The sequence below is a fragment of the Vollenhovia emeryi genome, unplaced genomic scaffold, assembly GCF_000949405.1.
Source record: "Vollenhovia emeryi isolate VEMERY1.0 unplaced genomic scaffold, V.emery_V1.0 DF939124.1, whole genome shotgun sequence".
Classification (NCBI taxonomy): domain Eukaryota; kingdom Metazoa; phylum Arthropoda; class Insecta; order Hymenoptera; family Formicidae; genus Vollenhovia; species Vollenhovia emeryi.
The window spans coordinates 3200091-3267002 of record NW_011967242.1 but is presented as its reverse complement, the minus strand read 5'-3'; the positions used below and the strand labels follow the sequence as shown (position 1 = coordinate 3267002).

The window sequence follows — 66912 nt, the reverse complement described above, 5'->3', positions numbered from 1 at the left end:
ATTTTCTGTATTATTAAAAATGCCAGATATGGTCAAGAAAATACTCAAGTTTCATTTGGATTGTTAGATAAGATTATTAAGATTTGGAGGCGTCACATCTAATCCAGCGAATTCAGACTTAGAATGATCTCCCGTTTGCTCTCATCTCCTTCGCGACGCGTCGCGTATCTATCGCTCGGAGAAATACTACTGTAATAATAGCAGCGTGTCGCTTTTATTTAACGTTTAATGCTCGTTGAGCGGGTAGGATGTGAACGGAGCGCCCCGGAGCGTTATTTCTTCTTAATAGTAATTCTAGAGTACCCAGAGCGAAAACTGGTTACGGCGGTTACGGCGATACATAAAGAAGAACTATTGGATTAATAATCACCGGCGTGCCTGCTGGGGAATAGCTTCGCCGTGCGTTTCTATATCTCGCAACGAGATTGCCGAACAGCCTCGTAAAGAGTAATCGTCGCGTACCGAGACGTAAGAAACGTCTCTTCGAGATTTAATCTTTCTGGGCGTTATGAGGGATTACGTTGAGTTCGACTGGACAAATATAACGACGCAATTAGATCTTATTTCTTCTCTAGATCGCTGGATAATAAACAGAACAAAAGGATCGAGACGTGGTAGTAATATCGAAAACATTGTGGGCAGTTGCAGAGGGTTGAGACGTCAAATGAATCAATTCCGAGTCCAAGTCCATTACTCTTGCGCGCCGAGAGAGCCGCAGCGTTTTACGTAGTTTCCAACTAAAAGTCATCGTTTCTGCAAATAAGCTTGCGGCTCGCGTACTCGTCGATCGACGTGCGCTAGGTTGGTCAATGACCGGCGGGATAGCGCGAGAATTGTTCGAGGGAACTGCTCTGGTAGAGGCGACTCTCTCGACGGTCGCGTTCGCGGGGCTTTAAAAACCGCAGAATCCAACTCGCACGGTGGTAAGAACAGGGGGGGGGAAAAATACGGACCGGCGTCAGCGCGCGCGAAACAATATCCATCCGCGCCTCTCGGACGTGAAATACACCGTGGATTATTGCCGCGGTAGAAAGGACAGTTAAGAGGGACAGAGAGAGACAGTATCGGAAAAAAGAGAACGACGAAATGGAGACAAAGAGGACGGTAAAAAGACGCGGCAGTGAAAGGAGGACGCGAGAAAGGTGAAGGAGGCGGGAGCGAGACGGAGACGGATCCAGAGGGTTGCTCGTAGAGGTACCCGGGGCCAGGTACCCCCGATTCTGGGAAACGTGTTCTGCCAGCTTGTTAGGTGTCCCCAACAGTTCTCTAATATATGACTGGCACTCTCTACCCTTTTTCGAGAGAGAGAGAGAGAGAGAGAGAGAGAGAGAGGAGGACGAGAGTGGGCGAGAGAAAAAGAAGAGGGCTAGGTCCACGAGAGAGCGTCCAGTTAGAATGCCATCGGACTTACCTGTACTCACGACCGCGGCGACGTTCCTGCGCGCCCGCTCGCTCCGGTCCCCGTTGTTTTACGGGGACAAAAAAAGCGCATCCTCCTCCTCCTCCTCCCCCTGCTCCTCCGTGCATTGCGCGATAATTAATGGACCCGTACGCAGCGAGAGAATCCGTTCTCCATCGATTTGATTGATGGTGGCCGTTGGCGAGCCTTTAAAACGGTCACGTGGGTCGTGACCGTGATACCGCTCCGGCATTTGTGCCTGCGCATCGCTGGAAAATGACGAACAATCGTTTCTTATTGCCGCGATCGAGAGTGCGGGCTGCTTAATAATCCGTCGATAATGTAATCGCAGGTTAATCGCACAAAATAATTTTCGCAGACGTTCGCTGAAATGTAGCGGTAAGAAAGAAATCGTTAACGCGTGAATTCTTAATTACGTAATCGAGTTGCGTGTCCGAGGACAGCTGACGGGCTCCTATAGAAACGAGAGTGGGTATTTTCAAGATCGAACCGCGCGGGGGGACAAAGATCTATCGATCATCGGTGAAATCAATCGGCTACTCCGCGCGCGCTTCCCGACGAGGTCGATGATGTCTAGTCACAACACCATTGTTTCAATGACCCGCTGCCCCGCCCAGTAGGTGGCACCAACCTTCACATACTAATGAGCCAACCAGTTTCAAAGATCATCAACGCACGCCGGCGGAGAGATGAGGTGTTGAGAAGGCCGGGCCTCCTCTCGGGACAGGAGGGTTACCGTGATTCTTGTTACTTTCAACAAGACTCGATTACACCTCCCGAGGGATTTGCAGTCCAGATTGCAACGAGTAAATTAATTCACCGCGCTCCAAGATCGCGACTTACAACCTAGACCCGACGAGAAGCGCCGCGGAAAAGGAAGGCGATTTCCAAGTGCCCAGAATATAATTCCGTTCCATTCGAACGTCGAAGTCGATAGCGATCAACCGAGGAGTCGTCAAAGAAGTACAAAGCTGTCATTGGAAGCCTATCGCCTAACAAGTATCGAAGCAATGCGTTATCGCGTCGGGGCAAAACGATGAGGGCCGAGGGGAAGGAGACTCCCATCCGAGGTGGGCTTTAGGGGGTCCCGACGTAAACCGATCGATCGTACGTGCGGGGTATCGATACCGGTTGGAAATGAGGCAGCTCCGTGACGTCCGTAACATCCAGCGTGAATGAGGCGCTAACGACCAGTGATTACCACGCTCACACGCGGGCCCTCACGACCGCGCGCGGCTGTAACTCACGCGCGGGTAACGCACGCGTGCGCGCGCGCGCGCGCTCACGCACGGACGCACGCATGCATACACGCACGCGCGCACGCGGATCGACGAATAATCACGCGAGTAGGTGAGGATGTCCATCAATCCTGGGCCGCGCACCTCCTAAGCGCGGGACCTCCCGCGACGTTTCTCATCTTCTCACCGGGCCCGACGTGGGGCGTCGCCTCTCGCCACCCCGACGGACGTCTCCGTGGCTCTTCTCGCCGTGAGGAAGAGGCATCCGTGGACTTCTGACAGGACGGACGCGCGAAATCAATGAGCCACCAGCGGCTACCACATCGCCCCAAGTGCGAAGACGCGTGCGAAATAAGGCGCGCGGTTGAAGGAGATTTATAGCGTCGTAAGAATCGCTTGGGTGCGAGGACCGGCGGGACAAATAATAAGTAAGCGAAAAACGAAATGAAAGTGAGGCCCACCTTTTCCCTCGGAAATCTGCAACTCGATTGAATTTGACTAATGTTGCAGTTTCGATGTGACACTCTCGTGTTATGCTACGATTGTTTGCGTCATACTGTATCGCTGTCGAAGAAGAATCGCGCGCCAACACAAATCGCAGTACATTCGAGGTACAACTGAGCGTACCGAAATTTTCAGCGGTACAATAGGCTTCACTCACGTTGGCGAGGAATTCTTTCAATCGACCTACTGCCCGCCCGTAGATTCGTGAACCACCTGGGGTCTCCGTGCCACATCAGCGCAAGATTAATACGGCCCGTAGACTTTCTTAAATTAATATCTACCGTTAGCCAATAGCTTTCACAGACCCGTCACGTCGCGGCCGTAATTCCACTGACAATCGGTTCTCGCGAAACAAATTTCTAAACAACAGTCGAATACGACGCGATGCACTTGGAAACCTCTAAGTAGTTGCTGGTCAACAGATGCAAGTCTCTAAAATCTACACCCTCAGAAAGGATTTCTGTTACCGAGACAAACAAATATTCCTGGCGCATTTACATTTCTCGCAACCTCATTTAGTACAAAAATAAGACAATAAAATCAATAACTCTTATTCTCCTCTATCGAATTAAAAAAGATTGACTTGCTATAACAAGAATAACGTATATAAGACGATACATGCTAACATTTTAGATTTTAGAACTTTTCATTTAAGAAATTAATAAAATTCGTACGGCTCAAATGTGATAAACACAAATTTGAAAGAATAAAAGACTAAGCGCCGTGACAGGGTGTTAGTGTCTAAATATTTTATTCTAAATTGGTTGCGAAAAAATATCACCTCAGCCAGGGTTTGAGCCTGGACCTCTCTCTCGCTAGGCGGGCGTCTCAACCAATTGGACCACCAAGACATATGGCAATATTCATCGCAATAAACAGTCTAATGATTCCCGTTTTCCCGTTTTCATTTAGGATTAAAATATTCCTTTCTCTATAATAAATATGATTGACGCTATATCGATCCTATTTTATGATACATTGAAGTGCAATAGCATTGGGTCCGGAAATTCTTTTCTGTGGGTGTAATTTTCCCTTGAAAGAGGAGGAGCTCGAAACAACGCGAGCAGGATTTTCTCGAGTCCGAGATGAACTTACAATCTCGGCGGGCAGGAGCAATTTTAGGACGAGTTTTCTGCCAAGAAAAAGAAAAGAAGAATCACTTACGCTACTTTACGTAATGACGTAAAGATGCGCTTGTAGATTTAAGCATAGCGCGGCCTATCGGTGGTGAATCCGACGCGACGTTGTAAAAGTGAAATTACACCGGGTCCGGTGAGTCGAAGGGGATCGAGACGTATAAAGCGCGGGCATATAATACGCGGGCCTGGAAGTAGACAATGGACACTTACGGGCCGAGAATGCGATAACTCTATACGCGATCGGGCGAGGAGGCGAGAAGGAGGCGAGGAGGCGGTGGAGGAGGAAGAGATAGGGAGAGAGAAAGAGAGGAGGCGTGGAGGATCACGATTTACCCATACAAAATCGCGCCGCGCGCGTATCGTACACGACGGTAATCAAACCCATAAATCCGAGGCATAACCAACCTCTGACACAGATTCTCTACCTTTTTATCTACCGCGGTCCGCCTGTGCGCTCGGTAGTGCATCGCCCGATTCCGCCCGATAAATCGCCCGTTTCGCACTCGTCGAGCCATTTCCTTATAATTATCGCTTCCCTCAAATATCTCGTCACGCACGTCGATAGCGGTAGCGAGATACGTCGGACGCGTACCAGATAATTATTTGTGAATATACACGGAGCGACCGATATGGTTACCACATGTCTAATTAGGGTTGGCACAACCCCATTAAATGGTAATATTTGGGACACCTATATCTGTGATTGCCATACCCACATTGGTATGATAAATAGTGGAGACAACTATATGCGTTTTGTGCAGCAATCTTAGGCTGGTACTCGTAGACCGTTCTTATATTTAAGATCATCTTAAGTATACTCTCAATGTGTTTTTAACCAATCACAGAGCCGTATTAGCGTCTTAAGACAACACTTACGATGACTTTGAAATAAGAATCGACTATGAACACCGGCCTTAGAGAATGTTGCAACACAACGTAGATGCCCCTCCTATAATTTATAGGGCAACATTTTAATTTTAGTTATTTTTGCCTTAGCCAGTCTTTCCGTGTACCTGTTAACCAAAGTTCTTATAAACGTGCGAAAAGAGGCCTCGTATCGGTGGCAACGAACGGCCGGTATCAATCTGCTTCCGTGTTTAGGAAAAAGTTCCAAGTATTATAATTTTTTATGGAAATATCGCGAATGAGAGAACGAGAAAGTCCACGGAGTTGCAATTATGGGAGGCACGAGCACGACGGGCGGAGGAATGCGTCGCGAATTTTTCGAAACACAGTGGTTACGCGTATATACGATATATTTTCAGCCCTTTTTTTTCGCGACGTTTACGATTATACGCTTTCGCGGTTCGCAGAGTCCCGGGAATTTTCGAGCGGCCGGGCGTGCAGGCTCTCGGGGCGAGGAGCCCGAGCGTCGTCGGGCGGGTCTCGGAGTGTACTTTGTGCCTGGCGAGAAATTGCAGAAGCTTCGAAGGCTCGCTCGTACATCCTCTCGCCCTAGGGGCGAGAGAAATCCCCCGACGTGGCGGGGCACGGCGCGCTCGATCGAGCGAGGGCCGCAGCATAACATTAAAGAGCCGAGCGGGGTCCCTCTCGGCCGCACGCGGGTTAACGCGTTCGTCGTTCGCGGAGCCCTCGGCCCCGACGCCGCACATGGTTGCATCGCCCGGTGCATCGCCGCGGCGCGCAGCGCAGGGCCCTGCGTGCGCTCCGTCGCCGCGCCGCGCCGTGTGCACGGGATGGGCGTGGTGGTGCACGGAGCGCGGCTATCGAACTGCTCTATCGCTAATAAATCTGCGGCTCAACTAGAATCTGCCTCGAGTTATACGAGGCAGCGGATAACGACGGATCGGCCGCGCCGTGCCGCGCCGATCCGTCAAAAAACTCCGCGCTGCCATTTTTACGATCGTCCGACCGACCGGCGATGATGCTCGATGAAGCTCTGGGAGTTGCCTTCATTATTTCGCAGGCTCTCCCTCACCGTACGGCGCGAGGCGAGCTCCTTCGACGCTCCTCGAGCGATCGCTCGTCAAGTCGCTGATTTGCGGGTGAACATCCCCGAGAGACGACCCGAGTCGAAATTTTGGCCCTGTGTTGAACCTTTAATTCTATTACATAGCAGGATCTAAGACGGTAAAAGAGGTCCAACTGCAAGTGCAAAATTTACTCTTACTTCAAAACTGATGGTGTCGGAAATTACTACTTTTGCCAATTTAGTATTAAACTAGATCCTTTTAAGTAGGAGCTGAAGTAAATTTTTAGAATTAAAGATTCAAGGGAGGTGTAAAAAAACTATAATGTCATCAAAGTAGGTTATTGCTGATCTATGTAGATGTATAGATCAGTTGAGTAGGTGTAAATTATCCTTAAAAGCGTCAAAAGTACCAAAATTTCGACTCGGAGAGCGCGGGGCGGTTTCGACCCCCCGCAGGGATCTTTGTGTAATTGACAATGCACCGCGTTTATATACCGATTAGCAGGTATTTTAATTAATTACTCGGAGATAGAAAGCGGTATTCATATAAATATCGGTTCGTTATCATTGCCGGTTATAGGAAAAATATATATTCGTATAGGAAACTCGATTGAAATATCTGTATAAAATAAAATTTAACGTGTAATCGGTATTTCGTTATATATATTGCACTTGGAGCTGTAGGAAAACAGTGACTGCCTATCCCTGGATGATCGCAGTGGAACGAAGCGGTACAACGTTGAGAGACGTACAACTAGAGTCATCTGTTAAGAACATCCGTAAGCTGCAGTAGTGCCTAGACGTTGACGTGAAGCTAATTACTTTAGCTCCCGTCCCGTAGACGAAAATAAATACAGATGTTATTAATTAAAGTCTCGTCATCGGTGGGACCGATCTGTCGTGGAAAATTGGAATAAGGCGACGCGATAGACGAACACGTCCCTAACAAGCTTCAACGTACAATCGATCGTCGGCCCAACTGAAAACCGTGCTGAGCGTCAGGAGTAGAATTTGCGGAGGGATCAATCGGCTCGCCTATCGACCCGAATAAATTAAAAGCGGCGGCGTGGCGCGGAGAAACTCCGTTGGATTTGTCATTGATTCCCGGCGGACTGCGGGTCAGGGTAGCACAACGCCTAGGAAGTGGCTGAAACGGTTTTGTGCCAGAGGACATCAATACTTGCACGGCCCGCACATTACCCGATAATAACCGGCTGTGCCGCGCGACGCGAATTACACCGCGGTCGTTATTACCCCGAGTGGCTCGCCCGGGGAAAACCCCCTCGCCTTTGATCCCGAAAACGCAGACGAAAGCGCGTCCGGGCTGTCGAGGAATTCAGAAACGTGATATCTGACGCGTTATCTCGCATCAAACTTTCTACCGTCAAACGCTCGGAGCGACGCTATTGATTCCACCGTCGCTATTGACGCCGTCCGCAATTGCGCGCAATCCGTCTCGCGAAGGGAACGAACTTCCGTCATATTTACGTAGAAGATTAGTTGAATTAAAAAGAAACGGGGGAGGAGGGGGGGTCATTTAACTTTGCGGAGCCGACGGAGAAACATTCGTTACGACTGTAACGTTTGTAATGGCGCATTGACACGCGTTTTAAAGCGCCAGTGAATCGACGCCTTTATGTCGAAACGATCTTTCTCGCCTGCCACGGCGCGGAGGCCGGAGGTAATGGAGCCGGCGAAGATGACGATATGTTCGGGATGAAAACGTCTCCCGGTAGCATCGGGCGTTTCCGTTACGACATTGCCGCGCGCTGAATGCCGGCGAGGGTTTGTGTCGCGGCAATTTGCGGGACAGTTCGTAAGAAACTCGCGAGGTAGACGATTGTATCCCGCGGGTATTAATTGGCATTATTGCCGCGCTGTGTGGAACGCGAGGGAAATGGAGCGTGTGGCGATGAATCGAGACGAGAGATGATCGCGCTGCGAAGCGCCGAATAACTCCCGCGAAATTGACGAAAACGCCAGGCGCTCTTGAACTGTTTCGAGATAACAATGGTATCGATAATCGCGCGCACCCGGCGATTCCTCGATTAAGAGCGTTCAAGCGCGAGACTTCGGTTTGTATCGGGTATCTCGGATGTGGCGCCGAGTTCTCTCGCGGAGAGAGCAGCGAGCAGAAACAAAGAAGGGATAAGCATGAAATAACAGAAAAAGAGGGCAGGGGGAGGCGGAGGATGGGGAAAAATGAGGCAAAACTGTATCGGAAGATAATAACGGGGTACGCGGTGATCGGGTCCGTTCACCGAAGAAATGGAAGAGCACGATGCAACCGAGACACCAGCTAGATGCAGTTTGATGATGCTTCGTAAAAAATCTCTAGGCAATAACTTATTTGTATTTTTTGCTCGTGCACCCCGTACTCCGCCACGTTCACCGGGAACCTTCCCTAGAAACGATAATTACTTGCGCCGGCCGTGATACGATTAAGTTATATTTGATGGATGGGCGTTGTAGATCAGCTCAATATTTAGTATCGAAAATTTCTCGGCGCATATCGACGACGCGAGAAGTCGACGCGATGGAAGACCGTCGTTACACTGAGAAAACTTTCCATCGGATGAACCAATTAAATAGTGTTAACCTTTTCCGATTAAATTGTGGATACGTCCGATGAAATTTAATCGGACATGTGCATAATTTAATCGGAAAAGTTAATTGGAGAAATTAACCATCGGAAACGCAATTTAATTGGTTTATCCGACGGAAATTTGTCTTAGCGCAGAAAATGAAAAGCCGTGCCTTAAGCCCGTATCAGACTACGGATTGAGATTGAGATTAGACTGAAATTCGACCAATTAGAGTAAAAGTTACTGAATTTGAAATTGGTAAACTTTACTGCGATCGGTCAAATTTCAATCTAATCCCAATCTCAATCCGTAGTCTGATACGGGCTTTAGTGCGCACTGAGTGCGCGCTAGTTCAAGGAACCGAATTCGCTACAACGTCAAATTTGACCGAAAATTTGTCTGAGCACTTCAATCGCGCCGTGACGTCATTGAGAATTGAAAAGTACAATTGAATCTCCGAATAATTCGTGCAGCGGTCGGTAGAGACGATCAGCGCGAGAGGCGTATGCGGTAATTACGAAATTCGCGGGCGAAACTTGGGCGAATGAAATTTTCAGAGCCTTCCCGGCCGAGCGGACGACGAGATTGCCCGCGTCCCGGGTACGTTCGCGCTCGCCTGTCGGAGCCAATAAATTTTTCACATAACCTGTACCAATAAAATGAGATAGCGGGAGTAGAGGAGGCATCGACGCGATCCTGAAACAACTATACTTATCGAGGATCGTGCCTCGCAGGGTCTGATGGAACCCCGCGTTTTCAGTCCCGCTTCTGTAATTACTATCTTCCACACGTATATAGGGATCGTTGCCTCTTTTACTCCGGTTCATGCCAAAAAACCGAAAACTTTGGGCTCGCATCGCGCACTGGCGGTAATCGCGCGATTATTTCTCTCCTAGCTGTTACCTCGCCGATAAAATAAATCGTACTCGTCTAATTACGTCGCAATCGCGGATAGCAAACTTCTACACACCACTAGACCGCTACCTTCGAGCTGAAAAGTGAGACGAGAGTTCCGCAATGTCTTGTTAGGTAAATAAAGTAGCATATGTGCATCGGTGTGTCGCTGGCATACTACTTTCCCTAGTAGCACAGTGCATTGGCTGAACATTGGTTCAATGTTGGTTACAGTAGAAATGCATTGGCCGATACTGTCCAACGTAAAGTCAATATTGGCCATGGAATAAATGTAAATGTTGCACGATAATAATTGCATAATGTTAGATTTAGATTGGATATTTAACATCCCAGTGAGAAATGGTTCGTCGAAACGGCAGTGTCAAATTCGACGTCAAGTCGACGTCAATTTGACGGTGTCGATATCGATTATAAGACATCGATCGACGAGTCGTTTCTCGCTGTGATTGGTCTAATACAATATTGTTAAATAGACACATTGCCTAAATATGAGAAGGCGTCGATCTTATACCAATATTGGGAATACTAGAGTTACATTATTTCCCAACATTGCGCCAATCTATTGTGCTACTAGGGTTATTTACCTAACAAGACGTGGCGGAACTCTGGCCTCGCTTTTCATGTTGAAGGTAGCGGCCTAGTAGTATATAGAAATCTGCGATAGAGCAACGATGGCAACGACGACGTCCTCTCGCGAATCACGAATGCACGTCGATGAAGGAATCGTTATCCCGGCTCTCCTCTACCCCTTTCCCTCCTGCCCTCCGCGTCCGGTTCCCCTATACCGGCGATCGTGATAAAACCATCGGACAATAATAAACAATGCGTGAAACGACAAGTACAGTCGGGCGACCGGGGGCATTTCGCGAGATGCTATCGTGTCCGGGACTCAGCCCCCCGGTAGCGGAGCGCAATCAATCATTCGAACCGGATAAAATATAAAATACGGTACCGAGGCAGGCCGCGATGTGTGTTTGCCGTTTTATTTATTTGCACGGTCATGCAAGCTACGCGGAATTAACGTATTTTTTGCACGCGACCTCCTCGCCGGGATGACGGCGGGTCGATGGCGAGCGCCGACCTAAGCTTTCGTTATCGCCGCCGCATTAAACCGGCCCCGCGCGCGCGGGCAATGAATATAATCATTTTCTTTTTAATCCCCTCCCGCCCGCTCGTGACGCGACGACGTTCCCGAAAGGAGGGATCGAGAAGACCCCGGGAGATCCGCGCGGGTCTTTAGGGACGATAACGGGAAGATCATAGGAAGGTCGGGCGCGGCGTCTCGAACGGGAGAGACGAGCAACGTTGGCGATTCGCATCGCGCGTGATGGATGGTACTCGCGGTATCTTGTATCGCGGGTATATCGCCGTCGCCACCGCTCTTGCTTATTAAACTGTTCGGTATTTCTCCGTGGACGGGCAACAACACACCGGGGGCAGCGTCGCGCGCCCAATGCGAGAAGAAAGACGCGGAGGAGAACAAGATCGATGCGCCTCGTCGCGCACCTCGGGACCGGGACTTTTAATAAGCGTCATCTCCGCTACCGTGTGGTAGTCGACAATCGCCTCGTTATAAATCGCTACCGTTTCGCCCTTCAAAAGAGCGCGCGCCCGAAAAATTATCTGATTCGTTTAAGCGGACGACCGGGCCTACTCGATCTTTCGATTTTCCAATCCTTCGTCGCGGAAGCCGGAATCTCGATGGGACACGTTTCTCGTCCGCGTATTAATTTCGTGCCCCATCTCTGCTGGTCCTTTTCTCTCCCGTCCACTGTGCGAGCTGCGTCGGATGAGAGAGAGAGAGAGAGAGAGAAAAAAAGAGCCGAGCGTCCGCGAGTATCTCCGCGATAAAATTGTCATGATCGCTCGATAATTCAAAGTATTTTCGTATTTGTGTGTGGCAGGTGGTAGCGATTATTACGCTCGGCTATGGGCAGCAAAATATCCCCGGGAGAAGCGCCTTCGATCTCACAGCTCTCCGCGGACACGCGGTACGAAACGGATGATTGCGCGCCGCGAACGCAACAGATCGCTACGTTATTATTTTCGCCAGTTATCGAATTAGATGTTGGCTTAACGGGTACGTATAGCGTAGTCCCCACATACCCGTAGCCTCATAGGCGTACCATACAACGCGGCTCGCCGTCAACTTCTAACTCGATCGTGCATCTCTCTTTCTCTCGCGAATGAACAAAAATTTAAAAAAACATGCTCGGATATTTTGACCGTCCAAGACAAGAGTTTCGACCGCGTTGAAAACGGCAATCTCGTTCGCGAGGCGATGTCAAATACATAGAGGACAGTCCCCTATTATGAGATAGGTTTCTAATTCGAGATAGCAGGTTTTCAACGCCAAAATTCCATCACGAATCCTTTTTCGCGACGATTACGCGATCTGACAATGAATTTTCCGCTAAACAGTTTTCACTCCAAGGGCAATAATTCATGGTGGAGTCAACTGACGATGCCTAGTAATTTAACAGAAATCCCGCCGTCCCATATTAGGATCCTGTCTCATAATACGGGACTTTCCTCCGATAATCGACACCCTGTTAGTTACTTCGATGTGCTTTGACGTAAAAGAAGTTTAAAAATGACGTAAATCACACGGACGCGTCGTGAGTGCACGCCTGAAATATACTCAAACTATCTCGAAACGCGGGCGAACGATCGCGAAATCCGCGGTTGATCTCGGCGACGCCCCTTCCCTCGCTCGACGTGAAATACGAAGGTAAAGAAAAATCGCTCGAAACTGGACGATCGTCTTTTGAACGTTCAAATGATATATTATACAAGGAATCGAGTGAGACAAACGCGTCGTCTCTGGGGACGACCGAAAGTGATCAAGTGTCTCGTCGGTGGCGAGGCGAAATGAAGAGCGGGCGGGTGAGGGCAAAACGCTCCCTCCGCCGGGAGGAAAAGCGGCGGCACAGCCGAGTCCGGTTTCTAATGATCGTCGTCATGTCGATCGTGCTTTATGTCGCCCCTTTTGCATAAACGCGCTCAATTTGCTCGGACGAGGCGGTAAATTATGCCGATTCAGGAACGTAGCGAAGATGACGCCCATGGGCTCTCTCTCTCCCTCTCTCTGGCGCGCGCGCTCTCGCTCTCTCTGAATTTCCCCTCTCCCCTAACGTTTCAGCCCTCCGTCCTGGTTTCTCTCCTCCTTCGCCTTGCCACGAAGAGGAGGCATCCCCCGAGATTACGGCTCCACTCGTTACTACCTACAACGTACTTACGTTACTTTTAGAACTGCTTATTACTGTGATTACCGGCGCATAATGCGGCGACCGAGCCGTTCTACAATTTATTATTGAATTGCTATAATACGGACCGGCCGGCATTGCCCGGCATCGTGCTGACATCGTTATATACACGTTGTTGTGGAAAACGCGTAACCGCGAATCGAGTTTCCCTACGCGTCAACAATCCACGACGGCGACTCTATTCACCGCCATCCGGCGTTATTCGTGATATTTTTGCGTTCTTAAATGGAATTCGCCAGCGATTTCGAAGACCCGACCCTTTAACGTTAAAAACGTACAGTTGTAGTTAGTTGTTAGATTACAATTGGTCAGTTGACGTTTCCTTGAAATCGAAGGGATAGAGTTTAGCTACTTGTAAAACTTGACTCGCAAAACTTTATTCTTCATATCGAGTGTAATTCCAAAAATATTTTAACACTGGCTTCAAATTTATAGAACAATAACATCAAATTTGGTTGACCGTATCTGACAATTTTTATGTTTAGGATTCGAGCTACGTTTCGACCATTTAGTTTGTGACTATAAAGACTATTCTACATCACCAAAATACACGCGAATCCATGTACATGACTTTCTCAGGTAATATCTCTAACAATTCTAATTTGTTTAACTGTTGACTCGATATCTCTTAAATCTCTCACTTTGTATAGTCAGATCGCTTGAAAAGGACCAAAACCCATGGTCGAAACGTAGCGAGTTCTGAACATAAAAATTGCCAGATACGGTCAACCAAATTTGATGTTGTTAATTATTGCTGGCGACTCTGAAGATTATTCTTGATAGTTTATAGAATAATGTGTCATTTAAAGTTAACGCTGACAATGAAACCGCATGCTAAACATTTTATACAGCATATTATATCGACATTTGAAGAAGTTCACTTTGCAAATGCGCGAGCAAAGAAGCCCAGGCGAAGCACGTGGCATATTCCCTTTCTGAAACGTAATTTTCCACTTGGATATTTCATTCTTCACGTCTTATATGCGCGAATTTGTCTCGTGCACTTCTAATTTTCGGTCAATTAAGCTTCCAAATAAAATCCGCCCGTCTACGTGCTCGGTGTGTACCCTCAGTTTTTTTTTCAGTTGTGTGGAAAAGAATTTTAATGTAATATTTTCTAAAAGATTTAATTTAGCGAAACGTTCTTCACCCCGTGTATATAACCGACAGAATGTACCGAGGGATTTTTCCTCTTCCGACGACATGAAATGCGGAAGAGGATGCCTAAGGCGTGGACTCGGGTGAACCGTACACGTGTATACACGCGCACGCACACGTGTATACACAGACGTTTGAACGCACCGGACAAAATGACCGGTCTGCCTGTCTATCCGCCTATTTCGATGCTATTCATTGTTACTTTCATGCGTGATTGGCCGCACTCAGGTGGTTACACAAAATAACACATCCAAATCGAACACCGTAAGTCGCGCACGGGGGAGGAGAGGGGAGGGGGCAGGCTGATTTCTCAAGTCGCGCTGTATTTTCTCGCAAAGTGCACGTTGCAATACACACAAGAACGGTCGTTTCCAGCGACGCAAAAATCCGTGAGAAATACGAGACATTTAAAGAATGTTTACAAGATTAGTGATTTCACTAAACTATCTCAAACGGGAATAGGTGTGATTTCTTGATTCAGACTTTCGTGGATAAAAGGAGAAGCGAATAAGTTAAACAGCAACGTGATAACATAGTGTGTGACAAGCGAATCTAAATTTTTTTTTTAGCATTTTCACTATATTGTAAGATACAGAATTGACCCCCTGAACTGCAGCCAGTTCAGCTAAAAAGAACAAATCTTATGCAAACAGAGGGTCAAGGCTTGTTTAGGCTGGTATTACATTCGTCGCACGACAAAATTTTTTAATGTATTCATTGGCTGCAGAATCGAAAATTTCGCGAGACTCGACAACTTTTCTATTCTGCAGTCAACGTGCTTGAAAGATTTGTCGTACGACACATGTAATATTACCAATTACAGCCAATTATTCTCTTCACTTTTAACGATGATTGGACAATTTTTACTGATTCCGGCATAAGTTAACAGTTACGGCCTTGCATAAACCAGCCTTAACTGGTTAATTTTTACCGATTCCGGCAAAAGTTAACCGTTACGGCCTTGCATAAACCAGTCTTCAGTTCTGTATATTAAAGTAGAGTGAAAATACTTCAAATGAGCGACTTCGTCTCTTCATAAAGACCTGTGTCCACGATGCTAGAACTTGGTCCAGGGTATTTATAGTCAGATCTTACGTTCAAGACCGACTTAAGATCATCTTTAGATACTCTGTAGCCAATGAAATGTTCCACACAGCATCTTTAGATAAATTCAAGAGGGTCTCGAATATAAGATCTGACTATGAATACCGGCCCTAGAGTCGAGAAATGGGTAGCTTTTATGGAATAGCTGCAAGTGATTGGCTACACATTTCTCGACTCTGACCATCCGATTGGCTCTCGACTTTCAGATCCAACCAATGACATCCAACTGTTAGCGTGTGGTTGCGACACTGCCTGCACCTAGCGACACGTGGTACCGTAACCTCCAATTGAGCGCGTGTTGTTGTTGTCGTCAAACGCACTACTCGAGGCGAAGGAGTCGCGAAAGACTCTCCGATTCAACGATCAACCGAGAGGTAGAGCTTTAAGCGGCAAAAATGTTGCGAAGGCAAGCAAGGCTGCGTCGCGAGTACCTTTACCGAAAATCCGTGCAGGACAAGGTGAAGGGTATCCAAGAGAAGAAGGACCAGCTGAAGCGCAGCCTGGAGGAAAACGTGCCGATCCACCCGGATCTGAGGAAGAGCGCGTTGCACGTGCAGAGGAAGATCGAGTGGGAGGATGCCGGGCCGGAGATGGCGGTGGCCAGGGGCACGGAGATGGGCGGCACCGTGGCCAGCCACGAGGACGACGAGTACCGCTGGGCCGGCGTCGAGGACCCGAAGATCGTCATCACGACGTCCCGCGACCCGAGCTCGCGGCTCAAGATGTTCGTCAAGGAGCTGCGCCTGATATTCCCCAACTCGCAGCGGATGAACCGCGGCAACTACGAGATGAAGCAGCTGATCCACGCCTGCCGCGCCAACGACGTCACGGACTTCGTCATCGTGCACGAGCACCGCGGCGTACCCGACGCCCTGGTCGTCTGCCACCTGCCGTACGGCCCGACGGCCTACTTCACCCTGTCCGGTGTCGTAATGCGCCACGATATACCCGACATTGGCACGATGTCGGAGCAGTATCCCCATCTGATCTTTCATAATTTCAAGACGAGATTAGGGGAGAGAGTGATGAAGATACTCAAGTACCTGTTCCCCGTGCCGAAGGAGGACAGCAAGAGGGTGATCAGCTTCGCCAATCACGACGACTACATATGCTTCCGGCATCACACCTACAAGAAGACCCAGGGAAAGAACGTCGAGCTGACGGAGGTTGGACCGCGCTTTCAGATGAAGTTGTACGAGATCAAATTGGGGACCCTGGACGCCGAATCGGCCGCTGACGTGGAGTGGGCCTTGAGGCCTTACATGAACACGAGTCATAAAAGGAGATTTTTGTCCGACGAAGATGGTTGGCAACAGGAGGACAACGTTTAATTTAATTCCGCTATATACACCTGTATATATTCGTCAGTTAATTTTGATAAATTTTGTTAAAGCCGCACTGGTATCTCTAACTTAATACATTTCTGTCTGTACGTTTAACATCATATATATGTATGTAAATATGCGTGTAACGAGTGTTCTTTGAGAGCAAAGAAATAATAGGTCATATATAAAATCGTAGATAATTAAAATTCACAATGATATAAAATGCATGTATAAAGAATACACATTAGTAGCAATCACTATGGTTTTCTTTCTGTATATGTGAGAAAGCTAGTAAAAGTGCCTTTTCAAATTGTAAGAGTAACATATGCAAGTTTTAAAAGGATAATGTACAGGAAAGTTCTCTATTTTATGAGATAGGATCCTAGTATGGAATAGCGGGGTTTCTGTTAAATTAATTGGCGTCATCAGTTGGTTCAATCGTGAATTTACTGTCCTTTGAGTGAAATCTGCTTGGTGAAAAATTGATTGTCCGTGTGATCGTTGTGAAGAAAAGATTTGTGATTGAATTAAAAACCTATCTTATAATAGAGGACTTTCCTCCATATGTCGTGATACATGTGGTTTGCTTTTTGTACGTGCAAGAAAACTAGCAAAGTTGCTTTTGAACTTTCAAGCTCTAAAGGCCAATGTCCACGATGCTAGAACTTGGACACAGTTCTTGGATCGTGGACACAAGGCTTGAGAATAGTATACGCCAATCTTGAAAGTATAATGTATATATTATAATGTGTATTGCTCTCTCTCTCTCTCTCTCTCTCTCCATATACGCATGCAAGAAAACTGATAGAATTGTTTTAAAATGTTTAAGTTCTAAACTAATGTATGTTAATTTTGAAAATACAATGTATAAAATATAAAATACCATATATATTGTAATATGTATGGTATTTTATAAATATTATACTCGTTTATACAGTAAGAATTTTATCGCGTCTCATGAACAATCGTTGATTAACCACAATTGACATCCCACTTCGTTGTCGCAGATATTCAATTTACGTTGATTATTTCGCATACCAAGTTTTATTTTACGCTATCCGATATCGTGATGCGATACGGTATACAGTCGTGGTCAGAAAGGTTGTCCGACGTTGCACGATAAATTTCGGGAATACAGTCTATCATGCAAGAGAATGTAGCTTTTGCTCACGGAAGTGTGCAGTGACAACATTATCAGAGCAAAAGAATGACACGAACGAATATGTACGCGATGATACATAAGCCCGTATCAGACTACGGGTTGAGATTAGATTGAAATTTGGCCAATTGGAGTAAAAGTCACTAAACTCGAGATCAGTAGACGTTACTCCGATTGGCTAGATTTCAATCTAGGCTGCTTTCGCGAGACCAAAATGATCCAGATTAAAATGACCTTGCGCTACGATTGGTCAAATCTGGAATTCCATTGAATGAAATTTCAAATTTGACCAATCATAGCACAAGATCATTTTAATAATCAGGGGCTCGATTCTTGAATTTATTCGAAGGAGAAACGTATGCGAAAATTCTGCTCTTACAGAAAAGTTGCAAGTTGATTGGCTACTCGCATGGCTTTAACCAATAGACTTTCAACTTTTCTGTCACAGCAGAGTTTTCGTATACGTTTCTTCTTCGAATAAATTCAAGAATCGGGCTCCTGGATCATTTTCATCTTCTCTCGAAAGCAGCTCCAATTTGAATCTCATCCGCTCTATGGATATTCTGAAAACTGTAAAATGTTGGACAGCCTTTCTGACCATGGCCGTACACCTGACACCGTCACAATGTCGGAGCAGCATCCCCATCTCATCTCTCGTAGTTTCAAGGCGAAATTAAAGAAGAGTGAGGAACGTATCTGAAGTAACATCAAGAATTCGACGCCAATAAATGACTAACAATGATTGAGCTTCTCATCGACTATGGCGATGTGTTTTTAACACAGAAAATTTATTGCCAAAGTATTACCTCAGCCAGGGTCCGAACCTGGACTTTCCAGATTCAAAGGTCCTGGAAAGTCCAGGTTGAAACCCTGGCTGAGCTAATATTTTCGCAATACATTTTCTGCGTTAGAAACACATCGCCAGTCACGGTCGACTAGAAGCTCAATCATACTGAAGTACCTTTCCTAGTTTCCCAAAGGAGGATAGCAAGAGAGATTCGCTAATCGCGAGGGCATGTCCCGGCGAGAAATGACTCGTCAATCGACGTCGATTCGACCTTAATTTGACGGTGTCGATTCGACGTCGTTTCGACTAATCATTTCCCGCTGGAGTTTCCGGCATCACACGTACAAAAAGACCACATCTGGGGAAAGGATGTCGAATTAGATTCTACTGCGTGTATGAAAGGATAAATATGTCGCTCATATTACACGAATACATCATTAAAATACAAATCTTACCCCAAGTTGACGTATCGTCAGCCAATTATAAAAATTTGCGAACAACTCGCAAACTGGAGAAGTACGAAAATATTGTCACGTACCTTCCAGCAACAGCCGCTTCGCACCGATACGACGCTAAAGTTCTCGATCTCTTCTTCTCTCAGGTTTTCCCTCCCGATGCTCGAGAATGTTCATATTCCGCGATGCGCAAGGAGAAATTTCGTACCGTGAGCCACTGGAACGTTACAAAAACGAGCAATTAGCGCGGAAAGTGAGTCCCTCTACTCGACGTACTTTTTTTTGCAAATGGCGGCGAAACCGCAGTTACCCGCAGATTACGGAAATGCGCGACTTGCGAGATCGACAATCATTTCGTTACGTACCGAGCAACAACCGCGCGGCGAACGAAAGCCTCGATCCGGTCAATTTCCCCGCTTACGGAGACAGATTTCGCTCTTTCTCCCTCTTTCTCTCCTTCTTCCTCCGATTACCGCGACGCGCGGGAAAAGCTTCGTATCGCGGGCGCCGAAGGAAACATGGCGGACCGGCGTCTCGCTGAAATTCGGCAACGCGGCTCGACTTTGCCGAAAAATGATGTTCCGCCGAACGAAAGCCAAGTCAATACGGAAACGTAATAACGAGAACGGGGGGAATTTGCTGTTAAATAGGCACCGGGCAACGGCGGAGTGATCGCGCGCCCTACTCCGGCGTGAAACATTCGTCGCGATATTCTCGGTAATATTCGTTTATTACCGAGAGACCTTTTCTTCCGAAAGTCGCGCTTACCTCACGACTGGCCCGCGTCGGGCTTTGAACGACCTGCCGTTTGACGTAAAATTAAATAATAGGCTTCGTTCTTTCCGATGCGTAGCGAAGCTCTTGCTCTCTCGAAGAAGACGGACAGAGTGAGACAGACAAACGGCTTCCCATTTCTGTCTGTCTCCCGTGTCCTGATTGGCCAACGGCTGTATTTCACTGCGAATTGGGAGCTCGGTTAGGATTGACCAATCAGCCAGCCCGGACAAAGCAGCTTGTCGGCTGATTGGTCGAGCCCGTCAAGCCCAGCCAATCCCAACTGTAATAACCGAAACCACGACCTGGGGCTCGATTCTTGAATTTATTCGTAGGAGAAACGTACGCGAAAATTCTGCTCTTAAGCGTCGTCTACAATAACCGGCGTAAGCGTGGAGTAAGAAGAAGTAAGAAAACCTAACCTTTACCTTTCAGTGTAAAAGCTAAAGAATAGACATAATTTTTTTAAATATTTGTAACACTGGTCGAACTACGCTTTAATTCGCCGCGAGTAAGCGTCAGAGCTGAAGTAGGAGTAGGAAATGGAAATGATCCATTTCTTTACTCCTACTCTTACTTCTTACGCCAAGCTTACTCCACCTATTGTAGACGACGCTTTACAGAAAAGTTGCAAGTTGATTGGCTATTCGCATGGCTTTAACCAATCGACTTTCATCTTTTCTGTCAGAGCAGAATATTCGTATACGTTTCTTCTTCGAATGATTTCGAGAATCGGGCTCCTGTAGTGAAACAGGAGCTTCGTACAATGAGAAATGGTAATCGTGAGATTGAAAATTGATCAGATTCACTAAAAAGAGACAGAATGGGAATCATTGACCGCTTTTTCGGCAGAAAAAGCTGCCTTAAAACTGTTGTAAAGTGTGTAAATTTGATTAAAGTATGTCCTTAAGTCCACGATGCTAGAACTCGGACCAAGTTCTAGTTCCGAGAAATGTGTAGCCAATCAACTTGCAGCTTTTATGGAATAGCTGCAACTACAAGATATACATTTGATCTGTATAGCATCCACGCGGATCTCATTTCTCGGCTAGATACTTTGTGAACGTATATTTAAGACAAAGTTAACGAAAAATTGCCAATAAACAGGCCTCAGTGCCTGCACCAAGTGCAGGCGATCGAGGATTCGCTATTAAATTGCCGTCGCGCGCGAAACGTGCCGTTTGAATTTGGCGCCAACGAACGCGCCACGAAGCGTCGCCGTGCCCTCAAAACCGGCGGTCGCGCCGATCGCGCGGCGCATGCGCGCACAAGCGTGGCGGAGGACGCGACGCTATGGATGTGTACGGATCGTCGAAAGCACGCGCTCAGAAGGGCGACGGTGAGCATCGTGATTTTTCGTCATGCTGTTGCGGCTGCATCGGATAGACTGTTTGCTTGCTCGCTGGTATCGCTTGCGGTGAATCGCATGATCTGCGCGCGTCCGTGGGACAAGCCCCCCCGGGGGATTTTTCCACCCGTAATCGTACTCGTCTGGCGTTTTGGCGTTATGTATGGGGACGCCAGCGCGTCGGCGTGCGTGGCGGATGATCGTCGTACTAACTGCGCGCCGTACACACAAACGCCGCTGTCGTTCGGTAAACGGAGATTTCACGCGAGTCGCCTTCGCCGCATCTGCGAGACGCTGTATCATCGCTCCATTTTTTACATACCGCTTAAAAACGTTTCTCGCAACTCACTCTTGCGTGTAAACTAACCTAACTTACGGATCTGTCAGAGTAAACATTTGGAATCGGGGGGGGGGGACGTAACATCCATCGTCGAGAGCTTCATTCACCTTGAATTACGCTCGTGTCTTATTCGTCATATCATCTCATCTGCCTGTAAAGTGTTTAATCGAATAATTGTTTTTCTTATTAAAAAAAACAAACAAAAACGAAACGTAATGCAGACTTCTCAGAGAAACGAGGCGAAGCGAAGTGAAGTGCGAGTTGTACTGCGACTGGCTGTCCACATCTTTAGTAGCTGATACGTTGTAGCCTGCATAGAAGTAGTATTTCTATACTGTGCCTATCCTGAATACTCTATAAATGTTTAAGCCTGGTAGTTAGCTATTGCAAAGTACATTGGACCCTTTCTTTTTTTTGGCAAGGTGCAGTCTGCTTTATCTTTCAGATCTAGAGGTCACGGGTATCTCCCGTAGTGGCCGCGTGAGGAAGAAGTCCTCCAAGCTCGTCGACTTCGAATCCGACGATCTCACGGAAAATAAGCTCAAGCGACAGAAGGCGCAGCAGCAGCTGCAGACCCAGCAGCTCTTGGATCAGTATGAGGTCCAGCAGCAGCAGATATCGCCCGCGCAGTCCAATCAAGCGGCTAGCGTTGGGCAGCCGAGAAAGAATTTGGGCTCTAATCATGCGCAACAAAGGGTCAAGGTGGACGCTCTGTCCGATAACGAAGGACAGTCGTCCAGCTCGGAGTCTGACGATCCCACTGGGATAAACGAGGACGAGAGATACAGTATGGACTCGGGCAGCGACAATGAAGTAGATCCTCTTATGATCGACGAGAGAGAGGTCGGATTCAGGAAGCTGGAGCCACCGGCAGGTCAGGAAACACCATCACAAGCAAATAGTTTATATATGCTTGAAAAATGTAAGAAAAAGTTGATTATTAAGGATGGGAAAATTATAGGCAAGTCAAAGACCCAGCGCAAGGATAAAGGGGTACGTAGTAATGAGGAACGATACCAAAGAAAAAGGGCCTTAATTTTTTGATATTTTTAGAAAACAAGATTTACGGCTTACATGCTATGGGCAAAGAAAATTAGGCAAGAACTGTTAGAGCAATCTCCTTACATGGGTATCCGAGCTATATTCATGTTTTTTTTTTCTTTTACAAACTATAAATGCATGCGACCTCGATGTTGTTCATTGATCGTTGCTTTTTGTAGATTTTGCGGCAATTTCTAAGCGGTTAGGAGAGCTGTGGGCTACAGTACCACATCTGGAAAAGTATAATTGGCGCAGACGTGCCAAGCGCTTGGCAGCAAAGCCTCATTCTTTGCCGGCAAGTAAAGACGAGCCTGTTTGGAAAATGCCACCACCTGCCTCGCGAAAAAAATTCATTAATAAAATTGGTGGGTTTGCTAGTTGATTGTACATGGGCATGTACGATTTGTGTCATGTTGTGTCGTAGTTTGTGTACCTCTGTCTTGTTCTTCGTGTGCATGTGCATTAGCCAAAGACATTTATCGAATCGTATATATACATATATGTCTTGCGACTTTTGTAATTATAATATCTTGATTTGTCTTTCATACGCATGCACATATTGTTTATTCGGACGCTCCGTACGGCATTAACAAGTTATTCTGTATATATTGTATTTCAGGCAACGGGAAAGAGACAAAACCCGCTTCTACAAAGAAAACTATTCAACTCGGCGTGCCGTCTGTCGTTGGGAACGTTGCAGTCTCGCCACCTACGAACCGCGTCAATAAAGACGCGATTAACGAGCCGGTAATAGGCACGGGAATGTACAAAGTTGTTGGAACACAGCCAATCGATGTTGCGGCCCATCTCAAATTGCTTGGCGAGAGCTTGACGATCATTGGGGAACGCTTGAAGGAACACGACGGTCAGATAGCTGTTTCCGGCAGCCTTTCGGTATTACTGGATTCGCTGCTCTGTGCCTTAGGCCCGTTAATTTGTTTAACGCAGCAATTGCCGGAAACTAACGGAGCTAAACCTGAAACACTTTCCCAAATGCTGGACAACATCGCTTATCTTATGCCTGGTTTATAATGTACAAAATGTGTAAAGTATAGAATTATACATAATAGTGTAAATACTCGTGTGACAAGTTAGATATAAAAAAGGATTATGAGCGTGAAAACAAAAATTGCGTTCATTTACTACAAAAATTTAATCTTGAACACAGATTCTCGTTATATTTCGTCTACTGTCAGATAAAAAAAAATCAACATTTATGTTTTCTATAAATAATATATTTGTATAAAAGTTATAATAAATATTTAAATAGTTCTGCGCATTGTATAACTAAGTAGCTGTACATCGTATATTGTTGATATAACGTCACAATTACTGCTCTGTAGGCAAGATGGGCGGACATGTACAAAATAGATTCTTATCACCGTATATGTCGTCTATCCTTCCAACGCTTGGCCAAATCTTGTTGTTTCCTTTCACAAACGTCTTGAAAAAAAAATTACGCGTTATTAACAATACACGTTTGACATAATGAGATACTTACAGCGGGGAAAGCTGCCAGCTCTCGCGAATATGGTCGATTCCACTCGGTCGTTATCACTTGCTCCTGCGTGTGAGGTGCCATTTTCAAAGGGTTCTGTGCAATATCTAATTTTCCTTCTTCAATGTCCGCGATCTCCTTCCTTATAGCTGTCGAGAGATACAGACGTGAGTAAACGACGAGAATATTAACACTCGTTAAAATATTTTAAGCGTCATTCAAATCTGTTTTTTTTTAGAACTCACAGATCAAAGAATCACAAAATCTGTCCAGCTCAGTCTTGTCCTCGGACTCCGTCGGTTCGATCATTAAGGTACCGGCCACTGGCCAGCTCATGGTCGGTGCGTGAAAACCATAATCCATCAGTCTCTTCGCGATGTCAACGGCCTCGACATTGGCAGTTTTCTTCAAGTCCCTCACGTCTAGGATGAACTCGTGCGCAATTAGCCCGCTTTCACCCGTGTACAACGTCTTGTAATGCTTCTCCAATCTCTTGCTCATGTAATTGGCGTTGAGTATAGCCACTTGCGTAGCCTTGCGCAAGCCTCTCGGACCCATCATCTTGATGTAAGCCCACGAGATCGGTAGAATGGCGGACGAGCCGAATGGTGCGGCCGATACGGCACCGAAATTCTTTAAATCCCCATAGTCGTTACCCGAACAATTTACCACTGGATGATTTGGCAGGAAAGGTATAAGATGCCGCTTCCTACAAATTATATATATATTTTTAATATCAAGAATTATTTGACGCCAGTACATGACTAACAATAATTAAGCTTGTAATCGACACAGAATTTTAACACACAAAATTTCTTGCGAAACATTACCTCAGCCAGGGTTTCAACCTGGACCTCCCTCTCTCTCTCTAGGCGGGCGTCTCACCAATTCGACCGAGGCATATGATAATATTTGTCGCAGTAACAGTATATTTTCGTCTTTTGTGAAATGCGCGTCGTCCTGCGGAGGTCCAGGTTCAAACCCTGGCTGAGGTAATATTTTTTGCAATAAATTTTCTATGTTAAAAACACCAGTCGTGGTCGATTACAAGCTTAATTATACACATTTTTATACATAACTTAACAACAGCGAAGGATTGTAAAATTATAATAATTGCTCACACTCCGATGGGACCCATGCCAGGCCCGCCGCCACCGTGAGGAATGCAGAACGTCTTGTGCAGGTTGAGATGCGACACGTCGCTGCCGTAATCGCCGGGTCGGCACAAGCCAACCTGAGCGTTCATGTTGGCGCCGTCCAAGTATACCTGACCGCCTGCGTTGTGCACCATGTTGCATATGTCACCGATCGTTTCCTCGAACACGCCGTTCGTCGACGGATACGTGATCATAAGGCACGACAGCGTCTTCTGGTACTTGTTGATCATCTCCTTCAAGTGCGCCGTGTCGACGGAACCGTCCTTCCGCACGAGGATCGGCTCCACCTGCATACCCGCCATTTGGGCGGATGCGGGATTCGTGCCGTGCGCGGATATCGGAATCAGACAGACTTGCCGATGCTTGTCGCCCCTCGACTGGTGATAGCACTGTATAGCCCTCAGGCCCGCGTATTCGCCCTGCGCCCCGCTGTTCGGCTGGAAACTAATGCCGTCGTAGCCGGTGATCGCGCACAGATCTCGTTCCAGTTCGGCGAACAGTTGTTGGTACCCCACGGCCTGCTCGAGCGGAGCGAAAGGGTGTAGGTCTGTTAAACCTTTCAAACTGCACGGCATCATCTCCGTCGTTGAGTTCAGTTTCATCGTGCAAGAGCCCTGATCAACGATAATATTAGTAAAAGGAAAGGGCAAACGTACGTGAGCGTACGAATACGATATTTGTAACAATAATAATCATCACCAGTGGAATCATGCTGTGCACGAGAGATACATCCTTGTTCTCCAGGGACTTCATGTATCTGACTATTCTCGTCTCCGAGTGATAGCTATTGAAGACGGGATGCTGTAAGTACGAAATAGTACGGTGGAAGTCCGACTTGTCCAGGCTTCTCACGAGAAAGCTTTCATCCTTGACCACCTCGCCAGTCGTGATACTCGCCGAAAATATCTTGAAAAGATCATCCACGTCCTCCGTCGTGGTTGTCTCGTCGAGAGAAATTCCGATCGAACCGTCCTCGAAATATCTGTGAATTTTCGTTCGCAGTTTCATTGATGAGAACCGTTAACTATTGCCGTCTATTTAGGGAAGTACCTCAAGTTTATTTTAGCCTTATTCGCATTGTCCCTTATCGTCTGCATGGAGATCTTTGGCGACACTGTAATGGTATCGAAGAAGTATATGTTATTTATCTCGTTTCCAGCCACCTCCAGACCCTTCGCCAGAGCGAGCGTCAAATTGTGCACTCTGCTCGCGATGTCTCGTATTCCCTGAGGTCCGTGATACACCGCGTACATCGCCGACATATTAGCGAGCAACGCCTGTGCGGTGCAAATGTTGCTGGTGGCCTTGTCCCTCCTGATGTGTTGCTCGCGCGTTTGCAGGGCCAACCGATAAGCGTCCCGTCCGCTGGAGTCTCTCGTCACACCTATCATTCGGCCGGGCATTAATCGCACCAGTTTCTGCCTGCACGCGAAGAAGCCAGCGTGAGGCCCGCCGTATCCCAGAGGCACTCCGAAACGTTGGCTCGTACCCACGCATATGTCGACGCCGAAATCGCTCGGCGGCTGAAGCACCGCCAACGCAAGTAAGTCGGTGGCGGCGCAGACCAATGTCTAGCAAAATGTATTGCTTGCATTAATAATCGTTTGTAAGTATTATAAAGATCAATGATATGTAGTTTTTCAAAAACGACCTACACTGGCCAATGTTTTTATTTAAAAAAACAAACGACGTTTCGGTCCCGGATTTGGACCCTTTTCAAGTAATCCGTTCACACAATTGTTACTGATATCGTTCGTTTGGCCAATATCGAACTGTCCCAACAGTTCAATCCGACATCTCGTCCAACACACTCTCTCGATACTTTTACTTGTGTCTTACAATTAATAATGCAACTTCAATCGACTCTGCACTCTTCAACCAAAGAGTGCAAACATTTTTTGACTAATATCTTATTAACATAACGATATTGGCCAAACGAACAATATGAGATCAGCAACAATTGTGTGAACGGATTACTTGCAAAGGGTCCAAATCCGGGACCGAAACGTCGTTTGTTTTTTAAATATAAACATTGGCCAGTGTAGGTCGTTTTTGAAAAACTACTTATCATTGGTTTTATACTACTGGCGATATTGAATCTATTTGTGAATTATAAAAATCATTGAATATCATATTATAAAAGTACTAAAAATCGCAGGACATTGCGCACTGGAATTTATACCTTTGTTGGCATATACGTAATTTTTAATTGTTCTACATATGTCATAGTGTTTAATAACACGCACCCCGTTTGCGTGCGCCTTTTGAACAACGTCCTCGAAATCGTGGATGCAGCCATTGGTGTCGGGATACTGTATGAGAATACCGGCAACATCGTTTCCGCTGGTGTCCACTTTAAACACATCCCCGACTTCCAGCGTTAAACCCAGGGAAGCGGCGCGCGTTGCGATAACGCTAATGGTCTGGGGATGCACTCGGTCGGAGATAAACAGCTTCTTTCTTTTGTTATGTCGACACGCGAGCGCCAGGGCCTCCGCCGCCGCCGTCCCTTCGTCCAAGAGGGAAGCGTTCGCCACCTCCATCCCCGTGAAGTCACATATCATGGTTTGGTAATTCAGCAGGCCTTCGAGGCGTCCTTGCGAAATCTCCGGCTGATAAGGCGTATATTGCGTCGTCCTGTGGCGAAATACAAGTTGTTTGTACGATTCTCTTCTCACGTTTATCAATTACATGTGTTTGCGCGATTTACCATCCAGGGTTCTCGAAAATGTTACGCATAATCGTGTGCGGTACGCAGCAGTTGTGGTATCCCATGCCGATGTAGGAGCGCCATACCTCATTCTTTTCCGAAATTTTCGTCACCCGCTTTATTAGCTCGTACTCGGCTGCAAAGATTACTTCTGTTAACTTTTACTTCGCTTTGTATGACGAGAAAATGTGTTAATTGTAATTATTTATGTTGGCGCGATATTGTTGAAAAGAAGCTGCGAAAATGTGATGAGCAAAGCATGCGGTGGTGCAGGGTAAAATTGTAGATATCGGGGAGGAGGGGGAATATATTAAATGTAGAAAAGAAGAACACACACGTGAAGGCGCAGCAGACGCACGAGATTGAACTGTGACCTGAGATAACAATTTGCGTGGAGGGTTATCAGGATTAGGGCAAGTCGGATCGGAAAGTCTCGTGAGTTGTCACGTTTTCGCGGAATGACCCACAGCTATCGCGTCGTATCTCGCAAGAATAAAAAATACATTTTGCTATTTATAAGTGTACTCTTAAGAGAAACTTGCGTAATTTTGCAGACAATGGAACAACGACCTGACAACTCACTCCCATTGTACGATCGCATGTCGATAATATCGTGCACGTTACAATCAAGAAAAACTACTCACTAACTGGCTCATCGAGATTTAAATCACCCTTGTGAAGAATTTTAGCCGGCACCGCAGCTTCCGTTAATTCATCAAGACTCTGCAATATTGTGTCGCGAATAAACATTAGTCCAGTTGCGATACAAGTATTTTCAGGGTATAAATGATTTTCAGAAATGAATTACTTTAAATCCGATGAATTTCAACATTTCTCTCTGCTCGTGTTCCCTGGGTCCAATGTGCCTCGCCTGAAATTCTCCCTTTTGCGGGAGCAACCTGCCCATATTCTGCCTGCGTGAACTGCTCAGCTGCAAACCACGTATATGTCGAGTCACAATATTGTGCTCGTTTAGCAGTCTGGAGCACTTGGCCATCTTTAAAGCGCACTGCATCGTAACTTTCAGGAACAACGTGCACTCAAAAATATATTGGAAACAGACTGGAATGCGGCGCTTAGTATTTAACACTACGGTCACTCGGAGATCTCCTTAAAACTAGCAAGTGTTAAAGTTGACGGAGGTTTTATACTCGGTACTTAGATATCGCATGATGTCACAACGCCTGATTACAGCTTGAACTTATCAGCTTTTGAACCCTGAGCCGTTCGGCGTCTAAGACAATATTGAGAAATTATTTTCGTCGTTAATATCTCGTGACGCTGAGGAGTTGAACGTTTGATCTAGAACAATTTACCCCGTGTGTTCCGATATTACTGCCAGTAAATATTGATGATCTACAGTGAACGTAATGTAAACTAGAGCTTCAGCACCGATAGGAATATCGGGACACAGTGTCAATGTTAATTTTTACCAAACAAATTTTATTTTCGCTTTCAAGTTGCAAACATTATGCGTAAGAGATTTCGTGTAGCGCAACACAACTCCTTTTTTATATTATAGTAAAAGTTTAGTTATAATAAAAGCAATTTTATTATAATTACAGATTTAGCATATTAATAAAATTCAAGTACATTAAAAAAAGATTGCGATAAGACAAGACAAAATGTGTTATACGTTTTAAAAGATTTTTTATTTATGAGATGTTATTGAAAGCAACATTCGTACGTAAAATAGATCAATTTATATGAGAAATGTTCTAGTACATATAAGATTGTTTTCTTATAATAGATTTTAACATTATATGTACACTTAAAACAATTGTCTTAATTAATTGTAATTAAGGATAACTAATCAAAGAACTGAGAAAATTAGGACGCAATCGACAAATGATTAATTATTCTTTGTCCGACGGATATGTGGGGGAAATAAGTTACATTAAGATTAAGTTTTACTTCAAAAATTTGTCTTGATTTTGCGCTAGTATCTTGGCGGACGATTTAGCGTCTAAGAAGAGCGAATTGACTTCCTCGATGTCCTCCTTCTTGATGCTGGTTCTCTCATTGACTCTCGCCGTCAGAGCAGCAGGTGTTAACAGTTGCACTGCATATCTCAGAGTAGTCTTCGTGCCGAGTTCGCCGAGGACGGACAGAGCTTCGTCGTCGATTTGCAAACTTTCCGTAACGACTCTCAGTTTTACTATTTGTTCGATCTCTTGTCTAGAGTATGGAAGAGTTCTTATAATGAGAAGACGGTCCAACAGGTCGAGAGGTATGCCGTGCGGAGAGCTGATGTCCTCGGATCCCCTGATGACGCAGCGGCCACGATTCGTCGCGAAAATGACGATCGGCGCTATAGCACTTTCCAGGGCGCGGTGTAGGTAGGTAAACGTCTCTATGTCTAGCATATGAACCTCGTCTATGAACAATACTCCTGGTACTAACTCAGCAATGCCTTGATCGATATACTTGTTCACTACTTTGTTTATCTCCTTCCGCAACTTATCTGAAATAATTTGTTTCTGATCAGACACATGTTTAACTACAATTAAATATGTAATTATCCAACAATTAATAGTTTAAGAAAAACAATATATATTTTGATATCGTTGCCATTCAACAGAACGACATTACAAGTATTGTCTTCAGCTTGCTTCAGCAGATCTACTTGCTGGAGATGGACATTACGAATGATTCTGTATAAATAATGTACCAATGATCTCCTCTTTTACCTGTGATTTCAGTTTTCTTGGGTTTCATCAATTGTCCCATCATGGACATTATGTCCTGTCCCCCTTGCGGCTTGGCATTAGCAACGTCCAAATCGTGCAACGTTACGTCCTGAATAACTTCCTTCTTCTTGTGCACGTCGCCCTTCGGCAGGGGAACATACTCCTCCGCTTCCAGGTCGAATTCCGTAGCAAAATTATCGCTTCGACCCTGCCTCTTCACCGCCCCGTTATTGCCTTCGATGTAGATTACGTCGCCAGTTTCCACCTTCTCCTTTTGCAGGGACTCGTATATGGAAGGGTCCAGTTTCAATTGCTTCGTGCCTTTGGAAGTCTTCAATCCCAGGATCACGTGAGCTACGGTTTTACCGTAACCGCCCATGGGATTCTCCGTCTCGACAGGCGTCAACTCGGTGACCTCGCCCTCGAACACCTCTTTGGTCTCTTTGATCCTCAAGCCGATGGCCCTCCTGAAATTCTCCATGAGGACCTCCGTCTTCTTAATTTCCGAGCTGTAAACCTCAGAGCCCACCATTGGGCAGAAGGGCACTTTGTTCCCAAGTTCCTGAGCGATGGCGAGCGCTATCGCGGTCTTGCCTGTGCCTGGCGGACCGGCCAGCAACACGGCACGTCCTGCCATTTTCTTCGACTTAATCATATCGACAACGATTCCAGCTGCCTGTAAGAACAACATTACAATTAATAATCCTGATCACCGCCCGCCGAGTCATTAGTGTACAACGAAGAACGTGCGACTTTGATGCAAACTTTGTATGGACTTTACTTTCGTATTGAGAAGACAAATATGGACACGATAATGAGTATCTTCCTGCAAAGTATGTAAAAAACAGGCTAGTTAGTCCTGTCTTATTATATATTATTAATTATTATTATTATTACGGTTAGGACAACACGTGAGAGCGACGATTGATTGAATCATAGTCGAGTCGGAGTTGGGAGTCTGCAGTCTGATACGTGCTTGAAGCCCAAGTATCAGACTATGGATTGAGATTGAGATTAGATTGAGATTTGATCAATTAGACTAAAAATTACTAAACTTGAGATTAGTAAACTTTACTGTGACTGGTGAAATTTCAATCTAATCCCAATCTCAATCCGTAGTCTAATACGGTAGCTTTTAAACGTTGCAGGCAAGCGTGGTGCAACACGCGGGCGCTCATTATTCTCCCCGAGGACCTCCGCTTTCTTTATCTCCGCGCCACCGGGCAGAAAGCCACCAAGTTCCCGAGCAATCTCCGCGTAGGGAAGAGAGAAAAGCCCGAGTGCCGCCACGTCCGAAACTAACCTCTCGCGCCATTTCCTGGCCGACGAGACCAGCCGCGCTCTGGAGGGCCACGCCACTCTCGTCGAGCCCGAGGCCCTTGATGTGCGTGTGCGCGGAGATCCGCTGGGTCTTGGCGGTGCTCTTCACCTCCTCGATCTTCATCGTTGAAATTTATACGAATCGACGCGGACTACCGGCGGCGGCGAGGTGACCACGTTGCCAGGCTATGTTTGTTTGGTCGGACGCACCTCCTCTCTCCTTCCGATTCCGAGCCGTTAGGCTGAGTCTACATAGGATGTAGTAAGTCGTGTCGGAAGAAATTGACCAATCACAGTTCATTATTCTTCGACCGTAAGGAGAATAATGAACTGTGATTGGTCAATTTCTTCCGACACGACTTACTACATCCTATGTAGACCAAGCCTTAGAGCGACGCCATTAAAGCCTCCGCTACAATGATTCTCGGTTCTGTCTACAATGGTCGTAGTCGTAGTCGCTCGATAAGAATTGACCAATCGCAGTCGATTATTCTTACGACTACGACTCTGCGACACGCATTGTAGTACCACGCATAAACGGATGCGCCGCGTTGCGAAGCGGCGGCTCGTATCGACGTCGAGTCGTCGTCAGGAGGTCTTGGTCGCGTTATTCGCGACGAAATTAAGAAACGCGTTCAAAAGTAAGAGCCCACGTCTTCCGAATTGCCTGCCGAGAGGGGAATGTAACCCCGCGTTCGCGAAAGATAGATTTGCCGACTGCAGCCCGCGTCAAAAAGTCCGCGTCTAGCGATTGATACGTTTGCCGAAGGCTAGATGTCTCATGGGATGACGATTTCTCGATAGCGCCACGGGCAGACCGACTCCGTATATAAGAGCCGTCTAGGAAACCTGCCGTTGGGTCTGATGCACCTGGGAAAAAGCTATCGATAAATCGTAATCTTAATTTGAAGTTGCCGATGATTTCAGTACCGTTCAACTATCGCAGCTCAAGGTGTGACGTCGACCCATTTTGCTCCGAGACACCGTTTTCCCGCGGAGATTCTTTTTCGCTAGACCTCGTCCCGACGCCGTACCCTCGCGCTCGTATCGATTATTCGGCTCTTTCGTCCGAACTCGACGCCCCTCCAATTTAACCCTAACCGCGACCACGTATTCTCGTCTGCCTCTCTTGGATAACAGGAGAATTAGAAGATGTAGTGGGATAATTACAGTTGACAGACGTTCGAGAAGTCAAACTTTCATCTTTTTGATGCATTTCTATATGCTGAAAATTCACCTGTACTTTAATTATAATTTATGTGATACTTTAAAATTAGAATACAAGTTAAAAATGTTGAACTCCGTTTCTGTGCGAAAACTACTCATATTTTATTATAATTAAAGTATATTAAATTTAAATTATAATATAAATTACAAATATTGAGCTAATTGAACTTCAATCTTTCTGCATAGTGAAAATTCACACGTATTTAATTATAATTAAAGTACATTAAGTTAAAATTATAATACAAGTTACAAATATTGGAATAGAATCACCACTGTTCGCCATATTATCGTGCAACTCAATGATTTTTAGAATGAGGAACCACACGCGAACGAGCTCGAGAATAATAAATAAATGTTTATTGCAATGTACATTTCAACAGCTTACAAAACTTATGCGTCATTAAGTACTGCGACTTATCTCTTTCAATTCCTTCGCTTCTGTCTCCCCCTGAAACGGAATCATACTTTGTACAGAGGCTTCGTCTCTTTGTCCTCCGACACCGTCGTCTGGTTATCTTTCATCTGGAAGGAGAGATTTCGCGCATTAAATGCCAAGTACCGATGAAGAGACGTCGCGTTAAAGACTCGCCAGACTTACTTTGACGTGAGCGTACAATATAATCCCCACCAGCGTCAAAGTTATACCAATGACTTGATTTATCGCTAACGTTTCATGGAAAAGCAACGAGCCTCCTAGCAGCAGGAGGCAGAATTTGGAATGTCCGACCATGTTGTATCTGAGCGCTTTGTTAAAGTGTATAACACGCAAGTTTGTCGGCGTCTCGTGACATAACACTAATGTAAGGATACGTTAAAGGCGATGTCTTTCCTATGATCCAGTAGGAAGTCAAGTTGACGAAGAAGGCGACCACACCGGACAGTACCACCATCATCTGTAATTGACGTACAATGCGATCGTTCAATCTCAGTAGCTTCTCTTGTCGCCGGCAACGTTTCAGAAACCTACTATGTCCAACAGCGACCAATTGTGCGCGAACGTCTGCCCGACCGGCTCTAGAATTGGGACAACAATCAACAGCATGACGGCGGACAGCGGCGCTTGGTAAAACAACAACTGCATCGGGTCCATCTGGAACTCCTTCTGTTTTCTATTTATCATCTGCAAAAGAACAAGTGCGATAATCGGTGTTACGCCTGCACATCCTTAAAACTAGACTCCCCGCATTGAAAAGCGAGGGGCATCGGCGTGCGGCACGTACAACTTGATACAGGGACGTGACGAGTACGCCCAGCGTCGCGTAGATGGTCCCGACGACGTTGAATTGTATGTCGTAGTAGAAGTTGATGACGACGCCCAGGGTGATCGGGATCAGCGTCAATTTGACGAGCACGCCGAAGCGCTTCCTGTAAAATATCATCTGCATCACGATCACGCAGGGTGTCGTCAGCATCTTCGCCACCTGATAGGTGCCGACCGTGTTGTGGGCCAGGCTCAGGTTCGTCAGGACGACGAAGCCGCAGAACGTCATCGCGATCAGCACCATCTCCTTGATGTCGATGTCCTTGACGCAAAAGACGTCCAGCTTCTCGCAGACTATCAGACCGACGAACGTCATGAGGAAGTGTATCATGGAGAGGGTGACGTTCGGGAAGCGGGTGTGGACGTAGAGCCATTTGTTGAGGAGCACGATTATAATCGAGAAGACGATGTTAAGCGTCAGGTAGAACGCGGTGACCACCTTCTTGTTCATCTTGGCTGCGCGCAAACACGGCGACCGGGTTAACGGCAGGGCGTCAACGCTCGGGGCGTCGGGTTACATCTCGCAGTGCGAGCGCGCACGTCGGAATCACGCCGGCTCGGAGGATATCGTCGGCAACGACGCTACGGCCGTTCCATTCGGGCCCATTTGTGCCGCTCCGTCCGATAATCACGTAATTCGCGTGTGTCGAATGGCGCGCCACGTCCGCGGGCGTCCCGCGAGCATCCGCTCGCCAATCAGCCGGCATTTCAGACGCGACGCGGGGGACGACGCCAGACGACGCCAGGCAGCTGGACGAGCCCACGTGACTCCCTGCCGCGCGTGCACGAGTGCACCGAGTGCATTTTCGGTAGCACACGTGCCATAAACTGTATACATTTGTTTGCTATTGTTTTGTTCTTTAGAGATATACTTATAAATATTGGATGGTGTGAAAATTAAGACGATTTTGAACGTAACGTCGGATCACGGCTGCGCTCCACTTTGACGCTGCAAATTCTTCAAAGCGTTCTTCGTCTTTATTGTTAAAGCCCGCTGCTGGGCTATAAATTACTAGGAATCCTGAGTGCTGGGGCTCGATTCTTGAATTTATTCGAAGGAGAAACGTATGCGAAAATTCTGCTCTTACAGAAAAGTTGCAAGTTGATAGGCTATTCGCATGGCTTTAACCAATCGACTTTCAACTTTTCTGTCAGAGCAGAATTTTCGTATACGTTTCTTCCTCGAATGAATTCAAGAATCGGGGCCCCTGAATGGTGCAACGATAGTAATTTATTAGATTGCAAGCGATCAAGCAGGAAAAACAACTTCGCCTGCAGCGGGCTTAAGGTTCAGTTAAAAAGAACAGACTTATTGTCGAGAGGGCGCTTGCGAGGTTTCCCCGAGAGATCGGCCATCTTCAATAGCGCACAGTCGATGACGCGGCGCGGAGCACGAGGCGAGCGCCAAAAAACCGTTCGATAACCGCTCAAAATCCTCGGCGGTTTTTCTGTGATGCAAAGTGACGGGTGTCGTCGCAGCGGCTCCTTCAAAGGTATCGGAACATGGTAGAGTTCCCGCTGGGTTACCGCGAGGTCGTGCCGGATCAAACTCTGCCAGAGAAATGGAAGGAGATCACCCTGAACACAGGTAAAGCGTGCCCTAACCTCCGGCCGGGTGGCTCGGCCGCCCGGCAAACCGAAATTTCGCTCGCGACGTCACATAAAAGCGTCCCGAGGGACCGCTCGCGGCGACGCGCGGACGCGACGCTCGCGAAATAGCGCGTCGCGTGACGCTCGCCGGTCCAAGTATCAATTTTCACGTGCCCGCCTAACCTCCGCCCGTCCGCCGCGCGTTCCGGGCGGTTCGGTCTCGGATTTTCTCGCACACACGTGCAAATCGAGCGATGTACGCCACCGATTTTCTCTTGCACACGCACGTCAAACGCGCACGTCAGTTTGCCGCGTTTCGGTAAAATTTATAATTTTAGAACAGCAATTGCTATTTAATTGGACACTATTGTTGTTACACAAAGTCTTATAATTGAAAATTATACGTGACGAAAGTTAAGATAATTACACTATTATACTGTTATCCAACTTCTAAGCTGCCAGCACTTTTTCATTAAAATACCGTTCTTTGTTTTCCAAAAATTGATCTATAATTAAGTAATGTGCACATTGCATCGGATCGCGAAAATTCAGAGGCACAAAAGTGGACCTCCCGGCGCTCTAAAGGCTAAAAACGGAGGAGCAGATAATAAGAATGTTATTTTCACAGGCGGAAGCCAAAGCACGTTGCAAGACATAAAAGTACCAGAGAGGGCAGGTGGCTACGCCTATAAAGATTCTTCCAAGTATTTCACTCGCAACCGCTTCATTTACTGGCGCATCTCCCACGACGTGCTCGAATTGGTCGAGCACAGTCTGGACGTTAATCTCGCCAACTGCCGGGTGAGATACAAGTTCACGGACACTCCAATTCTGGATGGAATCTCCATCCACGAGACGATCAACTCCGTCGTCATCTTGATCGTCACAGTCTCCAGCGTTCACAAGCTCTCCTTTTCTCACCCCGATAAGATTCACAATCAGGTACGCGCAAATTTTCTTACTCGTCTCTGTATATCTTATTACTAGAGGTGTGACATCTTGACGTTGTCTTTATACGCAAAATACTGCAAAATGCCCCGGGAACGTTTTTAATGTCATCTCTTTATATTTTGGAGTCCTCCAACTTCGTTTTAACACGTTTTTAAAACGCAAAGTAATGCAAAATAGTGTCCAAATAACGTCAAAAATTGCAGTTTTCCTTATTAAACATTTCTAACGTCAATGTTGCATTCTAAACCAAAGAGATTTATGCCTAAGACTAGTTTTTGTTTAATTTTGTTAGACCCATTACTGCTTTTTTAGCCTGAAAATGATGTGTAATTTCAGTAATTTGTTCCATGCCATTTTAATATGTTATGTTTTATGTTACATTTTTTAACTCTCTTCTTCAAGGAAAATCTATTAGGCACATATACCGACTTGAGTGTACAGTCTATCTTTAGCGAAGCCACCGCACAACATGCCAGAGATCCTCACACATTTCACATCATCTCCAATGCTGGAGCGACAAGTAAGAGCGCGCGGAATATAGTAATACTTGAGCTGTGGTCCAAAATGCGCTCGCAGTGTTAAAAGTCTACAGTTTACGTCATTCATTATCATCATAACCGGCTCTACAGCCCCAAGTGGACCCTCGCCTTCACAACAAATGCAACAGTGAATTTGGACGGCGAGGGGTTGTTAGCCTCTCACAAACCCCCTTTTCGGAGGACAGGGATATGCGCACATGTCTCTGCGCCACGCTCGCCATACAGTTTACGTCATTTACAGTATACATTTTTAGCACTGCGAAAGCATTTGAGCGCATTTCAGACTGCAGACTTACAACAATGAAATCGTGTCAAGATATTCACCCGACACTGTTGCTTTTAGATTCTCCAGTGCCTCACGCAGCAGCGTCGTGGCTCACGTGGCCGCAGGAAGAGGCATTGTTCGCTCTTGCTTACAGCTCGGCCACAATATTACTCTTGAGGCTCGATACCCTCACGGGCCTCGTGCACGCCAGCGAACTGAAGCAGGACTCGATAATGCCCAAGTTTCTGAGCGGTATAGCCACTGCGTTCAGAGGCCGTAATACCGAGGCTTACGTGGCCATGTCTCTCGTTATACACAGTTACGGTAGCGACACGTATCTGTTTGCATTGTGTCGAGAGGGCAATATACGAATATGGTCTTGTAACAAGACGCAGTGCATAGCTGTGACGGACGCAGCAACCGAGAATCGCATTGTGTCTCTAAGCGCGCAGGGCCATGTCCTGAGGAAAGCGTTGGGCAACGATAACGAATTGTATCTTGGAACTTTCTTGAAATTTGGCACGAAATGCGAATTCAGCATTCTGAAGCCCGTGCAGGACAACGGCATATTTAAGTTTGTTAGATTATGTACGTTATATGCGCCGGATGTGAGTACTCTCGTTGACATGTCTTTCTTTCTATGTATTTTACTATGGAACAAGCTTGTAATAAATCCACATTGTTTCCTGCGCAGCAACATCTGGTAGATTTTGCATTCACGCCGACCAGATTGTGGGCGGTGTGGAGGACCGCGGACATGGATGCGGTGGCGGTGACGCACGCACAGTTGCCGCTCACCGCACAGCACCGCGTCATTCCCGAATGGGAGACTACGATCTTGGAGCAAGCGCGCGACAGAGATTACATTGTGACCGAGCCTGGAACGGATCCGAGGGAAGCGTACATCAATTACATCTTTCATCCTGGACAGTTCTCGCTGGCGGACATCACGAAAGCTCTTAGCATCTACAGAAGGTCCAACGTGGTGGCGGAAATGAACTTTTCGCCGGCCGTTTTGAAGGAGAGGGTGTGCATGGCCGTGGAGGCAGAGATGCAAGCGGAAGTGATGGACTACGTGATTATGGATGAGGATTATCTCGAGATCGCCAATCGATGCTGGTCGAAATTCTACTCGTGCGTCGTCCAATACCACGCCAACGGCACTCGCCCTGTAGGTCTGCTGCTGCTGCCGAACGTTTACGGCGTGGTATTGTTGAAGAAGTCCTCGTTCTCGCTTCTAAGACCTATGGAAGCCTTGGAACATCTGGCGCTTTGCAACGACAAGTCCTGCATTTCCCGGTTCAAGACAACGCCCGTTCTGTCGCAAGACGAAGACACGTGCCAAGACCTGATCGCGTTGATGTCCGCGTTGATCATGTTAGGAGAGCAATTATCTGAAGAGGTCAAAACGGAAATCGAGAGAGAATTGTATCATCTGAGAAGTCCCGATATCATAATCGACGATTTGCTGTCGAAACTAACGCTGGAACCCGACGATCCGGTGAGTATTTTAAATAAATTCTACCCTACATTTCTTTATGCGTTGGAAATATCATTCCCGTGTAACACGTACGTTGTTGAAATTAGCTGTCTGATTTTGACTTCCAATCGGAACTCTGTCACAAACTGAGCAACGTTAAAGACCTGTCGAGCGCCATGGCCATGTTGTTGGAAGCTCTAACGTATGATCTCGGGCAGCCAAATAAGCTGCAATTCGAGGACGATCACACCTCGAAAGTCTTGTTGAACGTCAGTCATCTATTCGGCAGTCAACTAGGAATTTCTGCGGTAGCGGAAACCATAACGCAAATAGCGCTCTTGAGATTCTCCATCTGCAGGGATTTATTGATGCTGCAACAACTCATACTGCTACGTCCTGAAATATTCAATTCGAGATCTTTGCACACCATAAGATCATCGTTGACGCCGAGAACCGTTGTACTTACTCAAGCTTACTATGCCGTCACGTGGATATGCGAGTCGACGGCGACGTATACGCCCTCGCAATCATTACTGTGAGTCTTATCGTTTTAGTGCGCAAAGACAATATAAATTTATTTCCGATTGTCATGTAATATCTCAGAAACGTCATGTATAAAGGAGATAATTAATGTTTTCAGAGAATCCAGCTCACAGCGTCTTTCATCTCTCAAGCTCAGTGACTCGCGAATTAACGTTGGACAAAGGCAGCATCGATCTCTCTCGCTGTTGGAACTGTTTATCCACAGCAGCGGCGCGAAACACGCTCATATTCTGATGGCCCAAGCGAATATGGACCCAACCACTCTGATACCGTGGCATTACAGTATGCTGACGCATGTGACGCTCATCGCGCAACTTGTGTATCCTTTAATAACAATTTTTTGCGACTTGAAGTCCAAATGTAGATTCACTCCAGATTCATGAAATTCGTCCCTCTATATTTTCCTGAACGAAGCAATTAGATGGCCGATATCCGGAAATTTTATCTTTCCCGAATGGCTACTCTCCAGTTGCCAGTTCCTGCTTGTTCAAGAGTACGTGAGGCTCCTGAGCACGTGGTGCGAGTGGAATAGCGCCTCGAGGAAATTCATATTAGCCGTCGCCTTACTAGAAATGGGAGAGATGCAGAAGGCGTGCGATCATTTTCTTCGTGCTTCCAACGGAATATTGACCGACATGTTTTTAGTGGATGCCTTACTCAATTCTAACGTGACAACGAAAAATAAGGATCTAGTTCATTATTACCTGAAAGTTATCAAATTGTTCGAGGAACACAATGCGTCCGACTGTATCATAGAGATCGTCGAAACGGCCATAGCAACGGCCGACAAAGATGATCCGAATTTACCGACGCTTTATTCCATAACATTCACGCAACATTTAAGCCTGGGTCACCACACGGAAGCTTACCAATGCCTGAACGCGAATCCAGACCCCGTGCGCAAAGTGGACTGCTTACGGCAACTGGTTGTCACGTTATTCGAGAAGAAATTACTGATAAATTTAATTTCTTTCCCCTATGTCAATATGTATGAGGATCTCGAGAAAATAGTAGAAGGTAGAGCCAGAAGCGTTGATCTTATGGAAAACAATTATTATAATTTTCTGTACAGTTTCCATGTCAATAAGCAGAATATGCGGAAAGGTGAGTTTCTTGTTCTACAATCGAGCATACGTCGTTACAAATGTTACAAATTTCATTTATATTTTCACAGCCGCATCTGTAATGTACGAGCAAGCTATGCGTTTAAGTCAAGAACCTCACTCCGCTCCGATCATAGCGAAGCAGGCGCAATGTCTACTGGCGTGTATCAATGCTTTGCATCACGTGAACGAGAGGTACAGATGGATCGTGAGGCCTGTAATTGATCAGAGCATCTGTAGCCCAGAGATAAACTCGTCGAATCCACAGAAGAAGAGAAGCATCGACGGGAAAGAAGTATTGCACTACAAGATAAAGAAACAAATCGAAGTACTCGAGTTAGATGATATCAAGAAGGAATATTATATAGTTGATGCAAGATTAAAAATATCAAAAGTAAATTCGGAAATGCACATAGTCACGCATACTGGTAAATGTCTCTTAACTATGTAATTTATATTAAGGAAATTGAACGGGTTTTATATTATAATTAAAAAACTATTCTGAACAAATATTTTGGTATGTTTCAGAACTGTCCGAGCTCATCGTCACCTTGTGTAGCACTGGTCTGTACGCAACGGCGCTACATTTGTGCGATGAGTTTAAAATTAGCAAAGCCTCTGTACTCAAAAGCCTGACCTCTCAATGCATCAAATTGAGTCAACGCGAAGATCCAAATGCCTGGGATTGGCTGATACAAAATGATATATTTGGTACGCATAGTTGTTAAATTTTTCTAAACCGTTGCTGCGGGATGATACTTTTTTTTCTAAGGAATATACGATAGTCAATATTCTTCTCCAGATATTGGAATATCTAATACAACTATTGCGAACACCGCTTGGAGACTGTTGGAGTATTTGACGTTGAAGCACGAAGAGAGTGACAACTGCGAACTACACAAGGCCGTTGCGCAGAAATTACTGCAGGACGGAGTCTTTCTGCCACAGTGGCTATTGATATCGTACAAGGTGAGTGCTCGCGCGCGACCGACCAAATTTATATATTTCTACATTTACAAAATATTACATTCACATAAAAATATTGTAGAAACGCAACGCCTCGGAGCTTCTACGTCTCATGCTGAATACTGGTCGACTAGTGGAAGCGAGCGACTTGGCGGTAGATTATATTAACGCAGTATTAGGTAGCGGTAAAGAACATTTTGGTCTGAAAACACCATTGGTGGCTCCCGCGCCGTCTAATTGGTTACCACTTAATACCATAGAAGTACTGTTAAGTGAATTACAACACTTGAAGAAAGACTCGGCCCATATAGAGGTATGACAAATGTGTATCTTCACAAGTTGTGTATTTGTATCAGTATCGTGACTCGATACATGCCGAGATTTGTATTTCAGAGCTACGAGATGTTAAATGCAACGCTGGAGAAATATCTGGAAACGGTAGAACGTGTTTCGGAAGATATGATTAAACTGAGAATGATGAATGAACAATTCTAGTAGTAAGTAACATATTCATTTATTCAATGTGTACAATTGTTACAAAAATTTTTGTATATATTAGTTTGGGCCTCCCCGTTGAATGTACATATGGAAGAAAGACTTAATTAAAATAATATAACAGTCAATATACGTACAATTATTTGGTATAAATGCATTACATATAAACTGGATCGTGATTGAGCGATAACATAGTTGTCAGTATGATGATGATGGTAAGAAATGCAGTAACAATCACGGCTACCGTGTGAGGACATCGTTTGAACAGTACCTGTAATTATCGTTTGAAATTTCAAGCTTTAATTTAACGTTCTGTTAATAAAAGAAGTCGTCATGAATACAAGAAATTTCTAGTCGTTACCATTAGCAAAACAACCACTGCGAGAATAAAAATAGATCCGACTGGTAGCCAAAAGGACGCAGCCCAGTAATGTCTCATTTCAGGTTCTATAAGAAACAAAGAAAGAAATCATTTCTGTCACTTACTCTAAAAAATAGAATAGAATATTTTGTATATCATATATGTGCTCACCCAAATTCCCACCTAACCGCCAATTCTGGTTAAATCTGTTGTAAATGGGAGAAGGCGATTTTAATATAATACTTTTGTCTCTTTCAATTGCAGAATCGAGCAAACGTTTTGTATCTACGGTTCGCGTATCATCTCTCAACTGGTCTTCTGCGATGTACATACTTCTGTCAATTTATATTAATACAGTAACTGAAACAGTATAAAAAAAAATTATCACTTATAATTTTTTTAAGTTAATTTTTATTTTTGCATCTGTCAAACAGTGAGTTTTCCATTTTGCAATAAGGAAGTTTGTTTGAGTGGTGATTCAAAGTGCCAAGAATGGATTGTAATATACTTTACACATCTTGTTAGAGTACAGTCAACGGTAAGGATGCTTTGTTGAACGTTTGAATTTTAATTTTAAATTATTGCTTGTTACACTTCATTATTTATTATCGTTTCCATAGCGTTAGAAGCTACAAAATGCATATAACGAAGTTGAATATCGTTGTCACGTTTTTCCTTGATTGTACGTTACACTTTCTGGAGCCTTACCTCTTCTGTAATCTAACAACGTTTATTGTATACAACATTCTCATTAAAGACTGTTACTGATTTGCGATCATTCTCAACGATAGTATGTTATTATATAGTATTTTCTTCCATTTTATATTAAACTCGAACATCAGGAAATAATGTTTTATTGTTTATCCGGGAGTTTTTAAGAGCAGTGATGTAAACACTATGTGTTTATAAACCGATGTTTTTACTTGCAACTTTTATTTAAATCCTGTCACATATCTGTCTAATTGTAAAATAGTACAATTTATTATTGAAACGAGACAATCATCTGTGTAACTTTTAGAAACATTGCGACACGCAGCCATAATCTGCATCATGTATGCAACGAAATATTCATAATTATTTTACCAAATATTATATTGGAACATATGCTTCAAATCTTATACGTTTCTAACGTGATTATGTGTGTAATTCAATTGCGTCATTGATGACAGTTCACAAAAGAACCTGTGAATCGTCGCAAAGTGAGTTTTATATCAATTGACTTTTGCCAAATGTTCATTATAAATTTTGTTCACAGAGAATATTGAAACAACAGTGAATCCGCTCGACGGCACACTGGCAGGAGAAACCGAGAAAAATCTGTAGCTGCCGCACGAGTGAAAAATTTAAGATGGCAAATATTCGCTTTCCACTACAGTGTCATCAGATGACGGGTCCAGCTACAATTAGCTTATCAAGTAATATCTACGCGTTTCAGCGTACAATGAATTTTAGTTTTAATCATTAATTCAACGCGAGAGAAAAACCCGTTAGACCACGAGACACGATAGTGTCTCGCGCAAAGTATAAGCGTAGCTAGAACCGTGTGAACTTCTAAGTGCGCTCAATCGAAAGCTCGGGTTTGATTTGCACAATAAAAGTCCTTTTAGCTCTTTCCTACTTAAGACTGGCAGGACCGTGCGAATTTAGAAAGCGGCACTGCGTGTGGAATCTAGCACAGATGAAGCTGATTAGAGTCTGATCCAGGTAGAATCTACGGCGACCGGTTCCGTGGACACGGTTGACGCCAGCCTCTATCGAGGCTGCGGGTATACTGGACAGCACCAGGCTGAAGCGTCCGCGCTAATGCGCGCGTTACATTCTCGACATATTCTGGAACGTTTCTTCGAACGGAGAAACCTGATGCAATCTGCCGGTGTACGATAGCGCCGCTTCGTTCGCCCGGGCGCGCGATCGTGTGCGTGCACGCGTGCTTACCTCGACGCGCAGCATCCTCTCGATTATCGCCGTCGCCAGCGGGACATCGCTCGCGCTGCAAACCGAGGTGGAGACTAAGCTGGGCCCGACGCGACCGGCGGTGTACGGCTGGCGCGCCCCGGCCGCTGCTGCGCGCACCGTGACATGTTAATCGTATTGCGCCGTGCGAGACAAGCCGAGATAAACAAGTTAAAAGTTCAATCGCGCCTCCGCGCCGCGCGCGAGAGATACCCGACCTGACGCTCGGCAGGTCGCTAGCCGATAAACGCGGCGGTGCACCTCCCCGGCTGCACTCTCCTGCACCCGGCGCGAATCCAATTTATCCCCCTTTCTCTCGTTTCTCGGCCGCGGAGACCCGGGGGCGCGTAACGCGTGCGGTGGAACGAGGACAGGACCGAGGAGAGACGATCCCGAGATCTCGCCGCGTGCGTTCGGCGGCCGCCGCCCGGATCCTCGCCCAACGAGAAAGAGAAGGAGCGAGTGCGTGGCCCCCGACGGCATGGCGGCGTGCTGAAGCACCGGCTGTTTTGTTGACGTTCTGTTCGCGGGCCGAGGCCGCGCGGGACCCGCCAGGATGATGAAGATATCGGCGCTCAACGAGGATTCGAGCGAGGAGAGCGAGGAGGAGGACGTGCCGACGATCACGAAGGAGGCGCAGGTAGACCGCGCGTCTGTTTACGCCGCGGCGCCGTAACCTAGAAAGTAAAAATGCACGAGCTCCTCGGGCGCGTTGATTTACGGCGCGTCCTCGCGTCGGCGTTTACTCGCTTGCCCCCCCCCCGCGACGTGTCGTAATCGGGCGCGGCGCAGAAGCCCGAGCGTTGTTCTCGAGATTTTGTTCTAGCGGTCGCGAAGGCTTCTGTGAAAAGGACTCCTGGTCCCGTAGAGAAACGGACGCGCGTGACACGTGGAGTCGCGTTCAAGGTGGATCATCGTTGGGTCGTCGTCGAGGCGGCGTTGTCGCGGAATTTTTATCTCAGAGTACTCGCGGTAGAGCAAGGTTTCGCTGCGCCCGATTGACGGTGTCTGAGGCGCCGAACGGTCGAGCTGACGGCGAACGTGCCCGCGGCTTGTACGTGGAGAAAAGTCCCCGATCATGACATAGACTCCTGGCACGAGATGGGGGTTTCTGCTGAATCAACAGGCACAGTCCGTTTTATTGCCCTCGGAGCGAAATCTGTCTAGTGGAACATTGATCGTTGGATCGTGTAAGCGCTGCGAAAAAAGACTTGCGATTGAATTTGGACGTTGAAAACCCGCTGTCTCGCGATAGCGGACTTGCCCGCACGCGTCCCGCCAATGTGGTTTCGCTAAATTATAGCGCGCTGATAGTCGCGAGGCTCTCGCAGCGACGGGAGCGTTGGATATTTGAGTAGAAATTGGAGACGCGCGCACTCTTGATACGTGCGATAAAATGTGAAATATTTCTTCCAGGAACAAATAGCGCTGACCGAGTACAACAAAGCCTTGGAACTGCTGAGGGAGGACAAGCAGGAGGAAGCACTGGTCGTCTTCAGGGATCTCCTGGACACCGAGCTGCTGGACGAGGTGGAGAAGCCCGAAGTGCCGGACGGCAGATCCAGACCGATGTTGTCCCTGAAGTATTCCTGCTTTAAGAACATCGGCGCCATCCAGGCGGCCTGCGAGAACTACGAGGACGCGGTGGAGAATTATTGGAAGGCCGCGAATCTGGACGATTCCGACGTGACGCTGTGGCACAGGCTCGGCGCGTTAGCCATGAAGACCTCCAACCTGGAACTAGCCTGCTCGTCGTTCAAGCAAGGCCTGAAATGTAATTTCAATCACTGGCCGTGCCTGGACAATCTAATAACTGCCTTATACGCCGTTCCTGATTACATGAACTGTCTGTTGTATATTTCCGTGGCGTTGGAGAGGGATTCGAATTATGTGAAGGGTCTGGCCTTCCGTGACAAGATATTCAAAGACATCCCGTGTATGGAGGAATGCTACAAGTTGTACAATAGCGACTGGCACCTAGACCCGCCTTTATACGCCGAATACGATCATGTATTGGGCGACAAATTGTTAGCGGAGGCGAAGGAAGTTTCCAGAAAGTGGGCGGAAGTCTGCAAGGCGGAGTTTACGCCGAAAACCTTGCCGGAGTTGACTTTAAGGGTGCCCTTGACGAGCTGCACGTGGCTGGCCCTCGGAGAAAGCATACTAGACATGCATAGGTACATCACCGAGAACAATTTCAACTTTGTCAGTAAAATTGTATTATCGGTCCGAAAACCCGGTGACAAGAACGCGGCAAGCAATGAGGGGGAGGCTGTAGAAAACGCAGACATGGAAGTGGATCAGCAAAATGACTCGGTTCCGAACGGGGAGAGCGATATAAAAAAATCTGTCAAGATCGAGGCGGAAGATTGCGAGATGTCGAACGACAATCAGGTTTTTAATGCTGACACGGCGATGGAAATTGAGATCGAGGAGGACAAGAAGTCTTGCTCAAGCGACGTGCAAATAGTCGAAGATGAGGACACGTTGAGAATGTCCGACACGGACGGTCTGCAGTGTGAGGAACAAACTGAAACGAAGAACGTGGAGTCGGAGGAACAAGTGCACTCCGAGGCGGACGCGAATGTCGACAAGTTGGAAGGCGACAAAGTCACGGACGATGTTTACAGCGTAGATAATGGAATGCCTAATGAAAAGTCCAGTGACAAGGATAGCGATAAATCGAGCGATAAAGCTTCTGAGAAAGACACGGAGAAGGCAAGCGACGGGATATGCAAGACGGACGATAAGACTCATTCTGAGAAAGCCGAGGGAAAGGAGGAGGGACAGAAGGTGAAGAAAAGGCGCAGAAGTGCGCTGTGCTTCTTGCAGCAATGGGCTTGGAGTTGCAGCAGCATGAGACGATCCGCGAGAGTGAGGGGTTCGAACAGAAGAGAAGCGGAGAGGGATGATGTTCAGTTGGAGGAAACTCTTAGAAGATTGTTCCCTAGCACTCTGTTGTATGTACATTAAATACGTGTGTAGACGTAATTTGTTTAGAAACGTAAAATATACCTTCTCTGTTTTGCAGACCCGACACGATAAGATTGACCAAGGATGACGCTACTAAAAATCTCGACGATTCAATGGACACCATGGATATGTATCAACTGTTTGCGAATCAGGAAAAGAATAAAAATATGGAAACTCTCAAAAGCTCGGAAAGTTCTAAATCGCCAAGTCCTGACACAAGGTATTTGCCTGTTGTCAAATTTTTTGCTAATATAATAATATTAATATAATATTAATCTGTACAGTCAGCCACGGAAATACTTCGGATCAGAGGCAGAAACTGCCGATGTGGACGCATTTATAAACGAGCATAGCAGCAAAAGCAATTTAATGATAATTATTACCAAGTTTGCAGAATTGTTATGTACTAAATGGAACCAAGAATGGCCGAAAGGAATGTCAGATGTTTATCTACAAGCATATGCCTTTATGCGGTAGGTACGCAAGGATTAATTTTCCATGTTGTTAAAAACAAAAACTTGGAGTTAAAAATTGTTCTTCAGACAACATATTCCACATTTATCACCGTTTGATGAGGATGTCAATGGCCAAGTTTTGAAGTTGGACACCGAAACGACATTATTATTTGGCGAGCTTCATACGGACAGGTGGCTAGATAATAAACCGGATACCCTGCCTAATCCAACGTAAGGTCTCAATAATTGTGCCTTTATTATTGATAAAAATTGAGCTTTTTATATAGAAATAAAATCGTTAATTGCAGATTAGATAAACTTGGCACTGGAATGCCAGCAGAAGAATTAGGACACATAATATTTGCGAGTGTTAGACAGGATCTTTTAAATGAAGAGAATTTGTATACATTACTGAGAATTCTGTGGCTTAAAAGTAATATTTTTCTGTGCCAAGGTGATGTAGACATAGTCGTAGAAACTTTAGAACTGGTAAGAAAGTTTAATATTAAATTATTATTAAAATAATTATTGTTACAAACTGTAAATATCCATTTTTCAGTTGTTAAACCGTCTCCACGAAATGGAAAGTAAAAGCTTGAATCCATGTATTACGCTTTTAAATTGTAAGAATAATTCTCAAATTAGTGCCAAACTTGTAAAGAAGAAGCTTACGTCAATCCAGAGGTACTTTTTAAAAAGACTTGTATGAAATATTAACATACTATTATATGTGCGAAGACAGTGCATGTGTTAAAGTTGATACTGTAATATTTAATTTTTTATTATGTAGGGGTCAAAAATTGGGCGAAATTCAACATCTGTATGAAGAAAAGAAGTACGCAGAATTGTCTTGCATATTGCAAGATACTTTTAAATTTGCTAAACAGAGACCCAAACTGTTGGTAACTAACGAAAATATTGTCGACAGAGTTCGACAATTAAACATGTTACTTGACAGCTTATGGCAACTTCAACACTACGAAGTAATAACATAAGTAATATATGTGCATACATTGTTACGCAAAAAACGCTAGATTTTTAATAATATTGAATACTTTCAGGAATGTTATGTCTGGGCAGAGGCTTGTCTGAATGAATCGTGGCAAAATTACTTGAACTCCTCTGACGAAGCTGAACAGAAGAAGTGGACAAGTTCTGTTGTAACGGCACTTGAGAAATTAGAAGCTTGTACAATCGAAGTCAGTGTATTCGTTGGTAAGGTCACAATTTGAGCATTAACAACTTTTCTATAATTTTCACGCTAATTTCACGATTTATTATAATTTCAGTAAAATATTTGTCAGAGTCTCGTTTATCAAGATTGGTGCAAAATCTAGTTCACATTGTTTGTCATCAATTGGATGTACCAGAAACTGCTGTGGAGATGCCATTGGAGACTGTTCTACCTTGGATCCTGTTACACTACATTCTACAATAGTAAGTTTATCGAAGAATATGTCTGTGATTTCGTTATCACATACATTACATGAAACTGATTCGTTAACAGCAAAGAAGATAAGGAAAGAGCAAAGGTTGAGTCCACTTACAAAAGTAAATTGAACAGTTCTAATAACTCCGAATCGGATGACGAGGACGATGGTATTCCACCATCCATCATGATTTTATTCATTGCACATGAATTTATCGGCAGACATTCGTGGTGCTGTTTCAACGAAGCGAAACTTCTGTTCTTCATTATGAACCTTGTTATACCACAACTCGAAACTCCTCTGTTTGTCTCCATCAAGGACAGGCTCACGAAATATTTGGAACAGATATTCTTTTGTCTGTACGGTCATCCAAACAGGGTGAACAAAACGCGGCCGAAGTACCTTCAGGATCACGGAGTACCGCAAATGGAGTTAACCTGGGACGGAGCGCAGCTGCTGTTTGATTTTTATAAACCGAAACAACTACCAAACTTTCAATCTGCCAGAGTGCTTTCTATCAGCATGGATACAGAAATACTGCTTAAGAGAATAATCAGATTAGTTCCGCAGGAAAGCGATCCGAATCAAATAATAGACGAAATGACGGCATACATAATGGGCGCGAAAGATAAGATGCCGAGCGTAACAAAACTTTTGCCGCACGCGACATCCACTATTTACTACTTGTTGGGTGATTTTTACTTCAAAAACAATAAATGGGAACACGCGTGCCGGTATTACTTATTAGATCTGTGCTTATATCCAAAGGGATTAAATTCGTGGGCAGGTTTAGCTATGGCGACGGGCAGCATAATAGAGAATTGGTTAAACAGTTATAGACCTATGTAAGTATTGTTTTCTAAATTCCATCTCTTTATTCTTCATGTGTTATATATTTTTACCATACTTTGTGAAATTTTTAGAGGAAAGGATAAGTTTCTCAATAAGGCAAAAATAGCACAGTCGAGTTATCACCATGCCATCGAGCTTGCGCCTGGTCATTCTGTAATTTGGACAGAATACGGGAATTTCGTTTATATGGTTCATTCGTTTTGTTCGCGATTGCTCAAACAGGAGACCGACACGTTGAGTATGGAGAGATTTGAAATTTTGGAAACTAGAAAGGAAGAGATGCTGGAGATTGCGGATCAGTGCTTTGAATCTGCTAATCGAATATGTCAAACCATTGAAGAGCCAACCATACAGCACGATGAAAGATGGCTTTATCAATACATGCTTGGTAAAGTCGCAGAGAAAAAGAATCAGGATCCTCCTGTATTCTTGGAACATTACGCAAAGGTTAATCATCTTATTTATTACATCCTTTCTCCTTTTTTATTGACATTTATTTTTTTAATTTAAGCCCGCTGCAGACGATGCTATTTTTCCTGCTGGATTGCTTGCAATTTAGTAAATTACTAGGAATCCTGAATGCTGAGTGGTGCAATGATAGTAATTTACTAAATCGCAAACAATCCAGCAGGAAAAATAGCATCGTCTGCAGCGGGCTTTACTGATTATTATTACGATTTAATTTCAGGCTAGTGAATTGTTATATGAGAACAACGCTCAATATCCACGTAGAATAAGCCACAAGAGTCCACAAAATCTATCTATAGAGGCCCTAGAAGTTCATTATCGCATTCATGCTAGTATATTGAAGTATTTAGAACAACACGAGGGAAAACCACTGAAGAAATCATTAGGTCAGTTATTCCATTGGCATCTTAAAAACTGCTCCGAAGGGTCCTTTATGAAGTACCAGCCCAAACTTAACGACAAGAAAAAAGAAGAGAATGATATTGAAAAAAGTGTGTCGAAGGAACTCGACAGCACAGCCGATACAGATAAAAATGTAGCAGTATGTCAACGCTCAAATAGTATTGAAGAGATAGAAATTGTAGATAAGTCAAACAAAATTTCTGATACTAAGTCTACAGAGCTAGGAAAGTCGGAGAGTCGTAAGAGATTTCCTGATGAACTGTTACATGACAATACGAAGAGAATAAAATTAAGTAGCGTTTCGCACTTACAATTAATGCAGGACGTCGTAGCCTTAATAGATGATTTGATTACTAAAGTTTGCGATATGGTGTCGCAAAAGGAGAAAACGAGCGATGACATAATGATCATATCTAGTGATGAAAGTAATGAATCAAAATTACAAAAGAAGAAGCTGGAGAACAGGAGTGCTGATAAAACAAAGCTGCAGGCGAAAACGGAGGAGAATAAGAAAAGTTCAGCAAATATATTGGCAGTTGATTCCGAACGTAAGACTGACGATGTACAGGATTTAATGGATGCTCTCATGAAACAGGCAATGGAAATTAGTCAGGAAACCCAGCAGTCTTCAGCGGATGACGAGGATACCAGGAGATTTGATGGCAAGTGGTTGCAGAACGAAGACTTGCAAACTACTGTAAGTTTGTGACATGCTTCAATTTATTTGACCAATATACACATAAATTTTTAATATTAATTGATGTGTGCAATTCAATTCAACGTATAGGAAAAAGAAAATAAGGACAAGATAGGAGAGAGGAGAAAAATGCAGGGCAATGCGAATGAAGAAATGACTTTAAGTAGAAGAGGCTCTCAAGAAAGCACCACGACTACGCAAACCACAACTACGACTACGGAGACAAATAATTCGAGCTCTAGCAGTAGCGAGGAATCTAGTAGTAGCGACGATAGTTCCGATAGCGATAGCTCTAGCGATAGTGATAGTGAATCTGTTGACAGCGACCCGGACAAAAAGAAGAAGGATTCTGAGAATGTTAAAGATGGTAAAGTATACTATTGCTCATTCTTATAATTTCCAAGTGTCACATTTTATTTGTGTACAAAAATTGTAATTTACATTTATTTATATTTTCAATTCTAGAGGAACAGATGCCAGAAGAAGAAGTAGCGACATTAATTGCGTATTGCTTAGCTGGCTTGGAGCAGTGTGTATTAAGGTTCGCGGAACATCACAAGTCATTTTATAGACTTTCACACTTCTTTTTTAATAACAAAAAGGCGAAGAATACCGTGAAATGTAAGGATCTCTTACTAGGGACGTATACTTGTCAGTTCTATCCCGGACAAACTTTTCAAGGACTTTTTGCCGAGAGAAGAAGTACCAACTTTTTTAATGTAAGTATTCTTCAAAGTCTTATACTTGTATTCTTTACCTTTCTGATATATTAAATATTAAATAAAATATATACACATATAATACAGAAAGAAATTAAAAGTTAATTTAGAATAATGCGATAATGATCTATCAATTTAAGTCACTATACTCAATATAAATTATTTTGAAAGAGTTTTTAATAATAAACGTTTAAATGCAGCTTTATCGAAATATTTTATAACTTTTGCATTACGTATTCGGCTGTCAGAATTGATCAAAGCTGAACCTCTTGCGTCACCAACAAGTACTGGAGTTAAATTAGTTTCAAAAGATTGCATTATCATGTCTGGTTGTAACGCAATTGCCATGGCGATACCATCCGCTGGCTCCCATATATTTCCTTTTTCTAAAACCTTTCTTTCAGCTTTGTACAAAAAGCTTGCGATCGAATTATCCAAATTATTGAAAAGGCGTCTATACTCATCCTGTTAAAATAAAGTTCCATTATTTGAAGATCAGTACAAGACTCGAGTGCAAATATATTTGTAGATATTATGATATATTACCATTGAGAAGGCGTGAGAGTTTACTGTGTCTATTGGAAGTATAATACTAGGTTTATTGGTATTATTCAACACAATCCAATTACTTTCTGGATCTTGTTTAAAATTAAATTCAATTCTTTTGCTCTTGACGCTTGCGCCCATCATGATGTGTTGCTTGACTAAATGTAGAAAATGAGGTTCTAATGCAATTGCTGTAGCAACTGTTGTTAAAGGTCCAAGAGTGATTACAGTTATTTCACCTAAAAATAACAAAAAATTAGATATTTACAACATACGTATTAAATTAATAGAGATCTCATAAAGCTAGTACTGCGAGCAGTTTCTTAAAAATCAAAGTAATTGTACCTGGGTATTGTCTCACCAAGTCTACGAGCGCTACAGAAGCATGTTTCGATCTGTCGATCTTTGCAGTTATGTTTTGGGTAAAATTAAAATCTCCAAATCCGTCGTTGCCAAAGTAATAGTCAGTTTCATATTTATTTATTAGTGGTTTTTGAGGTCCAGCGTATACGGGTATCTGCCAAGTTTTGCAAAAATAATTATAATTACGTACTGTACGAGATTTTTAAATATTGTAAACTTAAAAAAAACCTGAATATATATTTAAAAATATTGGGTTGTTAAATACTCACATTTCTATTAGCAACTGTTAAGATTTTTAATAAATTCTTTTCTACGTTTGTCAAATTCGTATTGCCATATGTGGCAGTTATGGCTAGAATTTCGATTTCACGAGTTTTAGCCTCGTGCATGACAGCCAACATGACTGCTAGAGCATCATCTCCTCCAGGATCAGCATCTATCACCATTTTTCTTGGTCTAGTGTCGTGCCTTTTACTGTTTCACAAAAAATATGTTTGTATTTATTCCGTAAAAACTCATCAAATTATCAATTATGAAATAACCATTTCATTATTACCTGAAGACAAAACACAATAGATACAGCATTATCATGATTTTAGATACAGTACACATTAAAACCATCTTTCTTTATCTGGTAAAACCTGTAATTATGTATAAAATTAATGAATAGGCTCCAATATTGAAAATTAAAAGATATTAATTTAACAAATTGAAGGAAGACCTAATGTGAGTCGAAACGCCTTTAAGTACCATTTTTTTTTAAAGACAATTGTGACAATAAATGTCACAAAATTCAAGAGAAATAAATGGTGTGATAAGAAAAAGTTGATCAGATTAAAACTTACAATTAGAAGAATATTAACATAAAGTGTGACTTTAACAATCTTCCCGTCTCTTGGGAAAATTAATTAACGTCCAAACTTAAAGATACAAAGAAGGAAAGACAGGTGACAGCCATTACGGAATGACTGCATATAATTTAAAGTGACCGAACAATTAAACGATTGTTGAGTGTAAATAAAAGAAAAGAGGAGAGGGCATGAGACAGTCATTTGCCAAATAAAGGTTGCCAAAAGAAAAGTATACGAGTAAAAACAGGACTAGAAGCATAAAAAATTACTAGACATTAAGAACAATGGGAGCTAAACAACGGATATTCAGTGAAGTAATATACTAACAATAAGAAGCGCGCATACGATGATTCTTAACATTAAACGTTTCGATCATTGCCTTTAATGTCTAATCTTTTTTAATGTTATAATTGTCGAAGCAAATACTTTCTTTCCATATCATTGACATGACATTCAGACAAATATTCTTTAAAAATAATGTTTGTTTTACAGGGGGTGTGGCATATTCCAATCAATGAAATTGACAGGCCTGGAAGCTTCGCTTCACACATGTCGAAATGCGTGACGTTACTCATGCAGGTGTTGAAAGAAAGCAATGATAGCCGAATGTTAATGCAACTATGCATACAGCTCGGAAAGATTCCTGATTCAGACAAGTAAGATAGATTTAGAACGTATTATTAGTTCTTTTGCTAATGAATGCAATATAACAAGACAGGTTTATGAGAGAATAGGAGATGGATGATGTAATATGCAATCTTTTCCCGCACTTAGGAAATACTTACGTGATTCTGAAAGAGAACAATTATCTCGCCAAGCTCTGACACTTTGTCAACAGTCGCTCAGGAGCAGAGTTCAGACGATGGGCCCGATAAGCACAATTGATAGCGTGCACCTCATTAGAACGGACGCTAGAACACAAGTATTACTTGACGTACACGAGACATATCAACTTGTCCAGAAACATTTTCAAGGCAAAGATTCGACTATACAAGCATTTGCAACGTTATTGACAGATACATACAAAATGTACATAGGCAATAAAGTAAGTGGGTAAATCCGGGAAAAGATATCCTTTTGTCAATAATCACAGGCTGTCGGAAATATATACATGTAGCTTCTTGGGTCTTATCTCTTATCGGATCTTATCTTGCTCCTTGCCAGGTGTTTTTATATATATTTGCACAACTGATTTCATAACACTTTACTGGCAACAACACAATAATGTATTTACTGAGTAAATAAAAAAATATGTTCTTCAATAATGTAACACTATTACAGGTTATATTATGTCGTTAAATATTACGTTACGTTATTGAAAACCGGCTCTTTTTTTTCAGAGTGTTAAACGATTATACATTGTTCGTTATAAGCTATCATTTTTTACTCGTATTTATGACAATTATCAAATGACAGTCGCAATTTCAAATGCTAACAAATGTACGTTTATTGCTTTATAGAACTTGGAAGGAAACGTTTTGGAGATCGCTATTAAATGTTGTCAACGTCAGATACAAGCGAACAAAATTGCCTCTATTAGCAGCAACAATAGCTCTCACGTGCCACCTCAGATTGCGTCTACTATCTCGGTAAATAACCGCCGTCTCATTATCACAATTGTCATGTGTAATGGGATTATTACCGAATTAATATTTTTTAATTTGTCGCAGACGCCCGTGCCACAAGTACCAGTGAACTCGACGTCCCCGCAAACGTTGCAGAATCGCAAACCGCATAGAAATCTAACATCCACTGGACGTCCGAGAGGACGTCCGCCTAATGTTAACAAATACTTGCAACACGCTTTGCAACAAAGTGGCAACGTGATGGGTCAGTTTAATCCCAAGAGTAATTTTTCGAATTATCTGGGCACATCCGGACCGAACCGTTCTATGATAAATCCTTATTTCATGAGTCCGCTGGTCGATACGAACATGTTATCGGCTATACTTGCCAGCGGACTGAGCAGCAATATAATGGATCCCCTAACGGCTATGACCTACCTAAATCAAGTAGGGAGTTATCAAGACATTCTTAGACAGTATCAGAACTTATCGTCATTGACCAATCTCGCTAGCGGCTTAAATAATCCCGGTACTACTATGACCAACATCAGTAATGCTTCGACAATGAGTACATCAAGCTCTAGTATCAATGCTCCGAGTAACATCGCTAATTTAAACAATCTAAAAGGTTCTTTAGATCCTATGACAGCGTCGGTGCAACAATTATTGAGTTTGAGCAATTCTACAGTGTCAACTTCGCGACCGACACCCATGTACCATCAAACAGCCGCCAAGACTAACACGACTATGTCATTGACGAAAGACCGACCTAGCATATCTATAACGCCGGTTACCACCTCGATGAGCCAGCAGCCTCATCACAAGACGAAGCAGCTTGGTAAGCAGCCGAGCTCGCAAACCGAACCGGTATTGCCCGTCCACATTCCCAAATCGCTTCATATATCGCCAACGAAACCGGTATTACACTCGTCCAACGCGACGACGCAAGTGTCTCTGCTCAAGCCATCCATTATTCAGCAAGTGAAAAACAGTCCGCCGAAACAGATGAGCGCGCCGCAGATACGGGTTTCGAAATCACTGACGGAGCCGCAGCCGGCGCACAATCCGTCGTTGTCGCACTCGCCTTTGAAGAACAGCGGTGGTACCGTGACGACAAATCCGGTCGCGGCCATGCCGCACGTCGCCCACACGTCCATGGGCGCGCCGGTGATGATATCAAAGCAGCAGCAGGCATTGCCCATGAACTTACCTAACGTATCACGTTCCGGTACGTCGCTGCAGCACAAATTACTGTCGAAGAAGAACCCCCAGCGACCTTACTCGGCGCAGACGAACGTGCAGAATCATCCCGTGAGGAAGGTGAAATCGGGGGCCAAGACGACGGCCATGCCAGTGCCGATATCTGGCAATTTTCCAAATCTATTAAACGCGATACCACCGACAGTTACCTCCGCGATGTCGCAATCGCCTTTCATACCTCCGGAATTAAGCGGCATCTCGGTAAGCCCCGTTACTTCGCAGTCCGGTATCAAAGCGGCGACGGCGGCGAGCGCTAAATATCACAGCTACAAGAAATCCATCAGCAAGCCGAAACCGCCGGCGACGTCGGCGTTGGAGGTGCCGAGCTCGTTGCCGGCTTCATTCCCTCCCGGCAGCTCGGTCGAGGCACTCTCGATGCTGTCGCAATTACAACAGCACTCGCACCTGGAGATAATACCGCAGCAGAAGGCGCCGTTGAAGCCTACCATTGATTACTCGAAAACCCTGCCATCCTCCGTGAGTGTAGTGCCGTCGAAGGTCCCAGAGACATTGAGGTCGTCAGCCGCCGCTGATTGTATGACCATGTATGATATATCTAGGGCAAAAACCGCTAGTGTTTCCAACAAAAAACCACAGGATAAACTCCTTGCTGATAATGTCGAAATTATAACGTTGGACGATTAAGAATCACTCAAGTAAGCGACGGTTTATTTTGCGCAATTGTTCTCTTTTCCTTTTAAGCATCATCTGTAACGTTATCTTACTTGCTAACTTTACAAGTTGTTAATTAACTCGTTGCCTTGAAATGATATTCACGCAACTGCAATTGTATTTCAGTAGAAAATAACATTGTGTAAAGTTCTTTTACCGCATTCGCTATGTTACATTCGCCATGTTATTTTGTATAAGCTCGGCTTCGGGTTATTACAGTGCAAAAATCAGTTGTATGTAAAATCTCTCAAATTCCAATGCAACGAATTGATATGATTAATTTATATAATATATTAAATTTGTTTTTCTTTAAAATTTTTATGTTAGCGATAAACTAGAATTATTTGTGAGGAAAGTATTCAGATCTTTATATATATGAGTTTTGCTTTATTGTAAGATTTTTTGTTACAATATATAAAGATAACGTCCAATTATTTTCTAACGTTTAAGGCCCGGTTTTTGCCAAACGTCGCTTAACTGTAATCTTAGTTTAATTAACGTTTGTTTCTTTCTAAAGTAAAGGCTGATCTACAACGTCTCCTTTGCGTCTAGAAACATTCTATTTCCTAGCCAATAAATACGCTTACAAAATTTGGGCAAGTTGATAAATTGTGCATTATACATTGTACAATCGCAAATTGTCGACAAGTTTGTTAAGCGTTTTGAATTATTTACATAAAATAGAATTATCTAAAGTGTTTTTTGTCGACCCAACTGGCAGGAAACTTTATTCGTGAATCTTACATCCACGAAGTTTTGACCATCCGGATTGTGTTCCTTATCAAGTGATTGGTAATAGTTAAAATTCTTATTGCGAAAAATATTACCCCAATAAGAATTTTAACTATTACCAATCACTTGATAAGGACCACAATCCGGATGGTCAAAACTTCGTGGATGTAAGTTTCCTGCCAGTTGGGTCGACAAAAAACACTTTAGATAATGTTAACTATTTACTGGCGACATAAATCTCTTATCTCCGTCATAAAATAGAATGTTTCTGGATGCAGAAAGCACATTGTAGATTAGGCTTCACAGTTGGAAAGAGACAAAGAACGAATTAAGCTAAGCTTAAAGTTAAACAACGTTGGTGAAACCGGGCCTTAATTAGTCATGTTTAATTATACTAGTATATATGTATACAAAAATTCTAAGAAACATAAATTGATATATCAAAATTGTTTGTCTTTTCCAGATTTATCTTATAACTCTTACAATTAGAAGGTACGGTCAAACTTGATTTCTTTTAACGTAATTAATCATAAGATATTAAATTGAGATAGCTAATTCGAGAGAGCTTTATCGTTCAATTTTCAAGTTTCAATTACGTACATATTTCCCATTAATTAAAAGTATAATTTAATTGATTATTATGTTCACAGATGCGAAATGACGCGTTGCTTTTTTCACTAATTCTACTAAAGCATTTTTGCACAAGGAAACGTTATTTTTCTACCGTATATACTTGATAATGATGACGCTTTTCTACGTGTACAATAATCTAGTGTAATTAGCTTCAGTAAATTTGAACGTTTTTAAACGTTTGTGTGTGCGTGTGTATATATGTGCGTATGTATGCCCGCGCGTGTATGTGTGCGTGTGTGTAATTTACCTCTGATATTAAAAGGACATATGAATCTAATTCTAAGAAGTGTCTTCTCTTGTTGCTGTCTTGTTTCATACTGTTCTTTTTGACATAAATTTGGTATATCTAAAACGAAAATTATTTCAGGATAAGTTAGTAATACTTAGTTCGTCGTAATAAGTACATCAAAGTATTACTTACACAATTTCTTATCTGACTAAGAAAGAAAAACATATTCTTTAAGCAGTGTTAAAATTTTTTATTCAATATAAAATTTATGAATACACATAAATTTTCACAAGGTGTAAACGTGTCTTAAGATCTATCTTTTATTAACAATTTTACTTTCTTAATCCATTTTCACGAACGAATTCGCGAGAGTTCCGCGAGTTTTTAAGCCTTTCACCGCGAATACCGCACCCGCGTCAGGAGTCAGTTCTCGTTGCTCCGCAGTTAAATTATAGCCCGACGTGGTCACGTACAAAGTATCCAGAAGCGGACCGCCGAACGTGACGCTGGTTACATTGTCAGCCGGAATCTTAACTTTGCGCATTACTGCTCCTGTTTTTGGATCCACCTGAATGACCTAGATAAACACATTCATAAAAACTTTTATGGATTACAAGATTTCATGGATCTTTTATGGATGTCAGGACTAATTGGCTCCAGTTTCACTGCAGGTGGTACTGTTTTCAAGAAATAATTTTTCCTTTAATAGAAGTTACTTATCATAAAATTTTATTATAGTATGTAGAGGAGAGTTCTCTATTATGAGATAGTTCCACTAAACAGATTTCACTCCGAGGGCAATAAATTCATGGTGGAACCAACAGATGACGCCTATTAATTTAGCAGGAACTCCGCTATCTCATATTAGAAGCCTCTCATAATAGGGGACATATATATATATATATATAATTTGGAATTTTCGGTTATATTATAAACAATAATAATCTTTAACTCTGTCGCTTTATAAACTTACATGAGATCCGCCAAATAGTGCTATCCAAAGATTGCCATCGGTATCTATGGTCATTCCATCGGGAACCCCTTTGAGATCAGTGTTGTTAAGATCAAACACAATCCTCCTGTTAGCTAAAACATGAAAGCTATAAGCACGTACACTCCCTAAATTCTATCTCTGAATCTTATGCCTCACGACTACTTGAATGTTTAGTTTCATGCAATATACACTTGCACACTTTCTTACAGCACAAGTTTGAATGACGAACGTGATTAAATCTTACATATTTTCCCGAGATTCGGATCGTAATCATAGGCCGCAACTTGGCGCGTAGGTGAGTCAATATAATAGAAAGTGTCATCTTTGCTATTCCACGCCAATCCGTTACTTATCGTAACGGGCGATATTTCCTTTTCAGGTTTAAGATTGTCGTCAACGCGGTACAACGATCCTAGATCGGGAGGCGCCACTCCATTGACCTCGATGCCCATAGTACCTGTGGAAAATGTTAGTCGTTACAGGTGACAAATCACACTTCTACAAATCGCGGAGTTTTCAGCCCCTACCGAGCCAAAATCTTCCGGTTGAGTCCACCTTGCCATCGTTGATCCTTGTCTCAGCCTGAGGAGGCTCGAGCGAGCATAGCATTTTGACCTTCGGCTCCGAATCATCCTCGTCTCCGTTCCACTTCACGAGAACAAGATCTTTTCCCACACCTGCTACAAGTTCATCATTCGAGTCGTCCACTGGTATGACAACTCCAACGGTCCCGTTTGCTGGAAGAGCATTGTGGAGCTTCTTATCAATTCACCGATAGTAACCCGGAGGAAAAAAGCTATATGTCTAATTGTATCAAAAATGTCAGGTATGATCAAATTTGTTCTGATTATATCCAAATTTTAATGCATCCATTTATAAGTATATCACAGCAGATGTCAGATATAATCAGATACTTGTACAGTTTTATTAGACTTTGATATACTTATAAATGGATGCATTAAAAATTGGATATAATCTGATGAAATTTTCATCATATCTGACATTATTTGATACAATAAGATAAAACTGAATACATAGCTTCCCCCAGTGAGAAATAATTCGTCGATCGATGTCGAAACGATGTCGAAACGATGTCGAGTCGACGTCAATTTGATGGTGTCGACATCGTTTCGACATCGGTCGACGAATCATTTCTCACTGGGCTTTTTCCCTGGGAATGCTCTAACGCTCGTGAAGAGGCAACGCCACGGTCTTACCTATGTATGCACTGGTCACAACACCCGTTGCGATATCTAGCCGGCGGATGTACTGATTCTGTATGTCAACGAAGAACAACTTTTGGGTACGATGGTCCCAGTGGGGACCCTCGGAGAGGCCGTAAGCAGCTGTCACCTTATCGACGGTCACTTGCCTGCAATTGGATCACGGTACTGGCATTACACATTCCCCAGGGAAAATGAAAAGTCAAGACGATGCCAAATTTATGTCACAGTTTGGTCAATATGACATCAAACTGACGTCGCCTTGACTTTTAATTTTTCCCTGGGTTTTGCAAAACCTGATAAGCAAAATTTCTTGTAAAACATTTTGTAAATTTGATTGTCAGTGGGTCAGTTACGCATTGCTAAACATGCATCGGGGATCACATCCTTCATTTATGTACATTACCGTTTGGAAGCTCGCTGCTTACAATAGCGCGGAAAGCGTCGTTACATCTTTCTTGGACGCATAATGACGGCAAAGATAGAATGACGCTTTTAGCGCTGATTGTAATAGCGAGCTCGCGAACGCATCCTCTGTAGGTTTCAGTATCGCCCTCGAACGTCCCAATCAATGGAAACCATCATTGCATTGATATCAAACATCTTGTAAAACACAAAGCGTCGTCTACAATGCGTGAAGTAAGCTTGGAGTAAGGAATAAGAGAGATAACTATATGATACTCTGCGCCCGAAGCGAAACAGCTGTTCGCCGCCGAACGCAGAAAGTGTAGCCGGTTATTCAAACCAAATCTCTCGACGAAAAGGAGAAACGGAGAGAACAAGAAGCGCGATTAAAAGGAACAGACGCGCGTCTACTTGGTTTCACGCGCTGCGTTCCACTTTTTGCACTCCGCACTTTTATCTTCGCATTCGCCACGTTTTCACTACGAGAAAGAAGTGCGGAGAGAAAGGCGGGTCTAGCGGCGAAGCAAATTACGTAACGCGCCGATATTTACGTAGTCATTGTCCCCGGGAAGCGTCCGTTTCGGTCAGAACAGCCGAAACCGCTGGCGAGGAGGCGGCCAACAGTGCCTCGTGTCGAAGACTGTGCAGCGAGTAGATCGGGCTCGCGCGGGGTCGGTTAATCGATCCAATTGTCTCTAATGACTGCCGATCGTCCCGACGACGACGAGACTGAGCGGCAGCCAAACACCGTGGCGGCTATTTAACGCCAAAGATAAAATTGCGCCGATAAAACCACATGTTTCCTGCCAAAGGGTTATCGAATGCGCGTCGCTTCGCGTGGCTCCTCGATTGTAAAATTGACTCGAATCGGCGAACTTGGAAGATTTCACTTCGTCAATTCGACCAGATGACTCGCAGCAAAATTAATAATTGTATATCTGTCTTAACGAGAGGCCGGCAGGCTTTGCTCGATAAGCTTTGACCAGAGTCACCTTTGCGTCCATTTCTACCGATGTGAATTTACTTTAATCTCGGTGTTAACTTCAGACAAATAGCATAAGTGATTGTTGGAAACGCGCAAATTACTTTTTTTTTATAAGTTCTTTACTAATCAGCGTAAACTGTTTGAAATGAGCTGCGTTTCTCTCCAGATTGCAAATTCTTACCCGGTAAAAAATTGTTCATGCAGGAGCATGCATAAATGTATAAAATTATGCATCAAATATGTCCATACATATTTTTACAGTGTATTTCCGTATAATTTTATACAACTCTACACAATTCTGTACAATTGTATATAGCTTTATACATGCTTTTATATGAAAAATATATAGAGATATACAAGGTAGAAATATGTATGGACACATTTGATGCATAATTTTATGTATTTATGCATACTCGTGCGTAAAACATTTTTTTACCGGGTATGGAGCACAAAAAGAATTCTTTTGGTCTCTCTGTGGTTTCTCCGCTGTCTAAGATTACTTTTTATCTTTCTAGTTCTAAGAATTAGAAAAAAGATAAGTTAAACCGCAGTTTAAAATAATCTGCACTCATAAAAGTGGAGATTATACATTGGTTTACAAATAACGATTGTACATCGCAAGCATACGTGTATTTTCACATGGGAACATTAGACGAATTTAAATAAAAAATTCGCAACGGAGAATATTTTCCAGGGATCGAAACATCGGAGACGCATTAAATGAAACTCGCGTGTGGTATTCGCGTTTTATTTTAAGAAGATTATGCAACATTTGTTTGTATGTTTCCTCTCCTTCCGCGAGACCCAGTGAGAAATGACTCCACTATAGTAGCACAGTGCATTGGCTAAACATTGGCCCAATACAACGAAAATTGGGCCAATGTTTAACCAATGTCTGGTCAATGCATCGTGCTACTTGGAACGAAAAGTAATGTCTTTTCGGTCGCTGCGACACTTAAGCAAACAACGTTATTCCATATAAGATATGAAGTGTCCTGTTTAAAATCTTTGCAGTTGTGAATAATGTTGATTTAACGCAACCGACAATTTAATTTCAATATTATAAATATTCGAAAAGGGACATTAATTATTTTTACATCTTTAAATGACTTCTCTAATCTACCAACCAATAAATTAATTGTTAGTTAATTACTTATTTAATTTGTTTATTTGTTTACATGTCTGATTACAGATAGTGTCCTGTATCATTGAACAGCCCAGCTTTCGTTTCTCATTGTTTTGACGAGAGAAAATGTCGCATGTCTACTTAATTAATACTTGGCGCGTTAATACCGGCTTCCTCTTGCCAATATGTGTGCGTGGTACTTCAATTTGTGGATGCAATGTCCTTTCACTTACCCGCTGACGAAGGCGACGAGAACGCACACTGGGAACACGTATTTACCAATTGTCCTTCTCATAACGTTGTATTCTGTCGCACTGCGATTGGAAAGGCACGCTCTTTCAGGGTAGAGGCTGAAAAGAGTAAATAAAACCCAAACGCACCTGCTTACTTCTTATATATATGAGCGCTCCTACCTTCGCCAAAGCGATCGAAATCGACGGAGGAGTTTCGCGTAGCTTCGCCACGACGAGTCAGCATTAGAGTGGGGCGAAAAATTTTCCGAAAATTACACAATTGACACGACGCTGTCTTTTTTTCTATGCACAATATATCTATCGTCGACATCCTGAAGAAATGATATTAAAAAGTAAAATATAAAAAGTCTAGAAGTACATGAAACTTTTTTTCAGATAAAAATTACTTGAGCACACCAAAGGGACTCACTGACACGCAAGAAGATGCCAAGAACTAAAAATATTTATACACCAATTTAGGAAATTTTGAATGCGACGCGCCGAAGATATTAATGAAGTTCAAAATTATTTCTGCTCGGAACAACGCATTTTTACATAGCAACTTTTCCACGTTGTTTTATTGCACAATGAACAACGTTTTTGAGCCATTAATGGTGAGTACAGGCATAGATAAAGTAAATAATATTGTAGCGACGTTAATGATAATAATGATAGATAGCATTAAACGAGAAAAATTACTTCGCTCCATTTTATTCTTTTAAACTTTGACGTCATAGTCACGTCATTTAATAATGCGTGAAAGATGAAAAAATTTGCGTCTTTTTTTCTATGCACAATATATCTATCGTCGGCATCCTGAAGAAATGATATTAAAAAGTAAAATATAAAAAGTCTAGAAGTACATGAAACTTTTTTCAGATAAAAATTACTTGAGCACACCAAACGGACTCACTGACACGCAAGAAGATGCTAGGAACTAAAAATATTTATACACCAATTTAGGAAATTTTGAATGCGACGCGCCGAAGATATTAATGAAGTTCAAAATTATTTCTGCTCGGAACAACGCATTTTTACATAGCAACTTTTCCACGCTGTTTTATTGCACAATGAACAACGTTTTTGAGCCATTAATGGTGAGTACAGGCATAGATAAAGTAAATAATATTGTAGCGACGTTAATGATAATAATGATAGATAACATTAAACGAGGAAAATTACTTCGCTCCATTTTATTCTGTTAAACTTTGACGTCATAGTCACGTCATTTAATAATGCGTGAAAGATGAAAAAATTTGCGTCTTTTTTTCTATGCACAATATATCTATCGTCGGCATCCTGAAGAAATGATATTAAAAAGTAAAATATAAAAAGTCTAGAAGTACATGAAACTTTTTTTCAGATAAAAATTACTTGAGCACACCAAAGGGACTCACTGACACGCAAGAAGATGCCAAGAACTAAAAATATTTATACACCAATTTAGGAAATTTTGAATGCGAAGATATTAATGAAGTTCAAAATTATTTCTGCTCGGAACAACGCATTTTTACATAGCAACTTTTCCACGCTGTTTTATTGCCAATGAACAACGTTTTTGAGCCATTAATGGTGAATACAGGCATAGATAAAGTAGATGATATTGTAGCGACATTAATGATAATAGCGATAGATAGCATCGAACGAAGAAAATTACTTCGCTCCATTTTATTCTTTTAATCTTTGACGTAGTCACGTCATTTAATAATGTGTGAAAAATGGAATACTTCAATGATCAATAGTACTTAACACCGCTGCGTCGTACACGTTGCGATAACAATCTTTGTCAGAAAAGGAACTGCGGATACTGATATTTATTGATACGTTCATTTGTGAAGATGTATCGTACAAGTTTTTTTGCGACAGAGCAGAATTATAGACGAGTTTTATATGTATTTTATATAAACACATTTGTACAGATATAATACATGATTTTAATATGATTTATTGGATTATTAAAGGTGAACTTATACATTCTTTCGAATAGGAAATGCTTTTGCAGAAACAGAAATAACGGTTAGCAGTAAGGAAACAGCTGAAGCATTATTGAATTACATGAGACGTTATATGTATGTATCTGAATATTCAAATCAGCTCGCATTAGGTTTGTGCAAGTTAACATTAGACAAAATGAAGAACATCGAATGCGTCATGTTTGTTCTACTAAAATTGACAATTTTATAAAACATACGTATCTGATATTATCAAGAACAAAACTTCAAATGTAGCGGTTAAATTATGAGCTACTTGACGATGTTAGTTCAATCATATACAATGAAATCACATTTTTCCACAAATGAGCACAGAATTGAACGTTTCGGCCTAACTTAGTGTCATTCATAATTTAACATTCACAGAAACAAGGAGCCACGATAAATGAATCCAAATTCTTTGTTCAAAATAACAATGTGCCAAGTTAAGATTTCACATTGCAATCAGCTGTGCATGGAAACCGGCAATATAATCCAAAAAACAAAGGAAGAAATAGAATATTAGATA

At 43.6% G+C, this 66912-nt stretch overlaps 10 protein-coding genes and 2 long non-coding RNA genes across 21 annotated transcripts in view; 5 read left to right on the top strand and 7 right to left on the bottom strand.

The window, feature by feature from the left end:
- Positions 1-19467, bottom strand: part of LOC105569490 — a 68751-nt gene extending 49284 nt beyond the window's left edge. Inside the window, exons 1-2 of the long non-coding RNA XR_001009513.1 lie at positions 19072-19467; positions 1412-1668 (exon numbers count right to left, since the gene is read on the bottom strand). This is a non-coding gene — a long non-coding RNA (uncharacterized LOC105569490). The remainder of the gene's footprint in view (positions 1-1411; positions 1669-19071) is intronic.
- Positions 15545-16660, top strand: LOC105569489 (U3 small nucleolar ribonucleoprotein protein IMP4). The gene has a single exon (XM_012026000.1). The coding sequence runs from the start codon at positions 15658-15660 to the stop codon at positions 16591-16593; it is 936 nt and encodes a 311-aa protein (XP_011881390.1). The 5' UTR covers positions 15545-15657; the 3' UTR covers positions 16594-16660.
- A 1555-nt stretch (positions 19468-21022) lies between the features above and the next one.
- LOC105569488 (HMG box-containing protein 4) lies at positions 21023-23614 on the top strand. 5 transcript variants are annotated; one of them, XM_012025999.1, is made up of 6 exons: positions 21023-21101; positions 21896-22324; positions 22412-22443; positions 22504-22579; positions 22671-22856; positions 23111-23614. In XM_012025999.1, exons 1-6 carry the CDS (start codon positions 21056-21058, stop codon positions 23521-23523), a joined length of 1182 nt encoding a protein of 393 aa, XP_011881389.1. In that variant the 5' UTR covers positions 21023-21055; the 3' UTR covers positions 23524-23614. The 5 variants fall into 5 exon arrangements, with proteins under 5 accessions (XP_011881389.1, XP_011881386.1, XP_011881385.1 ...); XM_012025998.1 differs by adding an exon at positions 21672-21823 and having other exon boundaries at positions 21028-21101; positions 21902-22443; XM_012025997.1 differs by adding an exon at positions 21672-21823 and having other exon boundaries at positions 21028-21101; positions 21896-22443.
- Positions 23615-23710: 96 nt separating this feature from the next.
- Positions 23711-29005, bottom strand: LOC105569487 (glycine dehydrogenase (decarboxylating), mitochondrial). Its single transcript, XM_012025994.1, has 10 exons — positions 28665-29005; positions 28501-28579; positions 27857-27992; positions 27393-27783; positions 26197-26717; positions 25846-26128; positions 25111-25760; positions 24235-24698; positions 23993-24138; positions 23711-23934 (listed from the first exon to the last, which is right to left on the bottom strand). Exons 1-10 carry the CDS (start codon positions 28869-28871, stop codon positions 23821-23823), a joined length of 2991 nt encoding a protein of 996 aa, XP_011881384.1. The 5' UTR covers positions 28872-29005; the 3' UTR covers positions 23711-23820.
- Positions 29006-29489: 484 nt separating this feature from the next.
- Positions 29490-32086, bottom strand: LOC105569486 (ruvB-like 1). Its single transcript, XM_012025993.1, has 3 exons — positions 31850-32086; positions 30547-31222; positions 29490-30320 (listed from the first exon to the last, which is right to left on the bottom strand). The coding sequence occupies exons 1-3, from the start codon at positions 31988-31990 to the stop codon at positions 29767-29769; spliced, it is 1371 nt and encodes a 456-aa protein (XP_011881383.1). The 5' UTR covers positions 31991-32086; the 3' UTR covers positions 29490-29766.
- A 1341-nt stretch (positions 32087-33427) lies between these two features.
- Positions 33428-35087, bottom strand: LOC105569485 (solute carrier family 35 member E3-like). The gene is made up of 5 exons (XM_012025992.1): positions 34314-35087; positions 34061-34213; positions 33904-33986; positions 33692-33830; positions 33428-33615 (listed from the first exon to the last, which is right to left on the bottom strand). Exons 1-5 carry the CDS (start codon positions 34803-34805, stop codon positions 33553-33555), a joined length of 930 nt encoding a protein of 309 aa, XP_011881382.1. The 5' UTR covers positions 34806-35087; the 3' UTR covers positions 33428-33552.
- A 615-nt stretch (positions 35088-35702) lies between these two features.
- LOC105569479 (nuclear pore complex protein Nup160 homolog) lies at positions 35703-42992 on the top strand. The gene is made up of 14 exons (XM_012025982.1): positions 35703-35942; positions 36573-36886; positions 37298-37415; positions 37778-38307; positions 38394-39200; positions 39287-39714; positions 39820-40041; positions 40144-40826; positions 40897-41253; positions 41354-41536; positions 41628-41794; positions 41874-42104; positions 42185-42288; positions 42912-42992. The coding sequence occupies exons 1-13, from the start codon at positions 35858-35860 to the stop codon at positions 42284-42286; spliced, it is 4227 nt and encodes a 1408-aa protein (XP_011881372.1). The 5' UTR covers positions 35703-35857; the 3' UTR covers positions 42287-42288; positions 42912-42992.
- Positions 42289-44755, bottom strand: LOC105569480. Its single transcript, XM_012025984.1, has 4 exons — positions 44583-44755; positions 42819-43007; positions 42648-42733; positions 42289-42557 (listed from the first exon to the last, which is right to left on the bottom strand). The coding sequence occupies exons 2-4, from the start codon at positions 42976-42978 to the stop codon at positions 42444-42446; spliced, it is 360 nt and encodes a 119-aa protein (XP_011881374.1). The 5' UTR covers positions 42979-43007; positions 44583-44755; the 3' UTR covers positions 42289-42443.
- Positions 44756-44878: 123 nt separating this feature from the next.
- LOC105569482 (calcineurin-binding protein cabin-1-like) lies at positions 44879-59495 on the top strand. The gene is made up of 20 exons (XM_012025987.1): positions 44879-45240; positions 46017-47560; positions 47632-47793; positions 47858-48046; positions 48116-48259; positions 48337-48517; positions 48588-48712; positions 48819-49011; positions 49090-49243; positions 49318-49465; positions 49536-50303; positions 50382-50757; positions 50999-51877; positions 51968-52244; positions 52343-52596; positions 54849-55012; positions 55131-55401; positions 55817-55945; positions 56027-57837; positions 59049-59495. Exons 1-19 carry the CDS (start codon positions 45157-45159, stop codon positions 57824-57826), a joined length of 7842 nt encoding a protein of 2613 aa, XP_011881377.1. The 5' UTR covers positions 44879-45156; the 3' UTR covers positions 57827-57837; positions 59049-59495.
- On the bottom strand, positions 52651-57209 carry LOC105569481 (inosine-uridine preferring nucleoside hydrolase-like). 2 transcript variants are annotated; one of them, XM_012025985.1, is made up of 7 exons: positions 57132-57209; positions 55142-55267; positions 54062-54146; positions 53775-53979; positions 53488-53659; positions 53143-53381; positions 52651-53061 (listed from the first exon to the last, which is right to left on the bottom strand). In XM_012025985.1, exons 3-7 carry the CDS (start codon positions 54124-54126, stop codon positions 52756-52758), a joined length of 987 nt encoding a protein of 328 aa, XP_011881375.1. In that variant the 5' UTR covers positions 54127-54146; positions 55142-55267; positions 57132-57209; the 3' UTR covers positions 52651-52755. The 2 variants fall into 2 exon arrangements, with proteins under 2 accessions (XP_011881375.1, XP_011881376.1); XM_012025986.1 differs by lacking the exon at positions 57132-57209 and adding an exon at positions 55381-55723.
- Positions 59496-59676: 181 nt separating the features above from the next.
- Positions 59677-64751, bottom strand: LOC105569483 (regucalcin-like). Of its 4 annotated transcripts, none has more exons than XM_012025988.1 (6): positions 64414-64751; positions 61659-61819; positions 60969-61178; positions 60686-60898; positions 60421-60533; positions 59677-60024 (listed from the first exon to the last, which is right to left on the bottom strand). In XM_012025988.1, the coding sequence occupies exons 1-6, from the start codon at positions 64473-64475 to the stop codon at positions 59788-59790; spliced, it is 996 nt and encodes a 331-aa protein (XP_011881378.1). In that variant the 5' UTR covers positions 64476-64751; the 3' UTR covers positions 59677-59787. The 4 variants fall into 4 exon arrangements, with proteins under 4 accessions (XP_011881378.1, XP_011881379.1, XP_011881380.1 ...); XM_012025989.1 differs by having other exon boundaries at positions 61659-61813; XM_012025990.1 differs by lacking the exon at positions 64414-64751 and adding an exon at positions 62621-62822.
- LOC105569484 lies at positions 60857-66356 on the top strand. Of its 2 annotated transcripts, none has more exons than XR_001009512.1 (4): positions 60857-60923; positions 64810-65027; positions 65293-65510; positions 65777-66356. It is a non-coding gene; the product is annotated as an uncharacterized LOC105569484 (long non-coding RNA). The 2 variants fall into 2 exon arrangements; XR_001009511.1 differs by lacking the exon at positions 60857-60923 and adding an exon at positions 61751-61829.
- Positions 66357-66912: the final 556 nt, after the last annotated feature.

What these genes read in the sequence shown, in the direction of transcription:
- LOC105569479 (XM_012025982.1), top strand. Translation starts at nt 35,858, where the DNA reads ATGGTAGAGTTCCCGCTGGGTTACCGCGAGGTCGTGCCGGATCAAACT. An exon ending in GTACGTTATATGCGCCGGAT is followed by an intron (nt 38,308 to 38,393) that starts GTGAGTACTCTC and finishes TTTCCTGCGCAG; the next exon opens with CAACATCTGGTAGATTTTGC. An exon ending in GGCTATTGATATCGTACAAG is followed by an intron (nt 41,795 to 41,873) that starts GTGAGTGCTCGC and finishes AAAATATTGTAG; the next exon opens with AAACGCAACGCCTCGGAGCT.
- LOC105569489 (XM_012026000.1), top strand. Translation starts at nt 15,658, where the DNA reads ATGTTGCGAAGGCAAGCAAGGCTGCGTCGCGAGTACCTTTACCGAAAA.
- LOC105569480 (XM_012025984.1), bottom strand. Translation starts at nt 42,978, where the DNA reads ATGTACATCGCAGAAGACCAGTTGAGAGATGATACGCGAACCGTAGAT. An exon ending in GCGGTTAGGTGGGAATTTGG is followed by an intron (nt 42,734 to 42,818) that starts GTGAGCACATAT and finishes TGTTTCTTATAG; the next exon opens with AACCTGAAATGAGACATTAC. An exon ending in CAGTGGTTGTTTTGCTAATG is followed by an intron (nt 42,558 to 42,647) that starts GTAACGACTAGA and finishes CGATAATTACAG; the next exon opens with GTACTGTTCAAACGATGTCC.
- LOC105569483 (XM_012025988.1), bottom strand. Translation starts at nt 64,475, where the DNA reads ATGAGAAGGACAATTGGTAAATACGTGTTCCCAGTGTGCGTTCTCGTC. An exon ending in TGTGACCAGTGCATACATAG is followed by an intron (nt 61,179 to 61,658) that starts GTAAGACCGTGG and finishes ATGCTCTTCCAG; the next exon opens with CAAACGGGACCGTTGGAGTT. An exon ending in AACCGGAAGATTTTGGCTCG is followed by an intron (nt 60,899 to 60,968) that starts GTAGGGGCTGAA and finishes CATTTTCCACAG; the next exon opens with GTACTATGGGCATCGAGGTC.
- LOC105569486 (XM_012025993.1), bottom strand. Translation starts at nt 31,990, where the DNA reads ATGAAGATCGAGGAGGTGAAGAGCACCGCCAAGACCCAGCGGATCTCC. An exon ending in GCCAGGAAATGGCGCGAGAG is followed by an intron (nt 31,223 to 31,849) that starts GTTAGTTTCGGA and finishes TTGTTCTTACAG; the next exon opens with GCAGCTGGAATCGTTGTCGA. An exon ending in CAAGAAAACTGAAATCACAG is followed by an intron (nt 30,321 to 30,546) that starts GTAAAAGAGGAG and finishes AAATTATTTCAG; the next exon opens with ATAAGTTGCGGAAGGAGATA.
- LOC105569482 (XM_012025987.1), top strand. Translation starts at nt 45,157, where the DNA reads ATGATGAAGATATCGGCGCTCAACGAGGATTCGAGCGAGGAGAGCGAG. An exon ending in ACGAAGACTTGCAAACTACT is followed by an intron (nt 51,878 to 51,967) that starts GTAAGTTTGTGA and finishes TTCAACGTATAG; the next exon opens with GAAAAAGAAAATAAGGACAA. An exon ending in TTCTGAGAATGTTAAAGATG is followed by an intron (nt 52,245 to 52,342) that starts GTAAAGTATACT and finishes TTTCAATTCTAG; the next exon opens with AGGAACAGATGCCAGAAGAA.
- LOC105569488 (XM_012025995.1), top strand. Translation starts at nt 21,056, where the DNA reads ATGGATGTGTACGGATCGTCGAAAGCACGCGCTCAGAAGGGCGACG. An exon ending in ACGCGCTCAGAAGGGCGACG is followed by an intron (nt 21,102 to 21,895) that starts GTGAGCATCGTG and finishes TTTATCTTTCAG; the next exon opens with ATCTAGAGGTCACGGGTATC. An exon ending in AGAGCAATCTCCTTACATGG is followed by an intron (nt 22,580 to 22,670) that starts GTATCCGAGCTA and finishes TGCTTTTTGTAG; the next exon opens with ATTTTGCGGCAATTTCTAAG.
- LOC105569481 (XM_012025985.1), bottom strand. Translation starts at nt 54,126, where the DNA reads ATGGTTTTAATGTGTACTGTATCTAAAATCATGATAATGCTGTATCTA. An exon ending in TAACAGTTGCTAATAGAAAT is followed by an intron (nt 53,660 to 53,774) that starts GTGAGTATTTAA and finishes AAAACTTGGCAG; the next exon opens with ATACCCGTATACGCTGGACC. An exon ending in CTTGGTGAGACAATACCCAG is followed by an intron (nt 53,382 to 53,487) that starts GTACAATTACTT and finishes TGTTATTTTTAG; the next exon opens with GTGAAATAACTGTAATCACT.
- LOC105569487 (XM_012025994.1), bottom strand. Translation starts at nt 28,871, where the DNA reads ATGCAGTGCGCTTTAAAGATGGCCAAGTGCTCCAGACTGCTAAACGAG. An exon ending in TGAAATTCATCGGATTTAAA is followed by an intron (nt 28,580 to 28,664) that starts GTAATTCATTTC and finishes ACAATATTGCAG; the next exon opens with AGTCTTGATGAATTAACGGA. An exon ending in GGCATGGGTCCCATCGGAGT is followed by an intron (nt 24,699 to 25,110) that starts GTGAGCAATTAT and finishes TATAATTTGTAG; the next exon opens with GAAGCGGCATCTTATACCTT.
- LOC105569485 (XM_012025992.1), bottom strand. Translation starts at nt 34,805, where the DNA reads ATGAACAAGAAGGTGGTCACCGCGTTCTACCTGACGCTTAACATCGTC. An exon ending in ATTGGTCGCTGTTGGACATA is followed by an intron (nt 33,987 to 34,060) that starts GTAGGTTTCTGA and finishes CGTCAATTACAG; the next exon opens with ATGATGGTGGTACTGTCCGG. An exon ending in GGAAAGACATCGCCTTTAAC is followed by an intron (nt 33,831 to 33,903) that starts GTATCCTTACAT and finishes CAAAGCGCTCAG; the next exon opens with ATACAACATGGTCGGACATT.